The sequence below is a fragment of the Nicotiana sylvestris genome, chromosome 9 (assembly GCF_000393655.2).
Source record: "Nicotiana sylvestris chromosome 9, ASM39365v2, whole genome shotgun sequence".
In the NCBI taxonomy this organism is placed as follows: Eukaryota; Viridiplantae; Streptophyta; class Magnoliopsida; order Solanales; family Solanaceae; genus Nicotiana; species Nicotiana sylvestris.
The window spans coordinates 149,743,406-149,815,494 of NC_091065.1; the positions used below are offsets into that span (position 1 = coordinate 149,743,406).

Sequence of the window (72,089 nt, forward strand, 5' to 3'; positions counted from 1 at the left end):
CGTGCATGTCATGTTACTAGAGTTAACAGGAAAAGAACTATGAAAAGAAAAGAGAACTAAACAAAAATGACTAGGAATTACAGAAAGCAGAAAATTGCATTAGACAGATGGTGAAAGGGTTTGGACAACAAAACAAACAAACTAAACTGGGGTTACAAACCTAGACAACACTAGTCGGGCTACTATGACTAAACAAATAAGGCAAAATAAAAAGATAGAAGGGTTTGAGTCACAAGACAATATTCAGATTACAACCATGAAATAACCCGGACAACAGAAATGACAACAAAATAAACCACCAAAAACCCCTCCTTGGCTAACCAAGAAAAGAGCGTCTTTCCAATTGCCAAGCTCGGCATCTTAGGCACTGAATTTCGCATCAACATTACTAGGACCTTCACAAACTTCCATCACATTGTTCTTAACAAATTACTTTTGGGTTCCCTTGCCGGCTCATTCTTAAGATCAACCTCTGATAGAATTGAAAACTTTGCATCGCGCGGACCTTCGAGGATCTCAGAAGAATTCTCATATTCCTTTTCAAAACAAATCATATTCACCATATGCGTCTCACTACGACCAGGCGATGGAATTTGGCGAGTGTCTGCTGCATCTGGATTTTGCACAATAATGTCACATGCATCAATAAGCTTCTGAATTGCTTTCTTCAGATTCCAACACTTCTCTATGTCATGCCCCTGGGTGTCTGAGCAATATGCGCACCTTTGAGAAAAATCAAACTTATTTGACAGAGGGTTTGGCATTTTTATATGAATCAGCTTCAACATGTCCAATTGCTTCAACTTTTGGAACAAAATGGCATATGATTCTCCAATAGGTGTGAAAGCCTTTTCTTTTTTCAGCAACCTCTCATTCTTAAATGCTTGATTGGGCCGGAAACCTGATCTAGGAGAGAAGTGGCATTGGGGATGATTATCTGGCGTACAAGGATATCCATGGGGACGATGTCGAGGCTGGAAGTGTTGATCGGGAAAGCCCATCAGATCATCTTTTCTGTTTCTCTTTCTTCCACCCAAGCTTACTGGAGTGTTCTGAATGTCTTTCGAAAAACTCATGATTTTGCCTGATTTGATTCCCTCTTCCACTAGCTCCCCTATTTTTATCACATCTTTGAAAGGCTTTCCCAAGGCCGGGATCAAATGACTGAAGTAGGTGGGCCCCTGGGCTTGTAGGAAAAGCTCAACCATTTCTTCTTCACCAATCGGGGTATTGACTCGAGCATCTTGCTCCCTCCATCTGAGCCCAAACTCCCTAAAGCTTTCCTCCGGCTTCTTTTTCATTTTAGAAAGGGAGGAGCGGTCTGGGATAACACCCGATCTGTATTGAAAGTATCGAACAAAATCTTGAGCCATGTCACCTAATGTAGGCCAATTACCAACATCTTGACGATTATACCATTCCAAAGCTGCCCCAGTCAGGCTCTCACTGAAGTACGCCATCAACAAATCATCTTTCTCGCCCACACTTCTCATTTTACTGCAATAATCCCTCAAATGGGCTACCGGATCCCCACACCCATCATACAAGTTAAACTTTTGCACTTTAAACCCCACAGGCAGACGAACGTCGGGGGGCATAGATAGTTCTTTGTAAGACATGCTACCCTGGTCTCCCATTCCTTGCTTTTTCTTTAAGGACTGTTCTATACCTTTCAGCCTCCTGGGTATCTCGCCCTTTTCTTCTTATGAACTTTTCATTTTCAACATGAGGCTCATTCCGCGGACCCGGCTTGTATGAGTTGGGAACCTTGTGGGCAACCTCTGAGGGGTAATATTGGGCATCGTGAGCTTTGAGTGGGTATTCATTGTTGGGGATGGTGGATAAGACAGGAGGGCAATTTTTGGGAAAGGTAATTGGAAGATGAGTGATGGAGCTACTAGGGTGGTTGGGAAATCCATGATAAGCAGGTGGATATGGAGAGTCTGGGGAATCATCTGGCATTGTGACCGATGTTTGGGTAAGGGTAGCATTTAAGAAGCTAGGTGGTGGCGGGGGTGGTGCCTTCCCAGTCATCCAAGCCAGATACATGTCCACCATGTGTTGTTTTAACATCTTTACCTCTTCAACCAACCCATTGTCAAACAACTGCTTCCGGGCACCAGTATCAACCAAGTCAGTTCTATTGTTGTCTGCCATTGCCTTTTGACCTTATGTTGTAGAGAAGAGTTACCACTTTAAAAAAAATCACAAACCAACCACCCTTATGCTATGAATATAACAAAATAAAGCCATCACGTTAGCGTTAGGGCATTTAACATAAGATAATCTCACTTTATGTGCAATGCACCTAGCCACAGTTATCGGTTCTAAAATGTCTTTGAGGGTACAACGGTCAGTTGGCATCATCCCAATTTGTTCATTTCAATCCTTTCTTTTCTTTGCTTTTCTAGCACCTTTTGGCTTGCCCATTTTCCTTCATTTCTTTTTTTTTTATCATCACTCTTTTCTTTTTATCATATCTCACATCCCACAATTTCACCTCTTTTTTTTTGTTTCCTTCTTTTTTCCTTTTTTTTTCTTTCTTGTAATAATAAAGAAAAATGATTCGATCGAACCCTATGTAGGTTGCCTACGTATCATGACCCCGCATGAATCATATCTTTGCGTAGTTCTGGAAGATCGAGAGTAAAGGAAATAAACCGATGTTCTCTGTTTCTTTTTCTTTTTCTTTTCTTTTTACCTTAATGACTACTCTGCTGAGAAAAGAGAAATAAATGAAACAAATCTTTTTTTTGAATTTTCTAAACTTAATTTTCTATAACCTATTTTAAACTCAAGCTTAACGAATTTTTCTTTTCTTTGAAACAAATACTCTATTAAGGAAAAACTCTAGAAGAGAAAGATATTTTTTGATTCCTTTTTTTAGGAAGAAAACCTAAAAAGTGAACCACAAAATAATATTTAAAATTTTCATTTGATATTCTGATGCAAGGTTTCGAAACAAGCAATGAAAAAGATAAAACAAAATATTTTTGAATTTCAATTTTGATTGCCTAAAGAAGAATTTCTAATGATAAACAAAGGATAAAGTATGTTTTTTTTCTATGTACAATATCCTAAAGTCCTAATAAAAATAAAAAGAATTTTATTTTTATTTTTCACTAATTTCCCCAAGAAACACCATAAAAGAAAATCTTTTTGGATTTTGGAATTAATACCTTAAAGAAGGATTTTAAAGAAGTACTAAAAGAAAATCCTCTCTTTTTTTTTTTGAATTTTGGTCCTTATATAATAGAGGAAATATAAAAATAATTCATTTTTTTAAGTCATAGATATTAATTGCCTAAAGGAAAAACAATCTCAAAGGAAAATTGTTTTTATTTCTTATAACAAAAACGCAAAATTTCTTCTTTTTTGTTTCTTGATTTTCGACTTGTAACACATTTCCACATACAAAATAAGAAATACAATAAAAAAAGACTCGACAAACTTATCATGACTATTACAAACTCTAACATCACCTAAAAGACTAAGTACTACTAAACAGGACTAGAAAATAAAACAAAAACAATTGACTCAAAAACATAAAATGGCTCCTCGAGCAGCTCCTGAATGCAGTGATCCTGGGGTATATGTCATGCTCAAACTCCAGTAAGTAGATCCGCACCTATATGAGAAAACTTAAACTAGCACTATGTGAGACAATAACATTCCCTAAGACACATGCCAGACATGATTGACGCTATTTTTGCAAAATGGCTTATTTGGCCAAAAGGTGGCTGAAAGTGCAAAATTTGGCTAAGACCCCGCAAAGCCAAGAACCTAAGATTTACTAGGAAGACCGGACCCTATGTGGGCTGCCTACGTATCCCACTTCCAGTGGGAATCAAACTGGCGTAGTTCGGACAAATAAAACGAACTATTTTCGAAAACAAAACTCCTTTCTCATTTTTAATTCGTTTTCTCTTCTTTTTTTTCAAAAATTCGGCAGAGTTTCAGCGCTATTTGGACACTGGTTTTTCTTTAAACAGGTGATTCACTCCCTTAACCCTCTACACTGCTATTGCTTTCCCAAATTCTCTCCTTTCATTCCAAAGCCGGCCAACATGCAAATCCGAAGCAAATAAATGCGCAAGTAGCAAGTAAGATGCATCAGAATGGTTTTTTTATTTCGGGTGCACCTGTCCTAGACAGAACCAACCCCTGTGTTGAGTCTCCAAAGTCAAAATGCACATGATGCAAACAAACGTTTCTACTAGGGATCCGGCATTAGGTATTGTTATACTAGGTTTAAAACCTGGGTTTATTTGTTCTAGACCTGGCTTACCCGAGCGGACAACTCGAGCCGAGGGGGGGCTGCGTACCGGTAACCAAAAGATCATCCGGCTTTGCAAATTGTCCGAACCTCTTTCTATTTGGGATATGACACTAACAGAAAGAAGTCACGACCAGCGCGCACTCCTCAGGAGGGAGAAGAGAGGGGTTTCGTAGAAGTTTATATATACGGTTCAGATAATATCAAAGCGGTAAAAAGCAACATTTAGCACATTAGGCCCAAACATGTAATAAAACTAGATAATAAACAAAGACAAATATAACAATTATTTTAAGCTCGAACTCTTGAACCCTGAACCAGAGATTCTGGGTTCGGTCCCCAGCAGAGTCACCAGAGTTGGCACACCTCCTTTTTACCTACACCCCCGGAAGGAAGGCGTATATAAGGGAGTTTTTTCAATTAAAGGACAATCGTAATGGGATATATTGTTAAGAGATTCAGAGTCGCCACTTGGGTGATTTATGGTGTCCCAAGTCACCGATTGAATCCCGAATCGAGGAAAAGATTGATTTTGTATTACAGTTCGCGAACCAGAATTCCGGGTAAGGAATTTTGTTAACCCGGGAGAAGGTGTTAGGCATTCCCAAATACCGTGGTTCTAGCACGGTCGCTCAACTGTTATATTTGGCCTATTATCTGATTTTAATACATGTTTTAGCCTATGGTGCCATTTTAGTATTAGCCGCTTTAATTATTTCTAAGGAAAATTGCAACGTCGTTTAAAATACGTCTCGAACCACGTCACATAAATGCACCCGCGGCTCTCGACATATTTTATCTAACGTTGTTGAGATTTGGATTTGAATCACATAAATGCGCACCCGAGTTTAAAGAAATTAATTATTAAAATAACGCGCCTAAAGCAACTATGCGTTTGCAACTTTGCGAGGGCCACGGAAAATTTTCTAAATGGAGCACCTCGATTTTCAAGGGTTTAAAATTAATTAAGCGAGGTCCATGGGTTATCTAATTTTATTTGTAGCACACCTCAAATTTATTTAAGGAAAAACATTCAACTAAGTGAACTACGACTATTCACATTAAAGCTAATTTGAAAGCAAATATCACAACCACGCCATGGGAACCATACCCGTAAGTGTGATGAATTAATTATGTGCCTAAAGCAAACCATGAAATTTATGAATTATTAAATTCTATATCCATTAATTTACAAGGGATCAAAAATTTACCAATTACATAGGGCTCTATATCATCTCCTTAACTATAATATATGATCTTGCTAATTAACTTTAATGGCAGAAACAGACTTTTCAATCCCACAACCACAAAGAAGAATTCAATTTTTTTGTTCTACATGCTGAAACAAAAATTCCCCAAATACCCTTTATGCGTAAGTAGATGTCAGCCTTGTTCATATCAGAGATGCGCGAGTACTACAAGTATTCTAATATTTCATGCATAATCTACAAAACATTGATAGCAGCTGAATAGGAGTCAATCAAAAGAATATGTAAATCTACTAATTCAACTCATACAAACAGGCGAGTCGCGACAGTATGAATCCACATAAACCACATCTAAAAGGAAACAAGATAATATGACAAATAATGGAAACAAACAGATACTTAAAACTTCAGATGTGATTCTGCAGTTAAACAAACAAACATCACGAATGAAAGGGGCAAAATATTAGTGTCACGTGAGTTGTAAAACTGGAGCAAAGGAGATCGAACAAAACAATTCATATACCCGCGGCACAAGATCGGGAAATTGGAAGATGAGTAAAGTTAGAGTATGACCTTTTAATAACAACTTTCTTTGCTTTAAGCATGAAGAAACTACATTGATGGAAAACTAGCAAGAAAAATTAATCTAAATGTACGAGGATCTCGAACTAAAAATCGGAGCTCGAATGATGGCGATAAACTCAACTCGATCGGAACAGATTATCCCCGCAACTGACCTCGACCATGGCAATCTTCACGACTAACCTTAATGGCTTTTGGGAGTGTTTTCTCAGTAGAATAGAGGTGAGGAGATGAAGCAGCAACGACTGGAATGGCTGTTGGGTTCAGCTGCTAGGTGTCGTTCAGGTCTGGTTGGGATGTGGAGAAGAAAGAACGACGTGAGGGTCAGGGTTGTTATTGTGTTACGACGGAATTGGGGTGGAGCTCGGTGACTGACTTATAGGGCTGAGGTGCGTCGCTGGGAGGTTTCGAGGAGGTCCAGCGACGATGGTGAGCTGAAGGGTGGTCGTCGACGGGGGGTGTGTGATGGTGATGCTGAGATGCTGTGTTCTTAGCTGTTGCGCGTAAATGAGAAGAAGACCTTGGGGGTCTGGTCGTTTGGTGTTCAGGATGCTATGGAGATGGAGTTCTTGCTTAGGGTTTTTGTGTTAAGCCGTCATGAAGAAGAAGGATCGAGGGTCGTTTTGGGTGGGGGTCTGCGGAGAAGATGAGGTCTAGGGGGTGGGTCTTGTATTGTTCTGCTCAGTTTTTTTTTGCTTTTCTCGTTGTTCTCCTTCTTTCAGATTTTTGTTCTCTTCTTCTTATATTGTAGAGTCTAGGTCTAGATAGTTGTAGGGTTTTTGGGTTAAGGGGTATGGGCCTAGGAATTCTGGGATTGGAAATTATGGGCTAGGTCCAAAATTAGGCCTAAGAATGGGTTGCTAGAGCCCAAGCTTTATTCTTTCCTTGCGAACGAGATTAAAAATACAGTCCTATTTATTAATTAATCCTACAATTCAAATAATTACTAAAATAAAACTAACCATTAAAGCAAACCTATTTTTGGTATTTTCAAATGTCATATTAAAATAAAAATACGATACTATTTTTGTATTATATTTTTTTTAGATTTTTTAAGATTAAAAATGACAACAAAACGTTAACGAACCTATTTTTGTGATTTTTGTTTTATTGTAATAAAATAAAGTAAATGAGTCAAAATTACTTAAAATATCAATATTATGCCTAAATTAAATATTTACGCGCTAAAATATGAAAAATCTTGGGGAGGGTAAAAAATCACATGTCTACAGGTGTGTTTCGCGCCACACTTATAATTGAGATGCTATAGGATATTTAGGAAATATTACCCTTCTTTATTTCTAGCTCATGCCATATAGCTGAGTCGTCAAAAGTCAGTATAAAACTTTTGCAAGATTTTTTATGCACCAGAGGTGCAGGTATCATTGAATAGTTTTAAGGCGTAATTTCCACCTATGTGAAAGGGAGGTTATGAAAGCGATAAAAGATACGATGCGAGATTGAAAGGTAAGTAAGGTAAAGGTAAAAAAGATAAGAGATACTAGAGTGCATAAAGTTTTGAATAGTCCATACTACATATAGAGGTTGGGTTGTAGTTTAGTGTACAGAGGAGACCCTAGCAAAAATTTTGTAAATCTTTAAGAGTTAACATTCGAGGATGAATGTTTCTAAAGGGGGGAAGGATGTTACATCAGGTACTTTTGCACGTTGGACTTTTCGTAAATTAATTATCCTATTTTCAAGTATAAGACCATTTTAGAAGTTATAAGTATTTATGCTATTTATAACAAGTGATAAGTATGTTTCAAGAAGGTCATAGGGTAAACGAGTTGAAGAAAATGAGTTTCGTCGAAGATTGACATTTTTGGGGTAAGATACGGTCCAAGCTATAATATCTCATATTTATGGATTAGTACTATATAATATACCTAATGACCATGATTCTAAAGTATATTCTAGTATGTTAAAAGTTATTAGTATTTAAGTGAAATACGATTTAGAAATTAATTATGAGTTTAATTAATTATATGGAGAATTAGTTAAAGTGTTTGGATAATGTTAAGGAGACAACATGTCCTTGTAGGTCCCACAAGGGAGATGACCTTTATTATTATTAGTAAAGGATAAAGGCTGCTAGTAATAGAACTAGATAAAGATTAGGTAGAATAAAGGGGTGGGTACATGTGCAAATTAGTGAGGTCATGGAATGTATGTCTAATTTTAGTAGGTGACTAGTGCAAGTATATACCCATGTGCCTTTATCCAAATTATCTACACATGGCAGCACCATACATAGATAATATAGATAGCAACCTTACATAAAAGACATCAACTTACTTATATAATACAAAGAAATAATATACTCCCATTTTGGGAGCAATTATTTGGGGGGAACCAAGCATTGGCAACAAGTATATTTTCATAAATGTATAGAAACTTTACTTTCCAAATTAATCTTAAGAGAACCAAAGAGATTTCTAGTGCTAGTTTGATTCCTAAAAGCTCGGGGTAGAGCAGGGCCGGTTCCAGATTATATAAGGTCAAGACGCTAATCAAGCAGCGGAATAGAGTTGCTACAAAGTTTAGCGAAGTACGTTGAGGCTATCCCTTCTTTCCTTTTGGCATGATCCATATAATACAAACAGAACGAGAAAATGCACAACTTTCATAAATGACTCTATTCATAGAAGTATTAGGGGTCTCAACAAATACATAATTTGATACAGTTTATTCGAAAGCATATTGATCATAATACTTTTAGAGAGATCTTATAGACTTACTTTCTTATGCATTGAATTTATTTATACATGTTCATTGACCCATGACCAGATGGCGTTATATATGTGTATATTATATGTATATGGGATATGAGAGATGGTTATGGCGTTATATACGCACCACCACCTGATCAGTTGGTATACATTTCCTTTTGTTGTGGACGCTGCATGCATGCCTGTAGGTATAGATAATCAGTTTGATGAGCCCTTATATTAGAAGAGGTTAGCATTCAGCTAAGGATCGGCAAGACTCCACTTCATTCGTAGTACAACTGATTTTGTAAGTCATCATGTCAGAGTTTTGCTACAAACTTATGAGTAGTCCAGATCCCTGTCCCGACCAAGTGGTGATATCAAATTCTCATAGAGGATTTGTAGACACAGGTTCATTATGTACAGTATGTCAGAGGCCATGACAACCCATAAGTATTGTTGGTTTAAGTACGATAGTTTGCTGATACAGTGTTTACCCACTTATAGTTATGCATTATGAGTTGTGGTCATGTTGGACCATGATAGTTACAAAAGGAATGTGTTCAGCCAACTCAGCCTACGTATGTTCTAGTTTTGGTCGAACGATCATGAGTTATAGAGTGGTTCACTCGGTCCATCACGACACCAGGTACCAGCCACACCTCCCCATATTTGGGATATGACAAAGTGGTATCAGTGCAGGTCGTGTCCTAGGGAGTCTACAATGTCGTACCTAGTATAGTCTCACTTATGGGTGTGTTGCGCGCCACACTTATAATTGAGAGGCTATAGAGAATTTAGGATATATTACCCTTCTTTTATTTCTAGCTCATGCCATATAGCTGAGTCGTCAAAAGTCAGTATAAAGCTTTCACAAGATTTTTTATGATGCAAAGGTGAAGGTATCATAGAATAGTTTTAAGGCATAATTTCCACCTATGTGGAAGAAATGTTATGAAACCGATAGAAGATACGATGCGAGATTGAAATGTAAGTAAGGTAAAGGTAAAAAAGATAAGAGATACTAAAGTGCATAAAGTTTTGAATAGTCCAGACTACATATAGAGGTTGGGTTTTAGTTTAGTTTACAGAGGAGACCCTAGCAAAAATTTGGTAAATTTTTAAGAGTTAATATTCGAGGATGAATGTTTCTAAATGGGGGAAGAATGTTACATCAGGTACTTTTGTACGTTGGACTTTTCGTAAATTAATTGACCTATTTTCAAGTATAAGAATATTTTAGAAGTTATAAGTATTTATGCTATTTATAACAAGTGATAAGTATGTTTCACGAAGGTCATAGGGTAAACGAGTTGAAGAAAATGAGTTTCGTCGAAGTTTGACATTTTTGGGTTAAGATACGGTCCAAGCTATATATCTCATATTTATGGATTAGTGCTATATAATATACCTAATGACCATGATAGTAAAGTATATTCTAATATGTTAAAAGTGATTAGTATTTAAGTGAAATAAGATTTAGAAATTAATTATGAGTTTAATTAATTATATAGAGAATTAGTTAAAGTGTTTGGATAATGTTAAGGAGACAACATGTCCTTGTAGGTCCTACAAGGGGGATGACCTTTATTATTATTAGTAAAGGATAAAGGCTGCTAGTAATAGAACTAGATAAAGATTAGGTAGAATAAAGGGGTGGGTACATGTGCAAATTAGTGAGGTCATGGAATGGATGTCTAATTTTAGTAGGTGACTAGTGCATGTATATACCCATGTGCCTTTATCCAAATTATCTACACATGGCAGCACCATACATAGATAATATAGATAGCAACCTTACATAAAAGACATCAACTTACTTATATAATACAAAGAAATAATATACTCCCATTCTGGGAGCAATTATTTGGCGGGAACAACGCATTGGCAACAAGTATATTTTCATAAATGTATAGAAACTTTACTTTCCAAATTAATCTTAAGAGTACCAAAGAGATTTCTAGTGCCAGTTTGATTCCTAAAAGCTCGGGGTAGAGCAGGGCCGGATCCAGATTATATAAGGTCAACACGCTAATCAAGCAGCGGAATAGAGTTGCTACAAAGTTTAGCGAGGTATGTTGAGGCTATACCTTCTTTCCTTTTGGCATGATCCATATAATACAAACAGAACGAGCAAATGCACAACTTTCATAAATGACTCTATTCATAGAAGTATTATGGGTCTCAGCAAATACATAATTTGATACAGTTTATTCGAAAGCACATTGATCATAATACTTTTAGAGAGATCTTATAGACTTACTTTCTTATGCATTGAATTTATTTATACATGTTCATTGACCCATGACCAGGTGGCGTTATATATGTGTATATTATATGTATATGGGATATGGGAGAAGGTTATGGCGTTATATACGCACCACTACTTGATCAGTTGGTATACATTTCCTTTTGTTGTGGATGTTGCATGCATGCCTGTAGGTATAGATAATCAGTTTGATGTGCCCTTATATTAGACGAGGTTAGCATTCAGCAAAGGATCGGTAAGACTCCTCTTCATTCATAGTACAACTGAGTGTGTAATTCATCATGTTAGAGTTTTGCTAAAGACTTATGGGTAGGCCAGGTCCCTGTCCCGACCAAGTTGTGATATCAAATTCTCATAGAGGCTTTGTAGACATAGGTTCATTATATACAATATGTCAGAGGCCATGACAACCCATAAATATTCTTGGTTTAAGTACGATAGTTTGCTGATATAGTGTTACCTACTTACAATTATGCATTATGAGTTGTGGCTATGTTGGACCATGATAGTTACAAAAGGAATGAGTTCAGCCAACTCGACCTACGTTTGTTCTAGTTTTGGTCGAACGATCATGAGTTATAGAGTGGTTCACTCGGTCCATCACGGCACCGGGTGCCAGCCACATTTCCCAAGGTTTGGGATGTGACAAAGTGGTATCAGAGCAGGTCGTGTCCTAGGGAGTCTACAATGTCATGCCTAGTAGAGTCTCACTTATGGGTGTGTTGCGCGCCACACTTATAATTGAGAGTCTACAGGGAATTTTGGAAATGTTACCCTTCTTTTATTTCTAGCTCATGCCATATAGTTGAGTCGTCAAAAGTCAGTATAAAGCTTTCATAAGATTTTTTATGCACCAGAGGTACAGGTATCTTAGAATAGTTTTAAGGCGTAATTTCCACCTATGTGGAAGGGAGGTTATTAAAGCGATAGAAGATACGATGCGAGATTGACATTCGAGGATGAATGTTTCTAAAGGGGGAAGGATGTTACATCAGGTACTTTTGTACATTGGACTTTTCATAAATTAATTGACCTATTTTCAAGTATAAGACTATTTTAGAAGTTATGAGTATTTATGTTATTTATAACAAGTGATAAGTATGTTTCACGAACATCATAGGGTAAAAGGGTTGAAGAAAATGAGTTTCGTCGAAGTTTGACATTTTTGGGTTAAGATATGGTCCAAGCTATAATATCTCCTATTTATGATTTAGTGTTATATAATATACCTAATGACCATGATAGTAAAATATATTCTAGTATGTTAAAAGTGATTCGTATTTAAGTGAAATAAGATTTAGAAACTAATTATGAGTTTAATTAATTATATGGAGAATTAGTTAAAGTGTTTGGATAATGTTAAGGAGACAACATGTACTTGTAGGTCCCACAAGGGGGATGACCTTTATTATTATTAGTAAAGGATAAAGGCTGCTAGTAATAGAACTAGATAAAGATTAGGTTGAATAATGGGGTGGGTACATATGCAAATTAGTGAGGTCATGGAATGGATGTCTAATTTTAGTAGGTGACTAGTGCAAGTATATACCCATGTATCTTTAGCCAAATTATCTACACATGGAAGCACCATACATAGATAATTTAGATAGCAACCTTACATAAAAGACATCAACTTACTTATATAATACAAAGAAATAATATACTCCCATTTTGGGAGCAATTATTTGGGGGGAACCAAGCATTGGAAGCAAGTATATTTTCATAAATGTATAGAAACTTTACTTCCAAATTAATCTTAAGAGTACCAAAGAGATTACTAGTGCCAGTTTGATTCCTAAAAGCTCGGGGTAGAGCAGGGCCGGTTCCAGATTATATAAGGTCAAGACTCTAATCAAGCAGCGGAATAGAGTTGCTACAAAGTTTAACGAGGTATGTTGAGGCTATCCCTTCTTTCTTTTTGGCATGATCCATATAATACAAACGGAAAGAGCAAATGCACAACTTTCATAAATGACTCTATTCATAGAAGTATTATGGGTCTCAGCAAATACATAATTTGATACAGTTTATTCGAAAGCACATTGATCATAATACTTTTAGAGAGATCTTATAGACTTACTTGCCTATGCATTGAATTTATTTATATATGTTCATTGACCCATGACCAGATGGCGTTATATATGTGTATATTATATGTATATGGGATATGGGAGAAGGTTATGGCGTTATATACGCACCACCACTTGATCAGTTGGTATACATTTCCTTTTGTTGTGGATGTTGCATGCATGCCTGTAGGTATAGATAATCAGTTTGATGTGCCCTTATATTAGACGAGGTTAGCATTCAGCAAAGGATCGGTAAGACTCCTCTTCATTCATAGTACAACTGAGTGTGTAATTCATCATGTTAGAGTTTTGCTAAAGACTTATGGGTAGGCCAGGTCCCTGTCCCGACCAAGTTGTGATATCAAATTCTCGTAGAGGCTTTGTAGACATAGGTTCATTATATACAATATGTCAGAGGCCATGACAACCCATAAATATTCTTGGTTTAAGTACGATACTTTGCTGATATAGTGTTACCTACTTACAATTATGCATTATGAGTTATGGCTATGTTGGACCATGATAGTTACGAAAGGAATGAGTTCAGCCAATTCGACCTACGTATGTTCTAGTTTTGGTCGAACGATCATGAGTTATAGAGTGGTTCACTCGGTCCATCACGGCACCGGGTGCCAGCCACATTTCCCAAGGTTTGGGATGTGACAAAGTAGTATCAGAGCAGGTCGTGTCCTAGGGAGTCTACAATGTCATACCTAGTAGAGTCTCACTTATGGGTGTGTTGCGCGCCACACTTATAATTGAGAGTCTACAGGGAATTTTTGAAATGTTACCCTTCTTTTATTTCTAGCTCATGCCATATAGTTGAGTCGTCAAAAGTCAGTATAAAGCTTTCATAAGATTTTGTATGCACCAGAGGTACAGGTATCATAGAATAGTTTTAAGGCGTAATTTCCACCTATGTGGAAGGGAGGTTATGAAAGCGATAGAACATACGATGTGAGATTGACATTCGAGGATGAATGTTTCTAAAGGGGGAAGGATGTTACATCAGGTACTTTTGTACATTGGACTTTTCATAAATTAATTGACATATTTTCAAGTATAAGACTATTTTAGAAGTTATAAGTATTTATGTTATTTATAACAAGTGATAAGTATGTTTCACGAACATCATAGGGTAAAAGGGTTGAAGAAAATGAGTTTCGTCGAAGTTTGACATTTTTGGGTTAAGATATGGTCCAAGCTATAATATCTCCTATTTATGATTTAGTTCTATATAATATACCTAATGACCATGATAGTAAAGTATATTCTAGTATGTTAAAAGTGATTCGTATTTAAGTGAAATAAGATTTAGAAACTAATTATGAGTTTAATTAATTATATGGAGAATTAGTTAAAGTGTTTGGATAATGTTAAGGAGACAACATGTCCTTGTAGGTCCCACAAGGGGGATGACCTTTATTATTATTAGTAAAGGATAAAGGCTGCTAGTAATAGAACTAGATAAAGATTAGGTTGAATAAAGAGGTGGGTACATATGCAAATTAGTGAGGTCATGGAATGGATGTCTAATTTTAGTAGGTGACTAGTGCAAGTATATACCCATGTATCTTTAGCCAAATTATCTGCACATGGAAGCACCATACATAGATAATATAGATAGCAACCTTACATAAAAGACATCAACTTACTTATATAATACAAAGAAATAATATACTCTCATTTTGGGAGCAATTATTTGGGGGGAACCAAGAATTGGCAGCAAGTATATTTTCATAAATGTATAGAAACTTTACTTCCAAATTAATCTTAAGAGTACCAAAGAGATTACTAGTGCCAGTTTGATTCCTAAAAGCTCGGGGTAGAGCAGGGCCGGTTCCAGATTATATAAGGTCAAGACTCTAATCAAGCAGCGGAATAGAGTTGCTACAAAGTTTAACGAGGTATGTTGAGGCTATCCCTTCTTTCCTTTTGGCATGATCCATATAATACAAACGGAACGAGCAAATGCACTACTTTCATAAATGACTGTATTCATTGAAGTATTAGGGGTCTCAGCAAATACATAATTTGATACAGTTTATTCGAAAGCTTATTGATCATAATACTTTTAGAGAGATCTTATAGACTTACTTACTTATGCATTGAATTTATTTATACATGTTCCTTGACCCATGATCGGATGGCGTTATATACGTGTATATTATATGTATATGGGATATGGGAGAAGGTTATGGCATTTTATACGCACCACCACCTGATTAGTTGGTATACATTTCCTTTTGTTGTGGACGCTGCATGCATGCCTGTAGGTATAGATAATCAGTTTGATGAGCCCTTATATTAGAGGAGGTTAGCATTCGGCAAAGGATCGGTAAGACTCCACTTCATTCGTAGTGCAACTGAGTCTGTAAGTCATCATGTCAGAGTTTTGCTACAAACTTATGGGTAGGCCAGGTCCCTGTCCCGACCAAGTGGTGATATCAAATTCTCGTAGAGGATTTGTAGACATAGGTTTGTTATGTACAGTATGTCAGAGGCCATGACAACCTATAAGTATTGTTTGATTAAGTACGATAGTTTGCTGATATAGTGTTTACCCACTTACAGTTATGCATTATGAGTTGTGGCCATGTTGGCCAATGATAATTACAAAAGGAATGAGTTCAGCCAACTCGACCTACGTATGTTCTAGTTTTGGTCGAATGATCATGAGTTATAGAGTGGTTCACTCGGTCCATCACGGCACCGGGTGCCAGCCACACCTCCCCAGGTTTGGGATGTTACAAACTGGTATCAGAGCAGGTCGTGTCCTAGGGAGTCTACAATGTCATACCTAGTAGAGTCTCACTTATGGGTGTGTTGCATGCCACACTTATAATTAAGAGGCTATAGGGCATTTAGGAAATATTACCCTTTTTTTATTTCTAGCTCATGCCATATAGCTGAGTCGTCAAAAGTCAGAATAAAGCTTTCGCAAGTTTTTTTATGGACCAGAGGTGCAGGTATCATAGAATAGTTTAAAGGCGTAATTTCTACCTATGTGGAAGGGAGGTTATGAAAGCGATAGAAGATACGATGCGAGATTGAAAGGTAAGTAAGGTAAATGTGAAAAAGATAAGAGATACTAAAGTGAATAAAGTTTTGAATAGTCCAGACTACATATAGAGGTTGGGTTTTAGTTTAGTTTACATAGGAGACCCTAGCAAAAATTTTGTATATCTTTAAGAGTTAACATTCGAGGATGAATGTTTCTAAAGGGGGGAAGGATGTTACATCAGGTACTTTTGTACATTGGACTTTTCGTAAATTAATTGACCAATTTTCAAGTATAAGACTATTTTAGAAGTTATAAGTATTTATGCTATTTATAACAAGTGATAAATATGTTTCACGAAGGTCATAGGGTAAACGAGTTGAAGAAAACGAGTTTCGTCGAAGTTTGATATTTTTGGGTTAAGATACGGTCCAAGCTATAATAGCTCGTATTTATGGTTTAGTGCTATATAATATACCTAATGACCATGATTGTAAAGTATATTCTAGTATGTTAAAAGTGATTAGTATTTAAGTGAAATAAGATTTAGAAATTAATTATGAGTTTAATTAAATATATGGAGAATTAGTTAAAGTGTTTGGACAATGGTAACAACTATAAGGGTTTCAAATTACCGAGTCATACCATGAAAGTCTGGTAGATAGTGGTAGAAATGAGAGTGCGAAGGACAGTGTCTATTTCAGACAACCAGTTCGGGTTCATGCCGGGGCGATCTACCATATAAGCTATCCACCTTATTAGAAGGATGGTGGAACAATACAGGGATAAGAAGAAGGACCTCCACATGGTGTTTATTGATCTAGAGAAAGCGAACGACAGGGTTCCAATGGAGGTCTTATGGAGCTGCTTAGAGGTTAAAGGGGTATCGGATGCCTATATTAGGGTAATTAAAGACATGTATGATGGAGCTAAGACACGGATTAGGATAGTAGGAGGCGACTCCAAGCATTTTCCGGTTGTTACGGGGTTGCACCAAGGGTCTACGCTCAGCCCTTTCCTATGTGCCCTGGTGTTGGATACACTAACTCATCATATTCAATGGGAGGTGCCATGGTGCATGCTATTTGCTGATTACATAGTTCTAATTGACGAGACACGAGGCGGCGTCAATGAGAGGCTAGAGGGTTGGAGACAGGCCCTTGAGTCTAAAGGATTCATGTTGAGCAGGACGAAGACGAAATACCTCGAGTGCAAATTTGGGGCCGATCCGACGGAAGCGGGAGTGGAAATGAGGCTTGACTCTTAAGTCATTCCTACGAGGAGTAGTTTCAAGTACCTTGGGTCTGTTATTCAGGGGATCAGGGAGATCGATGAGGATGTCACACACCGTACAGGGGTGGGGTGGATGAAGTGGAGGTTAGCATCGGGAGTCCTGTGTGACAAGAAAGTGCCACTGTTACTAAGAGGTAGGTTTTACAGAGCAGTGGTTAGGCGTGACATGTTGTATGGGACCACGTGTTGTCCCGTTAAGAACTCACACATCCAGAAGATGAAAGTAGCAGAGATGAGGATGTTGAAGTGGATGTGCGGGCATACAAGGATGTATAAGATTAGGAATGAAGATATTCAAGAGAAGGTGGGTGTGGCCCCCATGGAGGACAAGATGTGAGAAGCAAGACTTAGATGGTTCGGGCACATTCAGAGGAGGAGAACTGACGCACCGGGGAGGAGGTGTGAGCGACTGGCTGTGGTGGGAACGAGGAGAGATAGAGGGAGACCTAAGATTGGGGAGAGGTGATTCGGCAGGACATGGTGCGACTTAGGATTACTGAGGACATGGCCCTTGATAATTTGTTTGATTAGCCCTCATTTTAGATGAGGTTAGCTTTTAGCGAAGAATCAGTAAGACTCCAATTCATTCGGAGTGCATCTGAGTCTGTAAGTCATCGTGTCAGTGTTTTGCTATAGACTTATGGGTATGTCCCTGCCCCGACCATGTTGCGATGTCAAATTCTCTTATAGGCATTGTAGACACAGGTTTATTATGTACAGTATGTCAGAAGCCTTGACAACCCATATGTATTCATGTTTTAAGTATGATGGTTTCCCGATACAGTGTTTTCCCACTTACAGTTATGCATTATGAGTTATAGCCATACTGGCCCATGATAGTTACAAAAGAAATGAGTTCAGTCATCTAGACCGATATATGTTCTAGTTTTGGTTGAAAGATCATGAGTTACACTGTGGTTTGCTCGGGCCAGCATGACACTAAATGATAGCCACACCTCCCCAGGTTTGATGCGTCACAAAGTGTTATCAGAGAAGGTCGTATCCTAGGGAGTCTACAAAGCGGTGTCTAGTAGAGTCTCACTTATGGGTGTTTTGCGCTCCATGCTTATAATTGAGAGGCTATCGGGCATTTAAGAAAAATTACCCTTCTTTTATTTCCAGATCGTGCCATATAGCTGAGTCGTCAGAAGTCAGTATAAAGCTTTCTCAAGATTTTATATGCACCAGAGGTGCATGTATTATAGTATAGCTTTAAGGCATAATTTCCAACTTTATAGAAGGGAAGTTATGAAAACGATAGAAGATACAATGCGAGATTGAAATGTATGTATGGTAAAGGTGAAGAAGATAAGAGACACTAAAGTGCATAAGGTTGTGAATAGTCCAAACTTCATATACATGTTAGGTTTTAGTTTAGTTTATAGAGGAGACTCTAGAAAAAAATTTGTAAATTTTTAAGAGTTAACATTCGAGGACAAATGTTTCTAAAGGGGGGGAAGGATGTTACCTCCTGTACATTGGTACATCAGAATTTTTGTAAGTTAATTGACATATGTTAAAGTTTAATACTATTTTTTATATTATAAGTATATATGCTAGTGATAAGTATATGTCACGAAGGTCATAGGTTAAACGAGTTGAAGAAAATGATTTTCGTCGAAGTTTTACATTTTGGAATAAGATACGGTCCAAGATATAATATCCCGTATTTATGGATTAGTGCTATATAATATACCTCATGACCATGATAGTAAAGTATGTTAAGGAGACAACATGTCCTTGTAGGTCCCACTAGGGTGATGACCGTTATTATTATTAGTAAAGGATAAATATTGCTAGTAGTAGAACTGGATAAAGATTAGTTAGAATAAAGGGTGTGCACGTGTGCAAATTAGGTGAGGTTATGGAATGGGTGTCTAATTTTAGCAGTGCTAGTGCAAGTATATACTCATGGGTCTCTATCTAAATTATCTATACATCGTAGCACAATACATAGAAAATATAGGCATCAACCTTACATAAATAACATCAACTTACTTAAATACAAGGAAATAATATACTCCCATTTTGGGAACAATTATTTGGGGGGAACCAAGCACTGACAACAAGTATATTTCCACAAATGTGTAGCAACTTTACTTCCCAAATTAATCTTAAGAACACCAAAGATATTTCTAGTGTTAGTTTGATTCCTACAAGCTCGAGGTAGAGCAGGGACGGTTCCAGATTATATAAGGTCAAGATGCTAATCAAGTAGTGGAATAGGGTTGCTAACAAACTTTAACGAGGTATGTCATGGCTAGCCCTTCTTTCCTTTTGGCATGATCCATATAATACAAACGGAATGAGCAAACACACATGTACATGTACATTGACCCATGACATGTACATGATCCATATACATGTACATTGACCCATGACCAGATGGCGTTATATATATATATATATATATATATATATATATATGGGATATGGTAAAAGGTTATGGCATTATATACGCACCACCACCTGATCAGTTGGTATACATTGATGATTTTTGTCGCAGAGGGTGATATGATATGATGGCATGCCCTTAGAGGCTTGATGATGTTATGTATGCATAGGCCTATGCATATATGACATTTATACGCATATATATGATATTATTAATATTTCATGATTTATAGAGCTATCCAGGCGTACATGTTGAGTCCTTTACTCCATGTTTCTTTAATGTCCTTTATATATTGATTTACATGTCTTACATACTCGATACATTTTTGTACTGACGTCCTTTTGTTCTGGACACTGTATTTATGCCTGCAAGTATAAATAATCAGTTTGATGAGTCCTCATAATAGACGAGGTTAGCATTCAACAAAGGACCGGTAATACTCCACTTCATTCGGAGTACAGCCGAGTTTGTAAGTCATCGCATCAGATTTTTTCTACAGACTTATGGGTACGCCGGGTCCCTGTCCCGACCATGTTGTGATGTCAAATTCTCTTAGTGGATTTGTAGACAAAGGTTCATTATGTACTGTATGTCAGAGGCCTTGATGGCCCATATGTATTCATGTTTTAAGTACGATGGTTTGTTGATACAGTGTTTGCCCACTTACAGTTATGCATTATGAGTTGTAGCCATGTTGGCCATTGATAGTTTCAAAGGGAATGAGTTCAGCCAACTCCACCTATGTATGTTCTAGTTTTAATCGAACGATCATGAGTTATAGAGTGCTTCGCTCGAGCAAGCACGACCCAGGTGCCAGCCACGCGTCCCCAGGTTTGGGGCGGGACACCCAAGGATGCAGTAGAGGGTTCTGGCTGGGGGATAGGTTCTCTCTTGATAGAAGAATTGATCGCGGTTAGAATAACAGGTCATTGCAAGATAATAAGGAACCGGATTATCGGGATACCATCTATCAAGGTTGCCCGAGTAAAATTTTAATGTTAGAGTAGTGGAGCTGGTATCGGCGATGAGGAATATTAGGGAACCACGGTTCTCGAGGCCGATGAGTTCTGATCCCAGCTAGAGGGATTATATTTTATGGTGTGAGTATCATTGGACTAACAGCCACCTGACTAGTGACTGTCGACATTTGCATGAGGAAGTTCCAACGGTGTTTAAAAATGGCCACCTCATAGAGTACTTAAGCAACCACATTGAAAACAATTACGGCCATGGACGGGACGACACAAAGACCTCGAAAATAGGTGAATACCCCCCCCCCCCATTATTTCTGGGGGAAATAAGATCAACAGTTTAAACTTCTTGATAGCAAAAAGATAAAATTATCGGTGACTCATAGCAAGAGACTCTGGGAAGTCGCCGAGGACGATATTAGCTTCACAAAAGAAGACAACAATGGACTTCTACTGCCGCACAACGATGCCCTGGTACTTTAACTTGATGTTCTAGATTTTAAAATTAAATGTGTTTCGGTGGACCCAGGAAGTTCAGCCAACATCATTCAATGGAGAGAGCTGGAGCAAGCCAAGCTAACCGGAAGCATCATTCTAGCAACAGAACTCCTCGTTGGGTTCAACTTAGAAAGTGTGACAACCCGAGAGGATATCTTGCTACCCACGAACACCGAAAGGGTCATGAAGACTACCTTATTTGAAGTAGTAGATGGTGACATCGGCTACAACATAATTCTTGGCAGACCATGGCTACACGAGATGAAGGATATACCATCAACATATCACCAACTTCTGAGATTATCAACTTTAAAGGGAATCAAACAAATAAGAGGATATCAACCAACGGCAAGGGAGAAGAACCCGGTCTCGATTTTTAGCAATAAAGGGAAGCAACACGCGGTATAGCAATTACAGGAACCAACGCCTGCTCCCAAACATGACAAAGGGAGGAGCCGTCAGATTCCCACTAGGTACCAAGATATTTTGAAGTGCCGGAAGAAACAGATGCAACCAAATTTACGATGGAAGAACTCTAACAAGTGGCATTGTTTGAAAGTTTCTAGAGAGGAAATTCCACTTGGGGACAGGGCTAAACCTCGAGCTCAAGTTAGGATTTATTGAATTCCATAAAACTAACATTGATTTTTTTGCATGGTTGCAAGAGGATATGACAAGTATACCGCTAGAGGTGTGCGTGCACAAGCTAAGGATGGACCCAAGCATCTTGCCGGTAAGACAAAAGAAACGCCCAATTGTCGATGTCAGAAATAGGTTTGTTAAAAAAGAGATAACTCGATTGCTATATGTGCGTAGATTATATGTGCTAGCTAATGTAGTAGTGGTTTTGAAAAATAATAATAAATTCTATATGTGCGTAGATTATAAAGATTTGAATAAAACGTGCCCAAATGACTCATTTCCACTACCAGAGATTGGTCAAATGATAGATGTTACGGTTGGACACAGGTTGATGAGTTTCATCGATGCTTCTTTCGGGTACAACCAAATTTTGATGAATCCGGAGGACCAGGAAAAAACTTCGTTCATAACGAACTTTGGCACATATTGCTACAATGTGATACACTTCAGGCATAAAAATGTTGTAGCCACTTATCAGAGGCTCGTGAAAAAAATGTTCAAAAAGAAAATAGGGAAAACCATGGAAGTACACATAGATTATATGCTGGTTAAGTCTTTGTATTCAGGTGATTATTTGAAACACTTCCAGGAAATCTTGAATATCCTCAGAAAAAATAACATGAAGCTCAACCCCGAAAAGTGTACGTTCGGAGTTAGCTACGATAAATTTTTAGGTTTCTTGGTGTCACAAAGATGGATCGAAGTCAATCCCAACATTCTAGACCAGCTGACAAACGTGAAAGAAGTCCAAAGACTAACATGAAGCTTAAGCCTTATTTTCAGTGCCACATGTGGTGACAACTTTTCTTATGCCAACTGTCCTTCACAAACCTGAGTTTTCAGGCAGGCTGGCCAAATGGGCAGTCAAAATCAGTGAATTTTATATTGAATATAAAGCGAGGACTCCAATCAAAGCACACGTTTTGGCATATTTCATGGCCAATTACAGTCTCGGGTTGCTGCATTTGGCAACAAAGGAAGCGGTGATGGTGTCGGAAATGACATTAGGAGTTTGAACCTTGTTCACGGATGAAGCTTCCAACATGAAATAATCTAGGATCGGGGTAGTCTTAATCACTCCATCGGGAGAAAGGTCATAAAAATGTTCTCTTTACTAACAATGAAGTCGAGTATGAGGCTTTTATTGCAAGACTTGAATTGGCCCGAGGAATAGATTTCGAGGTCATTGAAATCAATGTGATTCCCAACTAGTGGTAAATCATGTAAATGGGATCTTCGACACCAAGGAGGAACGCATGCAATAATATGTAGTTAAACTCAGAGCTTCTCGCACGGTTCAGGGAATGGTCAATCACCCACAAAAGAAGATGCGTAGGCTAATTTGGGCTAATCCACGGAAATTAAAGGATCAGATTTCAGTAGAGTCGTACAGCTCATGCAGTCGGTACTGTATCTAGATGGTTATTATGAAGTGAGTACAACCAACCTATTCTAGGACTAGAGGAATGAGATCATTGATTACCTCGAGCACGACAAGCTGCCCGAAGGCATCCCGGACATTCCGTACCAAAGCAACTCGTTATAGCTTTTGGGAGGACAGTTATACAGAAGGTCGTTCTAAGGCCCGTTAGCCTAATGTTTAGGAGCCTCTGATGCTAATTGCATCATGAGAGAGGTTCACGAAGGAATTTTCGGGAATCATTCAGGAGAAAACTCGTTGATGTTAAAATTAGTTGGGGTAGGATACTATTGGCCCAAATGTTGTTGTCACACCTCCTTTTTCCCGGAAGGGATAGGGATATGGAGTTTTTCCAATTGAAGTGACATGAATTGAAATGAGATTATTTATTTATTTCAGAGTTGCCACTTGGAATAATTTATTTGGTGTCCCAAGTCACCGGTTTTTTTTAAAACCCAAATCTAGGAAAATTTGACTTTATTTACAAGCCAACGAAACCAGAAAAACTAGGTAAGAAATTCTGTTAACCCGGGAGAAGGTGTTAGGCATTCCCGGGTTCCGTGATTTTAGCACGGTCGCTTAACTATTAATAATTGGCATAATTATCTGACTTATCATATATTTGAAAACCTATTGTGCATTTTAACTTTATAACCGCTTTTATTTATTTATAAAATTATTTTTGGAACAAGTTACGATTGTTGTACACTTGTTTGTTTTTGTACACATTGCGAATAGTGTCACGGGAATCGTACCCACAATTTACAGCATGTGTATTTTATTATTATTTGAAGTTGTGGTCGGGTCACATGAAATGTGCCCCCGAATTTGGGAATCATGTATCATAACTATGTCACAGGAACTGTACCCATAGTCACGATGATTTATTATTAATCGCGCCTAAAACAACTAGCGTATTTGAATTATTTTCCTAATCTTTGAGATTTTTGTAAGGCCATGAACTTATGGAGTAAGGATGGAGGGAAGAGCATGATGTCCCTACTTAAAAATTATTTACAGCTGTTATGGGAAGATAATTAGTATCAGTGATGTTTTAGAAATGAAACAGGAGGGATTCGATCTTGTTGATGAGGCTTTTTAAGATTGCATCTCATTCACTCCAATCCAGCAAAATTAACACATGAGACAAAAAAAAAGACCTCACTTATATGATTGTTGCAATCAATTTGTCTAGTTTGAAGGAATACTTATTTGCCAAAACTTGACTAAGAGAAATTTACATATGGCCTAAAGATTATATGGATCATAGATGACACTATAACAGTCTTTTATTCAAGTAAAATAAAAATAACATTTAGGAAAAATCTTAACAGAATTAATCTTCAAAAGTAATGAATAAATAAAGGCAAATAAGGAAGGTTTCTAAAAAAACATATCTACAAAAGGGTTCCACCATTTAGGAACAAGATATACTAAAAGAAACCTGAAGAAATCATTCAAGCAAACTTTCCATGGAAACAGGTGGCCATTAACTCCATATGTGTTCAAGCTCTTTGTTTAATCGAGTAATCAGGTATCAAATAATACAAAAACACACTGCATCATGCTTTTAAACAAAGAAACCAGCGAAATAGGCTAATATCCATCCCATTTATACCAAAAGAAATTGAAACAAGGTGTTCATTAACACCATACGTCACTGTGCACTTCAGCTTACTAAATCAGATTATCTTAAACTAAAAATTGATGTAAGAACACCACAAAATTTATCTTCAAACACATACATAGCCTATTTGTCATTCCTTAATAGATTTAGGCCCAAAAATGAACCATGATTTATTTTAATAAAAAAAGGAAAATGAGTTTAATCACAGAATAATTCAAAGTTAGTGACAAGAAAGTTACACATAGTACATTCATGACATATTGTTCAAACAAGCATTGGCATAACTAAAGAATATCATGAATATTAAACACAAGCACACAAAAAGGAAATAATTAACACATGATAAAATAACGAAAATCTCATATTCATATTTACTAATTTAGCTAGGTAATTACAAAGTGAAGAACATAACTAAGTGTGAGAAAAATCAGCTAGATAAACCCAATAAAGTTCTGAAATCCAAAGGTGAAAATTCAGCAGCAAAACCAGCAATCAAAAACCCAAGAATCTGTTCAAACTTCTGAAACCCGGGAAACATTTGAGGACCAAAGAAAGCTCAAAACATCTGAAGAAAACCCTTAAAAAAACTTTTGAATTTCTGTCGTATCTAGCTTTTCCCTTCTTTTTTTTCTCTAACCCTAATTGAATGGAAGAGGGATCTTTTATAGAGGAGAATTAGGGTAACAAAACCTATTTTTCCTCTTTCAAATATACCCTTTAAACTTTCATTTTAATTAACTTCAACCCCTGCCCACAGAATTTTCCCCTCTTTTTCCAAAAATAATCCTTGTCAGCCCTTATCCAGAAGCTTCCAATTTGTTAGGATAAGATGAACTCAATCCCTATCCAAATTGAACCCTATAGTACTCTTGTAATTACCTTTTTTACAATTCTTCATTTAACCCTTAAGTGATACTGGACCTCTGGGCCACTTAACCACAAGTCCAATATCCTATTTGGGCTTTCGCATTAATAGACCTAGTTCTGAACCCAACCAATAACTAGAAACAAAATCAATGAAGATTTTAAACAAACTTTGATTTAAACAGAATTTAAAATGCAATAAAAAATAACATTAACAAATGCGATTAATCTGATTATTGAGCCATTACTGCTGATGAATCAATTATGACCAGAAAAACCTCTAGACATAGATTTGATATCACATAAGGGGTTCTGAAAATAAGAGGAGAGGCATACCGGCTAAATCGCCAAAAGCTTCGATATCCTGGAGAAAAGCAGCAACGAGTCGATTCGAACTCCGGTGAACAAGAATCTCAACCAATGATGGGAATTGTAACATGAACACTAGCCGAACTTTCTTCCACGACTAGTGTTTCATGTCACAATCCTCAACACACGCCAAGAAAGAGACGAGGCAGAGGCTCAAAGCATTTTGGACACTCAAAGGTTAAATGCCCGAAATTCGACTAACTATGAAATAAGGTATCTCTACAGATGATCGACTCCTCATGTTGAAAGTAGTTGGCTCAAGTAGGTTTCATCATGAAATAAGGGCCAGATTAGGAAAAAATCAAGCAAAAGCAAAAAGTTTGGATTTTTATTCCTAGATCTCTAATTCGGAGAAATGAGTCGTTTTTGGAAAAATTAATGGTGGAATTGGAATGAGAGGGTGATGGAGGTTGTGTGGTTGAAATTTGAGGGATTTTGGAGGTGGTCCACCGCCGTGAGACTATTTCCGGGTGGTGGAGGACGGCGGAAGGGGGTGGCGGTCTTGAGAGAGATTGGAATTGGGGTGACACTCGGTTTAATTGATTATTGGGGTAGATTATGAGGCACAGGTCAAGTCTGGATGTTTAAGGGGATGGAAGGGTTGAAACGACGTAGTTTTGGGGCATAACTACGTTGTTTAGGTGGGGAAAGATTGGACCAAGAATGGGGAGACTGGGGCTTGGACAAAATTGAACAAAAATAGAATTGAGCCACTGAATTTGTTTTGGGTGGCCCAAAAATCAGAATCTCAAACAAAAAAATGAAATTCTATTTTTGTTTTTCTTCTTTTCTTTTCTTCTACTTATTATTAATTATATTCATTATTTTTTTTGTAATTCTTAATAAAATACTAGATAAACTAAATGAAATCCTAATTTAGATTCTTAATTTATTTATTTTTATAAAATTATCATTTCCTATTTTCACTAATTTTAACACTAATTAATTAAAACTAAAATGTAGACAAGACCATGATAATTTGTGATAACCCGGCCGATCATTTTAAGAATTTACGCTCTGATACCCTATTAATTGCTTTCTCCGAGTTTATTTATGCTATTTTGATTTGCCAGGATGTTCGGTTTTGGGTTTCAGAGAGTTTTGGGATACTTAGTCCCTAAATGAGAGCTTAAGTGTTGGAAAGTTGACCGTAGTCGGAATAGTGTGAAGACGGCCTTAGAATGGAAATTCGATAGTTTCATTCGCTCTGTTGGGTGATTTTGGGCTTAGGGGCATGTTCAAATTGTGTTTTGGAGTAGCTCCGTAGTGTTTAATATGACGTGTGTGCAAAATTTTAGGTTATTCGAACGATGTTTGATAAACTTTTTGATTGAAAGCATATTTTTAGAGTTTTCGAAATTCTCAGGCTTGAATCCGAAGAAAAATAGGTGTTTTGATGTTGTTTTGAGCTTTCCCAAGGTTTGAATGAAGTTATGGAATATGTTGGTAGGTTTGGTTGAGGTTCCAGGGGCCCCGAGATAAATTCGGCTGGTTGACGGAAAGATTTTTGGAGTTGGAGTTGCAGCTTCAGCTATTTTTCTGTCATAACTACACCTGCAAGTGTGGGACAGCAGGTGCGGAGCTGCAGAAGTGGCGGACAAACCGTAGAAGCGAAATTGGGGAGGATCAGCAGGTTCTGCAGATGCGGGAGACATACCGCAGAAGCGGTACCGCATTTGCGAATGGGTAATCGCAAGTACATAATCTAGCCTTTAAGTGAGGAGTCGTAAATGCAACCATGGCTCCACAGAAGCGGGACTGCAGAAGCAGTCCCAGGAACGCAGATGCGGTAACAGTTGGGCAGAAATATGAAATTTCGAGGGTTTAGTTTCAAAAGTTGGAAATTCGATTTGGAGCTTGGGAGAGGGCGATTTTGAGAGGAAATTGAATAGGAGATAAGTGGGTAACAATCCTTTAACCCTTTCTAGTTATATTCCATCAATATATAGTTAGTTTCATCATTTAATTTCGGACTGGAGATGAAAATTGGGGAAAAGTTGGAAGAAAGTTCTTAGACATAAAAGTCGACTTTTGATTGAGAATTAGACCTTTGATTTATAAAATTTTTGTATGTATAAACTCGTGAGAGTATGAGGATTCTGAAAATATAAATTTCGCCCGATTCCGAGACGTGGGCCCGAGGGACATTTTGGTCATTTTACCTAATTTCGCGTATTAGCTGAGCATTTCTTTGTAGAATCAGTTACTTGAAGTGTTATTTACATTATACAAATGAATTGAATAGATTTGGGCCATTTGGAGTCGAGTACTCGTGGCAAGAGCGTGGTTTCAAATTGATTATTGAGCCGGTTCGAGGTAAGTGACTTGCCTAACCTTGTGTTGGGGACCTTCCCCTTAGGATTTCGTATATTTGGTAATTGAAATGCCTTAAACGTGAGGTGATGAGTGCATACTTGTGCTAATTATTAGAAATTCGGTTTTCATTAAGTAATTACTAGTATGTTTCCTTTCTTGTTTTTATTACTTGCATTATTAAGCCTGTTGTTAGCTTAGGAAAGCATGTCTAAGTGACTTAATTGGTTTACTTGCTCAAATTGCCTTACCTGAATTCTGTGCAGCATGCTAGGCTAGAATTACTTGTTTGCCTTAATATGAAATTTGCCATTTCTGAATATTTTTCCTGTTGCTGCGTGTAGTTACATTGGGACTACATATGTGGGATTCCGGTAGCTCCCCCGTGTCTGTTTATTTTGGGACTACGGATGTGGGATTCCGGTAGATCCCCCTGCATAATTTTATGGAACTACGGGAATGCACCCGGTAGATTCCCCCGGTACTGGGTGTTTACATTTGGGACTACGAAACAGGATTCCGGTAGATCCCCGCGCACTATGAGTTGGACTACGGAATGGGATCCCTGGAGATCCATTGGATATGTATATTTGGGACTACGGGATGGTATCCTGGGAGATCCCCCATTGTTATTTTGGTGCTGAACCATATTTCTTTCTGTGTTTACCTTGTCTTTGTAATAGTTGTTGTGCCATTTATATATTGTGTTACTTTTATTGCTGTACTTATTTATACTGTTCTATTCTACACTGTTGCACTTTATATTTTATTTAACCTTAGAGGGCACTGACCTACCTTGTCACTACCCGACCGAGGTTAGGCTTGGCACTTACTGAGTACCGATGTGGTGTACTTATGCCCTTTTTGAGCATGTTTTTCATGTGCAGATCTAGGTACCTTGACTCAGACTTACCATCCTTGAGGCGATGCGACCGTTCGGAGACTTCGAGATATACCTGCCGCATCCGCAGATCGAGGAGTCTCTCTCCACTATCTCTTATAGTTACTGGCCTTCTGTATTTATTTTGCTTTATACTATTCTGGAGTTAGAGCACTATATAGTGATCATTAGCTTGTGATTCATGGGTTTCCGGGTCTTGGAGATATGTATTGGTTTCTGAGAGTTAAATATTATGTATGCCGAGCAACACTTATAAACACTGTCTTAAAAGTGTTTAAATTGTTTTACTTTCGCAAATTGGTTTATTTTCCGAAATGTAGGCTTACCTAGTCTTAAGGACTAGGTGCCATCACTATGGTTCACAGAGGGCGAACCGGGGTCGTGACAAGTTGGTATCAGAGCTCTAGGTTTATAGGAGTCATGGATCACAAGCCGGTTTATTAGAGTCTCGCTGATCGGTACGGAGACGTCTGTACTTACTTACGAGAGGCTATGTAACTGTTAGAAAAATTCCACTTTATTTGATTTCCTTGTCGTGCGATATTTTGACATCACAATTCTAAATTTCTGTCTTTTATTCTCTCATGGATGGTGAGGACACGCGCTACCCGAGAGGCCGGGGCTGGGGTAGAGGCCGAAGATGCGCACGCGGTGTAGCCAGACCACCTGCTCGAGCCGCCACTGAGGTACCACCAGCAGATCCAGCCAAAGCCCAAGCACGTGATACGCCTACTACTACTACTACTCCAACACTTCAGGAGACTCTAGCACAGTTCATGAGCATGTACACCACTTTGGCTCAGACAGGGTTGATTCCCCTTACTACAGCTACGTCTCAGGCCAGGGGAGGAGCACAAACTCCCGCCGCCCACACTCTTGAGCAGCGAGTTCATGTTGAGCAGGTCCCTGAGATTATTCCTGTATAGCCTGTAGTTCGAGATCAGCCCGAGGACAGTGTAGCGGCTTCCGAGAAGGAGGAGCTGATGCTTGAGAGTTTCAAGAGGTACAAGCCTCCTATTTTCAGCGGTCTAGCATTGGAGGATGCTTTGGGATTTCTAGATGAGAGTTATGGCATTCTCCGTACCATGGGTATATCAGGATCGAGCGGGGTTTCCTTCACTACTTTTTAGCTTCGAGGAGCCGCCGATAAGTGGTGGCGCACCTATGAGTTAGACAGTCCGGATGAGGCTGCTTCGCTAACTTGGACTCAGTTTTTAGATCTGTTCCTAAAAGAGTATGTACCTCAGAGCCTCAGGGATGCATGGCGCGCAGAGTTTAAGCATTTGCGCCAGCGTACTATGACTGTCTTAGAGTATGTTGTCCGTTACACCAGTTTGGCTAGGCATGCACCAGCCTTGATTTCTACTGTTCGCGAGAGGGTTCGCCGATTTATTGAGGGACTTATTCCCAACATCAGTTCTAGCATGGCTTGTGAGTTGCATATTGATATTTCTTATTAGATGGTGGTGAGCATTGCTAGGAGGATTGATGGTATGCATGTTAGGGAGTGAGAGGAGAGAGAGGCCAAGAGGTCTCAAGTGTCGGGGCATTTCTCTGGTACCCGTGCCCCAACAGCAGGTCATCATGGTAGGGTTATATGAGTCACCCCGCAAAGTTCTCAGGCTATGGTTATAGCTCCAGTTGCTACCACACCTGGTCAGCTAGCTAGAGGTGGAGGTCAGGGAGGTAGAGGTCGCCCTAGAGGGGGAGGCCAGGCCAGATACTATGCCCTTCCTGCTCGTACCGAGGATGTTGCCTCCGATTCTATCATCATAGGTATTATACTAGTTTGTCATAGAGATGCATTGGTACTATTCGATCCAAGATCCACTTATTCTTATGTGTCTTCTTATTTTGCTCTGCATTTTGGGTGTATCTCGGGATTCTTTGAGTTCCCCTATTTAAGTTTCTACTCCAGTGGGAGATTCTCTTGTTCTGGACCGCATCTATCGGTCGTGTTTGGTTGCTCTTAGTGGTTTTGAGACTAGAGCCGATTTATTCTTGCTCAGCATGATGGATTTTGACATTATCTTGGGCGTGGACTGGTTGTCGCCCCATTACGCTATTCTTGATTATCACGCCAAAATCGTGATGCTTGTTATGCCAGGTATACCGCGTGTTGAGTGGAGGGGTACTTAAGATCAAACTTTCAGTAGCTTTATTTCTTTCCTTAAAGCTCAACGTTTGGTTAAGAAGGGTTGTGACACGTATCTAGCTTATGTGAGAGATGTCAGTATTGATACCCCTTCAATTGATTCAGTCCTAGTAGTACGGGATTTTCCCGATGTGTTTCCAGCTAACCTTCCAGGCGTGCCGCCTGATAGAGATATTGATTTTGGTATTGATTTGTTGCCGGGCACTCAGCCCATTTCTATTCCTCCATATCGTATGGCTCCTCTTGAGTTGAAGGAGTTGAAAGACCAATTACAAGAATTGCTTGATAAGGGTTTTATTTGGCCCAGTGTATCACCTTGGGGAGCTCATGTCTTGTTTGTGAGGAAAAAGGATGGTTCTATGCGTATGTGTATTGATTATTGCCAGTTGAACAAGGTTACAGTGAAGAACCATTATCATTTGCCTCGTATTGATGATTTGTTTGACTAGCTTCAGGGTGCATGAGTGTTTTCTAAGATCGATTTGTGCTCAGGTAACCATCAACTGAAGATTTGGGAGCCAGATATCCCGAAGACTACTTTTAGGACTTAGTATGGTCATTACGAGTTCCTTGTCATGTCATTTGGGCTAACCAATGCCCCAACAGCCTTTATGCATTTGATGCACAGTCTGTTCCGGCCGTATCTTCACTTGTTCATCATTGTCTTTATTGATGATATTCTACTGTATTCCCGGAGTTCGGAAGATCATGACCAGCACCTGAGGACTGTGCTTCAGACTCTGAGAGTGAAGAAGTTATATGCTAAGTTCTCGAAATGTGAGTTTTAGTTGGATTCAGTGGCATTCCTAGGCCACGCGGTATCGAGTGATGGTATTCAAGTGGATCTGAAGAAGATAGAGGTCGTACAAAGTTGGCCCAGACTATCCTCAGCTACATAGATCCACAATTTCCTTGGCTTGGCCGGTTACTACCGCCGTTTTCTGGATGGGTTTTCATCGATTGCAGCCCCTATGAAAGGTGCTCCGTTCCAGTGGATGGAGGAGTGTGAGGCGAGCTTTAAGAAGCTCAAGATAGCTTTGACCACAACCCCAATTTTGATATTGCCTACAGGTTTGGGGTCTTATGTGGTCTATTATGATGCCTCGAGGATTGGCCTCGGAGCGGTGTTTATGTAAAATGGTAGGGCGATTGCCTACGCATCCAGATAGTTGAATATACATGAGAAGAATTACCATCTTCATGACCTTGAGTTAGCTGCCATTATTCACGCCCTGAAGATCTGGCGCCATTATTTATACGGTATGCCTTGTGTGATTTATACTGACCATCGAAGCTTGCAACACTTGTTCAAGCAAAAGGATCTAAATTTGCACCAGAGGAGGTGGTTAAAGTTGCTGAAGGATTATGACATCACTATTTTGTATCACCCAGGCAAGGCCAATATGGTGGCTGATGCTTTGAGCCATCGAGCAGAGTATTTGGGAAGTTTGTCTTATTTACCAACATCGGATAGGCCTATGGTGATGGATGTTCAGGCCTTAGCCAGCCAGTTTGTGAGATTGGATCTTTCGCAGCCTAGTCAGGTTCTAGCTTGTGTGGTTTCTCGGTCTTCCTTATTTGATCGTATCAGGGAGCGACAACATGATGACCCTCATTTGCTTGTCCTCAAGGACAAGGTTCAGCACGGTGATGCGAGAGATGTGACTATTGGTGATGATGAGGTATTGAGGATGTATGGTCGGATTTGTGTACCCAATGTTGATGGGCTTCGGGAGTTGATTCTGGAGGAGGCACATAACTCGCAGTATACCATTCATACGGGTGTCGCGAAGATGTATCAGGATTTGAGGCAGCACTATTGGTGGAGGCAGATGAAGAAAGATATAGTTGGATTCGTAGCTTGGTGCCACAACTATCAGCAGGTGAAGTATTTGCACCAGAGACCAGGTGGGTTGCTTCAGCAAATAGAGATTCCGCAGTGGAAGTGGCAGCGGATCACCATGGACCTTGTAGTTGGGCTCCCACGTACTTTGAGGAAGTTCGATACTATTTGGCTGATTGTGGATCGGCTGACCAAGTCCGCTCACGTTATTCATGTGTGTACTACTTATTTCTCGGAGCGATTGGCGGAAATCTATATCCCGGAGATTGTTCGTCTGCATGGTATTCTGGTTTCCATCAGTTCAGATAGAGGTACTTAGTTCACATTACGGTTTTGAAGAGCCGTTCAGCATGAGTTGGGTACTTGGGTGGAGTTGAGTACAGTAATTCATCCGCAGACGGACGGACAGTTCGAGCGCACTATTCAGATTCTTGAGGATATGCTTTGTGCATGCGTGATTGAGTTTGAAGGGTCTTGGGATCAGTTCTTTCCATTTGCGGAGTTTGCTTACAACAACAACTATCAGTCCAGCATTCAGATGGCACCGTATGAGGCTTTATATGGTACACAGTGTAGATCCCCGGTGTGTTGGTTTGAGCCCGGTGAGGCCAGATTATTGGGCACAGACTTAGTTTAGGATGCTTTGGAGAAGGTTAAGGTGATTCAGGATAGACTCTGCACAACCTTGTCGAGATAGAAGAGTTACGCAGATCGGAAGGTTCATGATGTTTCCTATATGGTTGGAGAGCAGGTTCTGCTTCGGGTTTCGCCTATGAAGAGCGTTATGAGATTTGGGAAGAAGAGAAAGTTGAGTCCGAGGTTTATTGGCCCTTTCGAGATATTGGGCGACTTGGGAGACCGAGCAGGATATGCACAGCTGTTACCCTCATCTTTTCACTACTTCAGGTATGTCTCTATGCTCGTTCGAGGATGAACGAATTTTTAAGTGTAGGAGGATGTGACGACCCGGCCGGATGTTTTAAGAATTTACGCCCCGATCCCCTATTAACTGCTTTCCCTGAGTTTATTTCTGCTATTTTGATTGGTCGGGATGTTGGGTTTTGAGTTTCGTAGAGTTTTGGGACACTTAGTCCCTAAATGAGAGCTTAAGTGTTGGAAAGTTGACCGTAGTCGGAACACGTGAAGACGACCTCAAAATGGAAATCTGATAGTTCCGTTAGCTCCTTTGGATTGTGTTTTGGAGGTCCGTAGCTAATATAAGCTTGAAATGCCGAAAGTTGAATTTTTGAAGTTTCTAGTTCGATAGTGAGATTTTGATCCGAGGGTCGGAATGGAATTTCGGAAGTTGGAGTAGCTCCGTAGTTTTTAATATGACGTGTGCATAAAATTTCATGTCATTCGGATGAGGTTTGATAGACCTTTTGATCGAAAACGTATTTTTTGAGTTTTTGGAATTCTCAGGCTTGAATCTGATGAAAAATAGGTGTTTTGATGTTCTTTCGAGCGTTCCGAAGGTTGGAAAAAGTTTGAATGAAGTTATGCAATATGTTGGTAGGTTTGATTGAGGTCCCGGGGGCCTCGGGATAATTTTGGATGGTTGACGGAAAGATTTTTGGAGTTGGAGTTGAAGCTTCAGTTGTTCTTCCATCATAACCTCACCTATGAGTGTGGGACCGCAGGTGCGAAGCCGCAGAAGCGGCGGACCAACCGCAGAAGCGAAATTGGGGAAGATCAGCAGGTTCCGTAGATGCGGGAGCCTTACTGTAGAAGCGGCACTGCATCTACGAATGGGTAATCGCAGGTGCAGAATCTATCCTTTAAGTGAGAAGTCGTAGATGCGATCTTGGCTCCGCAGAAGCGGGACCGAAAAAGCGGTCCTGGGACCGCAGATGCGGTAACAACTAGGCAGAAATATGAAATTTTAAGTGTATAGTTTCAAAAGTTGGAAATTCGATTTGGAGCTTGGGAGAGGGCGATTTTGAGAGTAAATCAGTGGGTAACAATTCTTTAACCCTTTTTAGTTATATTCCATCAATCTATAGTTAGTTTCATCATTTAATTTTGGATTGGAGATGAAAATTAGGGAAAAGTTGGAAGAAAGTTCTTAGACCTAAAATTTAAATTTTTTATTGGTAATTTGACCTTAGATTTAGATAATTTTGGTATGTATGAACTCGTGAGAGTATAAGGATTTTGAAAATATAAATTTTACCCGATTCGGAGACGTGGGACCGAGGGGCATTTTGGTCATTTTACCTAATTTTGTGTACTAGCTTAGAATTTCTTTGTAGAATTAGTTACATGAAGTGTTATTTACATTATGAAAATGAATTGAATAGATTTGGGCCATTTGGAGTCGAGTACTCATGGCAAGAGCGTGGTTTCGGGTTGATTATTGAGCCGGTTCGAGGTAAGTGGCTTGCCTAACCTTGTGTGGGGGACCTTCCCCTTAGGATTTCGTATATTTGGTAATTGAAATGCCTTGTACGTGAGGTGATGAGTGCATACTTGCGCTAATTGTTGGAAATCCGTCTTTCATTAAGTAATTACTAGTATGTTTCCTTTCCTGTTTTTATTACTTGCACTATTAAGCCTATTGTTAGCTTAGGAAAGCATGTCTAAGTGACTTAATTGGTTTACTTGCTCAAACTGCCTTACCTGAATTCTGTGCAGCATGCTAGGCTAGAATTACTTGTTTGCCTTAATATGAAATTTGCCATTTCTGAATATTTTTCCTGTTGTTGCTGGGTATTTACAATGGGACTACGGATGCGGGATTCCCGTAGCTCTCCCTTGGCTGTTTATTTTGGGACTACGGATGTGGGATTCCGGTAGACCCCCCTGCACATTTATGTGGAACTACGAGAATGCACCCGGTAGATTCCCCCAGTACTGGGTATTTACATTTGGGACTATGGAATGAGATTCCGGAAGATCCCCGTGCACTATGAGTTGGACTACGGGACGAGATCCCAGGAGATCCATTGGATATGTATATTTAGGACTACAGGACGGCATCCTGGGAGATCCCCGATTGTTACTTTGGTGCTGAACCATATTTCTTTCTGTGTTTACCTTGTCTCTGTAATAGTTGTTGTTGCCCTTTATATCTTGTGTTACTTTTATTTTTGTACTTATTTATATTGTTCTATTCTACATTGTTGAACTTTATATTTTATTTAACCTCAGTAGGGCCCTGACCTTCCTCGTCACTACCCGACCGAGGTTAGGCTTGGCACTTACTGAGTACTGTTGTGGTGTACTCATGCCCTTTCTGCGCATATTTTTCATGTGCAAATCCCGGTACCTTGACTCAAACTTACCATCCTTGAGGCTAGGCGACCGTTTGGAGACTTCGAGGTATATTTGCTGCATCCACAGACAGAGGAGTCTCTCTCCACTCTCTCTTATAGTTACCACCCTTCTGTATTTATTTTGTTTTAGACTATTCTGGAGTTAGAGCACTATGTAGTTATCATTAGTTTGTGATTCATGGGTTTTCGGGTCTTGGATATATGTATTTGTTTCTGAGAGTTAAATATTGTATATGCCAAGCGACACTTTTAAACACTATCTTATTACTCTAATTCTGTTTTAAATTGTTTTACTTCCGCAAATTGGTTTATTTTCCGAAATTTAGGCTTACCTAGTCGTAGGGACTAGGTGCCGACACGATGGTTCATGGTGGGCGAACCGGGGTCGTGACTAGTTGGTATCAGAGCTCTAGGTTCATCGGAGTCATGGATCACAAGCCGGTGTATTAGAGTCTTACTGATCGATACGGGGACGTCTGTACTTATCTACGAGAGGCTATGTAACTATTAGGAAAATTCCACTTCATTTGATTTCCTTGTCGTGCGATATTTTGACATCACAATTCTAAACTTCTGTCTTCTATTCTCTCATAGATGGTGAGGACACGCGCTACCCGAGATGATCAGGCACCCACTCCCCCTACTGCAGCCGTTAGAGGCCGGGGGCCGGGATAGAGGCTGAGGACGTGCACGCGGTGCAGCTAGAGCACCTGCGCAAGCTGCCACCGAGGTACCACCAGCAGATCCAACCGGAGCCCAGGCACCTGATACGCCTACTACTACTACTACTCCAGCACTTCAGGAGACTTTAGCATAGTTCATGAGCATGTACACCACTTTGGCTCAAGAAGGGTTGCTTTACCTTGCTACAGCTACATCTCAGGCCGGGGGAGGAGCGCAGACTCCCTCCGCCCGCACTCCTGAGAAGCGAGTGCATGTTGAGCAAGTCCCTGAGATTATTCCTGTATAGCCTGCAGTCCGAGATCAGCCCAATGACAACCTAAAAATACCATGTAATGATGATTTGATATTTTTGGTATTTTTCTATGATTTTAAAAAATATTAAATTTGCACAAAAATGCAAACAATTAACTAAGAAAATCTTATAAAGCTAAAATAATTTAGAAAACCTATTTTTAAATTTTTGTAAGAGTATTTCTAGTCGGGCAAAAATCACGTGCTCACAACTGCCCCTCTTTGCTCGAAAACATGAAGAGTTTTCGGGCAAAGATAAAATGAGCAATTACGAGCGATTTTTGCCCGTTTGGATACTCCCTATGAAGCATTTGAAAAATTTTGACCGAACCTTGCTTCGCAGATTGCCTACATATCCTTGGCTATAAAGGAATCAGGTCAGTGTAGTTCTAGAAGTTTTGGTAGCTGAGACTACCGAGAATCTGTGATTTCGCTGCTCTTGCTACTATTTCTGCTTGCTGAACTCCATATTACACCAAAATCAAAATGAGAAACTAAACTAACCAAACCTATCAGCTATGAGTTACAAGATTTCTATCTATAAATCATCTGAAACTTAATCTTGAGTCATGGCTGGTTCTTTATGCTGACTCTGATCTGAATCTTGATGCTAGCTGGCTGCAAGTGCTGGTTCATTCTTCTTCAGCATTTCGGATCAAGGCGGAACATGCAAAGTTTGTGACGTCAATCATGTCTTGAGCAGTCCACATCATTTCTTCGCTTCTGCGCTTTGAATCACTTCTTTTTGTTTCTTCTCTTTTTTTTTATTCTGGATTGGGAATTCTATATTTGGTCGTCTCAAACCCTATGTCTCGATGTATAACCTACTTAGACACCAAAACAAACGAAACGAACGAAATTTTTCTGCCCCAGATTTCACTAAGAAAATTTCGTGAGTTATATGTAACAAAACTCTATACTACTTCATCATTGAAAGCAATAAAAGTTAGGATTGTGTAGCCTTGGGAAAAAGTGATTAGGGAGTACTGACCCTTAGTTTAGAATAAAATCAACTAGGGATTGGAGACCCTATTGTTGAAAAATCATTAACTAGGGACTGGTGACCCTATGTTGGCATCAGGTCATGCTAGCATCAACTATGGAGTGGAGACCATATGTTGGCATCAACTAGGGAGTGATACCCTATATTGGAAAAATCATCAGGTTATGCTGGCATCAACTAGGGAGTGGGACCCTATGATGGAATAGTCATTAGGTTATGTTGGCATCATTTAGGGAGTGAGACCCTATGTTGGAATAGTCATCAGGTTATGCTGGCATCAACTAGGGAGTGGGAAACCTATGTTGGAATAGTCATCAGGTTATGTTGGCATCAACTAGGCAGTGGGACCCTATGTTGGAATAGTCGTCAGGTTATGCTGGCATTAACTAGGGAGTGGGACCCTATATTGGAATAGTCATCAGGTTATGCTGACATCAACTAGAGAATGGGACCCTATGTTGGAATAGTCATCCGGTTTGATGGCATCAACTAGGGAGTGGGGCCCTATGTTGGATTAGTCATCAGGTTATGCTGGCATCAAACTAGGGAGTGGGACCCTATGTTGGAAAAGTCATCAAGTTATGCTAACATCAACTAGGGAGTGGGACCCTATGTTGGAACAGATGCAGTCAGGGGTTGGTGACCCTATACTACCATGGCTTCAAACTTTTCTTCTTTTCTTTCTTTGGATTTCACTTTTTTTTATGAGAATGAATAAAGAATTTGGAGGGGGCTTCCCTTTTGGTGTGACTTTTGCTACATAACCATTTCGGTCTCTGCGTATTTTGCTTTTATCACACCTACTTCTTGCAAGGTTGCTTTGAATTGCACCTGTTTTTCAAACAAAGAATAATTTTTCAGCTTGAAACGGTGGTTGGTTTTGTGGCCTTGAGCATTTCAATTACTTGATCTCGGTCCGGCTCTTTCAACAATGATCTCCATTGCTTGCTTGCTTTCTGGGAATTGGTTTCATACCTAAACCTCGGGGATCTTGACTTTTCCCAAACATTCACATGATCGTTAACTTGTGTGGGACTTCGCCTTTTTCCACCTTATTTTGCCTTTATGGGCATTTGACTTTGATTTTCTTTCTTTTCACGAGTTTTTGACTCCAAAGAATTGGCCATCATGGATAGTCAAGATCGACTTGATGCACTTGCTGAGGCTAGGTGCCTTTCTGAATATTGGCTTTTTGTCAAACAAAACCCTGTAAACCAATCTTGCCATCTTTTCTTTGTTTTAATTTGGAACAGAATTAGGCCGAAAGGTATTCAAAGAAAAAAAACAATAGATAGAATAATGGATTTAAAACGAGAGGTGTCCCTTTTGGGGAAAGGAAAAAAGGATTTATCTGGAGTACATGCGGGTTTTAATGAATATGACATGCCTCTTGGACTGGATACCCGATCTGTGTAAACCGTCCAACTCTCATAAACCCATCATAACTCATACCTCAAAACCTGAGAAACCTTGCCAGGACTCTATCAATACCAATGGTTGTGCTGATCCCCTTTTCGATCAGTGGCGCCCTTTGCGGGTTTTCACAAGCTATCCTCTCTGATTTCTCTTCTCACTGTCGCCTTATAGTGATCTTTGCGAGTTTTCACTAACAATACTCTCATTTTCAATTTCTCTGCTTACCATCGCCCTATAGTGCACATGTGGGTTTTTACCAATAAGACTCAATCATTTTATTTCTCTCATTTGATTGTATCATATCCAAATAACCATATGCTCCAATTTTGTACTTCTTTACCGATTGATCGGAAGAACTTGAATAGGATTTGGGGTAAAAATAATTTGGATTGAATTACAACTTTGGAACCTTTCAAGCAAAAACTATTGCCGGATCATTGTTACTTCTGCCCCTGTTTTAACTTTGGGGAAATGTGGATTTTTATTTTAGTGTGATTGAACCCCAGAGAGATGCTGCCTACGTATGCTTTCGGAATCAAGTCGAACATAGTTCAAGAAACTTTGTTTTTGATTTTTCTTTTTTTTTTTGCTTTTTCTTTCTTCATTTTTTTGTTTTTTTAACAGCATTTTCGAGTTCCAAAAAGGGTAATCAAAGAAAAGTAACCGGCTTAAAGGGGATGCAAAGGGTTGACAATGTTTGGCTAGCGAGAATGAAAGTCTTCGTCATCACAATCAGAGAATATTAGTACCGCAAAAGGGTTAAACATAATACCGTTTGACCGCATCCGCATTGACAACAGTTTCGGGGTTATTTCCTTCAATGTCTCCCAAGTACATTTCCCCATTTGGAAACAGTTTTCTTATAATGTATGGACCTTTCCAATTTGGAGAGAACTTTTCTTTTGCTTCCTCATGATGCGGGAGAATACGCCTTAGAACAAGCTTCCCCACTTCAAAGTTTCTAGGCCGCACTTTCTTGTTGTAGGCACGGGACATTCTTTATCGATACACCTGCCCATGGCAAATTGCAGCCATCCGTTTTTGCCAATCATGGTTAACTATTCTAGACGGGTCTTGACCCATTCAATGTCCTCAATCATAGCTTCAACGATTATTCGAAGAGATTGAATTTAAACTTCTACAGGAATTACGGCTTCAGTGCCATAAACCAATAGATATGGTGTTTCCCCAACTGATGTGAGAACGGTTGTGCGGTATGCCAATAATGCAAAAGGCAACTTCTCTTCTCATGCCATTGTCTAAAATTTTGCATCATTTTCCTGAGGATCTTCTTGATATTTTTTTTGCTGTTTAAAAATACTATTAGCTTTGGGCCTATAAGGGGTAGAATTCTGATGCGTGATCTTAAATTGTTCGCATACCTGCCCTATCGCATGACTGTTCAAATTTGCAGCATTGTCCGTAATGATAGTCTTAGGAATACCAATGCGACAGATAATGTTGGAATGAACAAAGTTCACCACCGGTTTCTTGGTAACGGCTTTGAAAGTGAATGCTTCAACCCACTTTGTGAAATAGTTAATGGCAACTAAGATGAATTTGTGCCCATTTGAAGCTTTCGGCTCGATTGGCCCAATGACATCCATACCCCAAGTAATGAACGACCACAGTGCTAACATAGGATGCAATTCTGAAGGCAGTGCATGAATGAGGTCGCCGTGTACCTGACATTGATGACATTTTCGGACAAAGCTGAAGCAATTCTTTTCCATGGTCATCTAGTGTTAACCTACCCAAAGGATTTTCTTTGCAAGGAAGTATCCGTTCATATGCGGCCCACATACTCTCGAATGCACTTTGTTCATGATTTTTCCAGCCTCTTGGGCATCTACGCACCTTAAAAGATTTAAATCTGGAGTTCTCTTGTACAAGACCTCTCCACTCAAGAAGAAACTACCGGCGAGCCTTCTAATGGTTCTCTTTTGGTCTCCACTGGCTTGCTCGGGATATTCTTTTGTTTTCAAAAATCTTTTGATATCATGATACCATGGCTGACTATTCGGTTCTACTTCAACTATATTGCAATAACCATGTCTTTCTCGAATTTGGATTTCCAGTGGGTCAATGTGGACATTGACCGGATACGGTAATATTGAGGCCAAAGTGGCTAGTACATCAACTAACTCATTGTGGAACTGAGGAATATACTTGAACTCGACAGACTTGAACCGTTAGATGAGATATTCTACATGTTGCCTATGTGGGATAAGCTTGATATCTCGAGTTTCCCATTCACCTTGAGCTTGTCGAATAATCAAGTCAAAATCTCCCATGATTAACAACTCTTCCACATCCAGGTCAACTGCCATGTTCTTGCCCATAATGCTAGCTTCATACTTGGCAGTGTTGTTCGTACAAAAGAACTGAACCTAGGCTGTAGCCGGATAGTGTTGACCAGTGGGCGACATCAAAATTGCCCCTATCCCAACAACTTTTGCATTTACAGCTCCGTCATAGAACATTTTCCAAGCATTGGTGTCTTCTGGAATTACCTCAACTGAATTTACTTCCTCATCCGGAAAGTAAGTAATCAAGGGTCGATATTCACCATCAACAGGATTCTCAGCTAGGTGATTCGCCAAGGCTTGAGCTTTCATCGTCGTGCGGGTGACATAGACTATGTCAAACTTGGTGAGCAGGATTTGCCATTTTGCTAACCTTCCTGTAGGCATCGACTTTTGGAATATGTATTTCAAAGGATCCATTCTGGTTATGAGATATGTGGTGTAGGCCAACAAATAATGCGTAAGCTTCTACGCGACCCAAGTTAGGGCGCAACAAATTCTTTCCAACAAAGTATACTTGGCTTCCTAACTAGTGAACTTCTTGCTCAAACAGTATATGGCTTGCCCACTCTTCCCAGTCACATCATGTTGCCCCAAGACACAGGCAAAAGAATTTTTCAGGACTGTAAGGTACAAGAACAAAGGTCTCCCAGGATCGGGTGGGACCAACACTAGTGGATTCGACAATTATTCTTAGATTTTGTCGAAAGCTTCTTGACACTCATCCATCCACCTGATTGCCGCATCTTTCTTTAATAGCTTGAATATGGGCTCACATGTGGTAGTCAGTTGAGCAATGAACCTATTTATGTAATTCAATCTTCCCAACAGACTCATAACCTTTTTCTTACTTCTCGAAGGGGCAAATCCCGAATAGACTTTACCTTTGTTGGATCTAGCTCTATGCCCTCCAACTAACTATAAACCCCAAAATTTTCCTAGATGGAACTGCGAATGCACATTTAGTTGGATTTAACTTCAAGTCATACTTACGCAGACGCTCAAAGAACTTTCTTAGATCCCGCACATGATCGTCCTGCATTTTGGATTTAATGATCACATCATCCACATACACCTCAATTTCCTGGTGCATCATGTCGTGAAAAATGGTAGTCATAGCTTTCATGTAAGTTGCCCCTGTGTTCTTTAAACCAAATGGCATGATCCTATAATAGTAAGTGTCCCAAGTTGTGGTGAAAGCCATCTTTTATGTATCTTCTTCATCTATCAAAACCTGGTGATACCCAACATAACAATCCACGAAAGACTGTATCTCATGTTTGGCACAATTGTCAACAAAACTGTGGATGTTTGGTAATGGAAAGTTGTCCATGGGTCTTGCTTTGTTCAAATTCTGATAATCAACACACACTCAAGTTTTCGCATCTTTCTTCGGCACTAGGACAACATTAGCCAACTGTGTGGTGTATTGGACCACTCGGATCACACCGGTTTTCAACTATTTTGTAACTTCTTCTTTGATCTTGTTACTAATGTCTATTTTAAACTTTCTCTGCATTTGTTGGACATGTGGATAACCGGGATAAGTTCGCAATTTGTGCACTACTAAATCAACACTTAATCTTGGCATATCATCATAGGACCAAGCAAACACGTCTTTGAATTCGAACAAAAGTTGGATCAATGCATCTCTAGTTCTTTCATCAGCGTGAATGTTTATCATGGTTTCCTGGACCTCTTCCGGACTGCCCAAATTAACTGGCTCAGTTTCATTTAACTTTGGCTTAGGCTTATTCTCAAATTGTTCTAGTTCTCGATTTATTTCCCTAAAAGCCTCATCTTCATCATATTCTGGTTCTTGATTCATTATTTCACAGTTAGACAGCGTGTTAGGATATGGGCATGAAGTCCGCATTATTAGAACTAAAAAGAGAGAGATAAGAAAAAATAACAAAAATCAGAAAGAATAATGGAAAAAGATTCACAGACGATGGAATATTGATTTCATTTCATTGAATTTGAAGATATGAGGGTCTACATTGGAATTTTGAATGACAATAAACTAAAAACATTCCAGTTACACCCTGAAACATCTCGGAATACAAAAAAAATGGCAAGATTGAACTACCAGGATTCCCTCCTGACTAGGAATGGAGTAGCCTTTCAATTTTGAAGCTTAGCATTTGGCCCCATATATTGCACCTCAACAGTGCTTGAGCCTTCAGCCGGTTGGACCATGTGAACCTCGTATAGCATTTGCCTTATTGCCCCACAGATGTCCTTAATTTCGTCGGTCGTGAAGGCCTCTTCTTCTTCTTCTTCTTATTCTATATACCTTGGCTTAACAAACATCATGGCGAGATGCGGGATTGGCTGAGGCAGAACCCATCCATTTTTCTTACGTTCATTAGCCCATTTTACGTCGGCCTCTATAGCCTTAAAGCCTATGCCAAAGAACTTCTCGCAGGCAGTCAAAGTGATTGGCTTTATAATGCCTTGCAAAGATAGTTGAGCCCTTTCCTAGGCTTGTACCCATGTTTGATCATTTCACTGGCGACCATGATTGATGTGTTTGATAAGCAGGGTTGAGTACATGGGGTTCCTTCCTCGCACTGGTCTGCGATCACGATCTCAAAAGCTTGGTAGACAATGTGTTCACTACCCTCTCTAGCTTCTAAGCATGGGACTGATGGGTCCTTGTAGAATTATTGTTCATCTTCTCCGTGGACCACTATTTCTTGGTTTTCATGTTCGACTTGACCATTTTGTGGAGAGTAGAAGGTACGACTCCCGCGGCATGGATCCACGGCCTTCCCAAAAAAAAGTTATAGGAAGTGTCCATGTCCAGAACTTGAAATGTTACTTCAAAATCTACATAGCCAATAGTTAGGACCAAATCAATCTCCCCTATTGTATCTCGCTTGACACTGTTGAAAGCACGTACGCAAACATTGTTGGGTCTAATCCTTTCAGTCCCAATTTCCATCCTTTGCAATGTTGATAGAGGGCAAATGGCAACTCCAAATCCACCGTCTAACATAACCCTTTTCACATAATATCCTTCACACCCGACAGTGAAATGAAGGGCTTTGTTGTGGGAGGCTCCTTCTGGAGGCAAGTCATTTTAGCTAAAGGAGATTCGGTTGACTTCAAAAAATCGCTCTACCATTCTTTCAAACTATTCGACTGTGGTCTCAACCGGAACATACGCCTCATTCAGTATCTTTATCAACACTTTTTGATGTTCATTTGAGCTTATCAGCAAGGACAAAAGTGAGACTTGGGAGGGAGTCTTTCTATGTTGATCAATCACAGCATAGTCTGAGGTTTTCATCTTTCGAAAAAATTCCTCTACTTCTTCATCACTGATCGGCTTCTTTAGTGGAAACCGCTTCTACTTTGTTTTGTTCAATTCTTCTAGGTTGAGATACTTCCAAGATTGGTTCATTTCATTTACTTCTCCCATAATTTCCTTTCCTTTGTATGTGACTACTGCCTCATTGTACTTCCAACGGATAGCCATGGGGTCTTTCATTGGACTCTGTAGTGCGGGGCTGATAACCACAGGCTCAGTCAACCTTGGTGAAATTATCGGCCCCCGCGCCACATAAGTTCCCTTTGGCACATCTTTCTTTGGCACATTCAACATGACTTTGTTTTGCTCAAGTCTTTTAGGAGGGATAAACATGAATTGTTCCTTTCTGGGGGGCCTAGGGACATAGAGAATAGCATCTTTAGGAAGTGCTGCCCCTGTCTTTGTTTCCACAGCCTTTTCTACGTTTTGGGGAGTGGAATTGATCTTCTTCTCATCTCTAGCTTGTTTTGCTACCGCTTCGGATTTATTTTCTGAGTCGGCGATAGCAATGATAGCTTTCAAAGCTGGGTCAAATTCTTTGTCCTCACAGATCATCCCAATGACCGGCCCGTTGTTGTGAGCCGGCAATGTGTTGTTAGTTACATTGGGGACTTCCTCGTCCCTCAAAACTACTCGCTTCTGTTCAATCAGATTCTCTACTACTCTCTTAAGGTTCGAACAATCTTCAGTGTCATGCCCTTCCGCCCTTGAGTGATAAGCGCATCTAGTACATGACCGGTTAGACGGTAATTCTGGGTTCTGCCTATTTAGAGGTACAGGCTGTAACAGGCCCATTTGGACTAATTTTGGAAAAAAATAGAATATGACTCACCAATAGGTGTGAAGTTAACTTTTCTAGGTGGTTCACGGGGACGGGTGTTATATTGGTGAATATTCTGTGGTGGACGTGGATTATACGGGGCTTGGTGAGGAAGGTTGTTTCTTTGTGGTAGAGCTCGATTCTGATTGTAATTTTGTTGTGGCCAAGTGTATGGTGGGGCGTTCATTACTGCATAAGGATGATGGGCCATAACATATGCTGCATCTTGGTGGGGGTAGTAATATTGTGGGGTCCCAGGAGGGGAACCAAAGTAACCTCGGGTTGGCTAGAATTCCTCGAGCTTGAAGCCATCATGGCTCCCTCTTATTTCTTTTTTCGATATGCTAAACCTCCCAAACCGCTCTGTATGGCTTGGGAAGTGGCTCTTATAGCTGATTGACTCATGATGCGACCTGTTTTCAAGCCATTCTCTACCATTTCTCCAATCTTTATGGCCTCTGTGAACGGTTTGCCCATGGCAGACATCATGTTTTAGAAATAATCGGCCTCTTGGGCCTGTAAGAAGACATTGACCATCTCGGTCTCATCCATTGGGGGTTTTACCCTAGCCGTTGTCACACCTCTTTTTTCACCTATACCCCGTAAGGGCATAAATATAAGGGAGTTTTTCCACTTAAAGGACAATCAGAACGGGATTTAATTATTAATTATTTAGAGTCGCCACTTGGGATGTTAATGGTGTCCCAAGTCACCGGTTGAATCCCGAACCGAGGAAATTTATGACTCTGTTAATAGTCTGCGAATCAGAAATCCGAGTAAGGAATTCTGTTAACCCGGGAGAAGGTGTTAGGCATTCCCGGGCTCCGTGGTTCTAGCACGGTCGCTTAACTATTGTATTAGATTTTATCCGATTTTAATACATGCTAACTTATGTGCCTTTTATTTATAAACCGCTTTTATCATTATTTTTTATTTTTAAAAAAAAAAACTTGCAACGTCGTGAAAATGCGTCTCGAACCACGCCGCACTCGATGCACCCGTGGTTGTTAATACATTTTGACTCCGTTGAGATTTGGATTTGGGTCGCATCAATGCACACCCGAGTTTAAGAGGGTGATTTATTAAGAACGCTCCTAAAGTATCTAACGCGTTATTGTCTTTAGGGAAGGCCGTGAAATTCTCTAAACGGCCCATCCTGAATTCTAAGAAATTAAGACAGTATTTATTGAGGGCCCCGCAATTTGTAGTTTAATTTGGCGAGGCTCGTTTTATTTATTTTAAAAGGGCAAACCTAAAAGCAACTATATTTTTCTATATTTGTTTGGTCTCTAAAAGATAAAAAAATGCTAATTAATTAATATTATAAAAATCGGGCTTCAAGCTCAAGTCCAGGTTCAAACAAAAGGGATCACCTTTTAGCTTGAACCCGCTGCTTAACTCAAAGCCCATAGCTAGCCATTTAATTACTAACGAAACCATCATCAATTCACTCTTGGGCCAAAAGGCCCAAACCATAATATTCACATCAACCACGAATCTTCAACAACATGGGTCAGGTTCGACATTAGCCCAAACCGGATAACCAACCTGGGGATTGAAGGATCGAATCCCCTGGCGTGGATAGGCCGTAGTTCACATTTAAATTAATTAAGCAATTTGACAGCTAAACCTTAAATAGTTTCTAACTAATGAAATTTATGAAGCAAATTGAAATGAGTGGAGTATTTTGAAGCAGTTATATCTAAATGGTTTTGATTTCTAACTAAGAGGACATTAGGATCAAATACAAATGACTGACTTCACGTTTGTTTCAATTATGAATTCAAACTTTATTATCTCAACAACATGAATCTAATCAAACTATAAAATGACTACTAACAGAAGAGTTCACACGTTTGTAAGCTAATCAGTTAACAGTCCTCAAATATTACAGAATCAGAGCAGTCTCAGTTCGAGTCCAACATCCCAATGTTTATCCAGTTCGCACATTGTAAAAAACCAAATCAAATAGGCCCAATTTCGTTTAACACATAAACTAGAGACGAGTTTCACGATCCAATCAGCACAATCATAAACAGAAATTAAGCACGTAACAAAACTATTTAAACTACTATTCCGCAGCAGAAACTTGGCTCATTTTATTTCGTGTTTCCCAGCAGGATGTGCTACATTGAGTCAAGCTTGAAATGTGTACCTGGATTCGAAAGTACAGTGAAGAATGAGAAATCAGTAGATGAAACAACTCGCAGCAACAACAGAAATTCAACAGGATTACAACCAGCAGCAAATGGAGTGAGTTTTGACCCAAAATAGTTCCACAAAGACCAAAGATGATTTATAGGACTTAGCACACAATCAGATGACCAAAGCAGTGCAGTGAACCCACAATTTAACCTAACGCTAGTTCAAATGAGCTCAAATGACTTCCAAATGGACTCAGATTCAAATCAGACCAACACAGCACCCAAATCGATCATAAATGCCTCCAAATGAAACCAAAATTTCAGATTTCTTCTTCAGATCTGGAAAAATGGAAAGAGTTTTTGGGGAGCTCAAAATGGCTGAGAAGAAGCCCCCTCTCTAAGGCATGAGAATGCCAATTTATAGGCAACCCAAGAGTGAATAATCAGATTTTTTGGTTTTTTCTTTTTAGTCCTTCTTTATTTTCAGTTTATTCCTCTTATTTCTAACTTGTTACTCAAGTAAGTACCTCTATTGTGCTGAAATGTACACTAAAATCCTATTCTAGAAGGCCCTAGGATGCTCTTCTACCAATGCAATACCTATACTATCCTTTCTTTAACTTTGAAATTACTATTCTTATCAGAATTACCCTTTTCCATGCCTAAACTACCCCTGAAAGCTTCTCAAAATTACTGATTCTACCTAAATTTTCAACAGCTGTAACCAATCCCCTAAATTAATTCAAAACTAACTTAGACTGATTAATTAGAACTCAGAAATTAACTAATTGAACTAACCAATCCCAATTATTCAATCACACAAACTCAAGCAATTTAGAAAATCAGGAGACCAGGATCAATCAAAGCAAAGCTTAAGCTAATAATCGAAATTAAATAAAATTATACTAACTTTTAACCAATAAGCTAACAATTGACCATTTGAACATCAAACTCAGAACTAAAAAGAAGTTGAAATTAACCTAAACATCTAGCTAACAATTAATGGACAAAATTGTATCGACTCCAAACTAATCAATTATGATGATTCTGAAATTAAAACTATGATTAACTAACAAATGACACATGCATCAAACTAAAACAAAACTAACAATGAGAAGATGCTTCACTGATTAAAATAGATGGAACAAGGAATCCAAAGAAAATTTAAACTATACTAATAAACAAAATAAAATATAAAATTAACAGAACACTTACTGTAGAACTTGCTCGACCCTAAATTATTCCCAAAATAGCCAAACTGCCTGAACCCTAGATCCGACAATTCCTGAGCTCTAATGAGATTCGAGAGACTCTGGCATGGAAATCGCCATGAGGGTGGTTAAGGGCTTGTGGGGTATGCATTTGGAGCCATTTGGGCAAAGTGTCGTTTTGGGCCTGAACTTCAAACGTTCATTCGAGCAGATAGGCCCCGATTCGAGGGAAATTGAGATGAGATATAGAGAGAGGACGACGGGAGGAACCTAGGGTGTTGTTTTGGAGGTCATTGGCGTCAACGCTGCCGTGGGTGGCAGAGATGTCAGTCACAAGATCGATTATTCAAGGAGTTTGGGCGGGATCCGAGTTCTGAAAATAGGGGGCTTGGAAAGAGGGTCTCACGAGGAATCTAGGGTGTAAATTTGGGAGTGTTTGGAGCTTTACCGCTGCCTTGGGCGATTTCCGGCGGCGGTGTAACTGGTCTCATTAGGGTGTATTGAAGAAGGAGATACGGGGTGGGGGGGGGGACATTCAGACATATAAGTATTAAAGGATGGGGACTTCCTGGCCGTTAGATCATGAGACCTCAACGGCTCAAATCTAACTATGGCCAAACGGTGTCGTTTCAGGGAGAAAGAGGACAGGCCGGGTGGGGCGGATTAGGGTGTGGGCCTGGGGAGGGTGAATTGGATTGGGCTGGGAAATTTATTTAAACGACCCAATTCGTCCATTTATATGGACAGCCCCCATCCCTTTGTAGCTTGATTTTCTTTTCAATTTATTTTCCTTTTTCATTTTGCATTTATATATATATATTTTTTTGTTTTGTTAAAATGACAAATAGAAAATCATAGACCAAATTAACACTAAAATTATTATTTAATTTTCCAAAATCAACTAATTTCTATATTTAAACATATTCCACAAATTAAAATAAAGGTGCACAATGTCATTTTTTGTCATTTTCTTTATATGAAAACAATTCTAAACTACCAATTAACACTAAAAATATGAAATTAAATCCTACACAAACGCCACATGTATTTCTGTATTTTTCGTATGAATTAAAAAGCACAAACAAAATGCAACAATTACCAGAAATATGACACAAAATTCACAAAATCCTGAAATGATAAGAAAATTGTTTTATTTGAATTTTGGGAATAATTTGCTTAGGGCAAAAATCACGTGCTCACCGCTGCCCCTCTTTGCCCGGAAACACGAAGAGTTTTCGTGCAAAGACAAGTGAGCGAAAACGAGCGATTTTTGCCCGTTCGCATATTCCGTGTGAAGCATCTTTGAAAAGTTTGACCGCACCCTGCTTTAGAGGTTGCCTACATATCCTGGGCTAAACAGGAATCAGGTCAGTGTAGTTCGGGAGTGTCTGGTAGCTGGGACTACCAGGAGCTGTGATTTTACTGCGCTTGTTACTGCTACTGCTTGCTGACCTCCCTTATTACACCGTGTCAAAAATAAAAAACTAGCCTAAGCTATGAACTATGAATTATAAAATCCTATCTAAATTCTTCGAAGTTGTTCTTGTAGTCTTTGTTGTCTTGTTATCTTGCGTTTTCCTGTTGCCTTGTGTTCTCCTGGTAAAATCCATTGTTGTTACTTCCAATTGCTAACTGAGATGTTGTTCCTTCTCTCTAAATTGCTGAACTTGAATAAACTTAAACATGAATGTATTCCTCTATTATCCAGGCGGGCTCCTGACTTCCGAAACTTGAAATTGAATGTATTCCTCTGTTATCCAGGCGGGCTCCTGACTTCATAAAAATAGACAAAACAAAGAAAACGTTTTGCCCCAGTTTTGAAACTGGGTACATGTTACTAGATATTAATAAGAATTTGACTAAAACTTGACTTGAAATACCTCTGTTATACAGGCGGGCTCCTGATTTCCGAAACATGAATTGTATACCTCTGTTCTTCAAGCGGGCACCTGACTTCGACTACTTAAAAATTTAATACCTCCATTCTCCAGGCGGGCTCCTGACTTCGACTACAACTTGAATTGCATGTCTCTATTCTCCAGGCGGACTCCTGACTTCTGAAATTTGAAATGTATTTCTCTATTATCCAGGCGGGCTCCTGATTTCACAAAAATAGACGAACCAAGAAAACTTTCTGCCCCAGTTTGGGAAAACTAGGGCTTGTTACCGCATACTAATAAGGGTTGAAAACCTAAACGTGCATGCTTTAGAATCTACTAACTGAAATGTATTACTCTGTTATAGGGGCGGGCTCCCCACTTCAAAACTCAAAATTTAAAACTGAAATGTATTCCCTTGTTATAGGGGCGGGCTCCCCACTTCAAAAAAAAAACTAAAATGTATTCCCTTGTTATAGAGGCGGGCTCCCCACTTCAAAACTAAAAATTTAAAACTGAAATGTATTCCCTTGTTATAGGGGCGGGCTCCCCACTTCAAAATTTAAAATTTACAAACTGAAATGTATTCCCTTGTTATAGGGGCGAGCTCCCCACTTCAAAACTAAAGTTTTGTCCTAAACCTGCAAACTCTGAGACTACCCTACATTTTCCTATGTTACCCCTCATTGTCTTGCGTTTAATCATACCACACTTGCGGTCAAACCTGATTAATGCTTGCTTTTCCCTCATGGAGATTTCCTCCTGAACCTATAGCTCTTCTGCCCCTGTTTCAATCACAACAAATTCCGTTAGTTTAAAATGGTGGTTAGCTGATGGCATTCTTGCTGATCAATCTTTCCACTGCCTTGCTTTGTGTCTACTGACTTCCTCTGAACCGCTTGACTTTCTGACCGACTTTCAAATTCCCCAATCTCTGACAACCTGAATACTTTTGTACTTGTGCTGTTGTTTCACTTTTCCGATCCTTTTCTCCTGAACCCTTACATTTCCCCCAACGTTTCCAATTATTCCACCAATGAAACTTCCAGCGACTTCCCATATTCAACCTTATATCACATTGTTGTCGACATGCTCTGACCACTTTATGCTTTACCATTTTCGGAAGCTGGTAGTGGGCTTTGAAGTCCTTTCTAATTACGTTGAACAAAACTGACATTGGAACATCTTAGACAGATAAAACCCCCCCAAAAGAGAATGAAATGCAATGATTTAATAAGTTAAGGATAAGAAAAACCCAAAACCAGATGAATGTAAAAAGGAAAAAGAAAAGAAACTTATCTGATCGGAACAACTGGCACCAATGATCATGACATGCATTTTGGACTAATCGGCCTGACCTATCCAACTAACTAGCTTCCAGTTGCCATACTTTATTGCCCCAGAATTCCCATCACTTGGTTACTTTGCCCAAACCTTAACCTTGTTCATCCAGCGGTGCCTCGAAATAGTTTTCCCCGACAAACCTTCTGAATTAACCATTTCTCAACTCACTTCCGCCTCAAGGTGCCCGCGAGGGTTTCCATCAATAAGACTCTCTCATTTATTTTTCTCTCAGCTCCCGTCGCCTTATGGCGCCTGTGAAGGTTTTCACCAATAAGACTCTCTCATATATTTATTTTACTTTGTTTTTCCTTGCTTGAACTAGAGTGTTGCCCCTATCATGAATTACATTTACCTGCTCAACTTGACATTCCTCAAAAACTGATCAGAAGGTCTTTCTTTGGACTGTAATGTAGGCTTTTGGATAGGTTATAAAGAAAGGTATAAAAGGCTCAAAAACAATTTTAAAATGGGTTAAAATTACAACTTTCGGAATCCGATCTTTCACAACGACCACAATTTTTTCCCCAGTTTCTTGCTTGGGGACTTTTGGATTTTTATTTTAGGTATGACTGAACCTCAGAGAGGCTGCCTATGTACCCTTTCGGGATCAAGTCAAACGTAGTTCATGTCATAGAGACTTCGTTGTTGTTTTCTTTTCTTTTCTTCATTTTCTTTTCTTTTCCCTTTCGTTTCTTTCTTCTTTTCACCTTCAATTTTCCTCTTCTTTTCCTTTCCTTCTTTTCTTCCTTCTTCCCTTTTCTTTTTTTTTATTTTTATTATTATTTTTTTTGGTTTTACTTTTCTTTTCATCTTCTTTTCTTCTGCACTCGCGTTTCTTAATGGTGCCATTGATTCCAAAAGAGGGATATAAAAGAGAATAAATAAGGCTCAAAGGAGTGACAAGGGGTAAAAGTGTTTAGATAGCAGAACAAAACGCCTTCATCATTTCAATCTGTAAAATATGCCAAATATAAACAAGTACAATCAAAATAAAGAAATCATACATAGTATCTCTTGACCGCATCAGAATTGATGGACATTTCTACACATTTTCCTTCCACATCTGTCAGATGCGATGCACCATTAGACAATACTCTGGTTACGACAAATGGCCCCTGCTAGTTCGGGGCGAACTTTCCCTTTGCTTCGGCCCAATGAGGCAAAATACGTCTCAACACTAACTGTCCCACCTCAAACTTCCTTGGACGCACTTTCTTGTTGTATGCTCTTGCCATTCTTTGCTGGTACAGCTTACCATGACACACAGATGCCAATCTCTGTTTGTCAATCAAACTCAACTGCTCCAGGCAGCTTTTCACCCATTCATCATCATCGATCTCAGCCTCTACAATGATTCAGAGAGACGGGATTTCCACTTCTGCGGGTATTACTACTTCCGTGCCATATACCAAAGAGTAAGGAGTTGCCCCCACCGAGGTCTGAACGGTGGTGCGGTATCCCAACAATGCAAAAGACAGCTTTTCATGCCACTGTCTAGATCCTTCTACCATTTTCCGGAGTATTTTCTTTATATTCTTATTGGCTGCCTCAACCGCACCATTTGACTTATGGCGGTATGGAGTAGAATGACGATGAGTAATCTTGAACTGCTCACATGTCTCCTTCATCGGATGACTATTAAGATTAGCCCCATTGTCTGTGATAATCACTTTCGGTATCCCAAACCGACAAATAATGTTCGAATGCACAAAATCTACCACAGTTTTCTTTGTCACAGACTTGAATGTCTTAGCTTCCACCCATTTGGTAAAATAATCTATAGCAACCAGAATAAACTTGTGCCCATTTGACGCTGCTGGATCAATTAGCCCAATAACATCCATGCCCCAGGCAACGAAAGGCCATGGTGCAGACATCGTATGTAGTTCTGATGGCGGAGAATGAATCAAGTCTCCATGCATTTGGCACTGATGACACTTACGTACAAAACGGATACAATCTCGCTCCATAGTAAGCCAATAATAACCTTCCTATAGGATCTTCTTTGCCAAAACATATCCGTACAATCGGTCCACAGAATCCCAAATGTACCTCAGTCATGATAGATGTGGCCTGCCTCGCCTCCATGCACCTCAACAACCTGAGGTCTGGAGTTCTTTTGTACAACACTCCTCCACTGAGGAAAAACCCGCTTGCCAACCGTCAAATTGTTCGTTTCTGATCACCTGTGGCCTGTATCGGATACGCACCTATCCTGACATATTCCTTGATGTCATGAAACCATGGCTCACTGTCGAGCTCCTCTTCAACCACATTACAATAAGTGTGCTGATCGTGGACCTGAATCTGCAAAGGGTCCACGTAAGCCTTATTCGGATGGTTTAACATTGATGCTAGAGTAGCCAACGCATCAGCCACTTCATTATGAATCCTTGGAATATGCTTGAATTCTATTGCCTAAAACCGCTGACAAAGCTCGTGCAAACATTGCCGGTACGGTATGAGCTTTAAGTCCTGTGTTTCCCATTTTCCTTGAATTTGGTGTACCAGTAGGTCCGAGTCACCCATGACCAAGACTTCCTAGACACCCATGTCTACAGCTAATCTCAACCCCAAGATACATGCCTCATATTCTGCCATGTTGTTCGTACAATAGAAACAAAGCTGAGCCGTAACAGGGTAGTGCTGACCTGTTTCAGAAATAAGTACTGCTCCTATTCCCACACCTTTCATGTTTGCGTCCCCATCAAAGAAAAGTCTCCATCCTGGCTTCTCAACTTGTTCCAACTCATCAATATGCATCACCTCCTCATCAGAGAAGTAAGTTTTCAACGGATCATAATCATTGTCAACGGGATTCTCTACCAAGTGATCTGCCAGCGCCTATGCTTTCATTGCAGTCCGTGTCACATAGATAATGTCAAACTCCGTAAGCAAGATCTGCAACTTTGCAAGCCTCCCTGTGGGCATAGGCTTCTGAAAAATATACTTTAACGGGTCCAAGCAAGATATGAGGTAAGTAGTGTAGGATGACAAATAATGTTTCAACTTCTGTGCCACCCAAGTTAGGGCACAACATGTCCTCTCAAGATGAGTATACTTAACCTCGTAAGATGTGAACTTCTTGCTGAGGTAATAGATAGCCTGCTCTTTCCTGCCTGTAACATCATGCTACCCAGTACACAACCAAATGAATTATCCAAAACCGTCAGATATAAAATCAAAGGCCTCCTCGGTTCTGGCGGGACCAACACAGGTGGGTTCGACAAATACCCCTTTATCTTATCAAAAGCCTCCTGACATTTATCAGTCTATTTAACTGCATCATCTTTCTTTAGCATCTTGAAAATCGGCTCACAAATTGTCGTGAGCTAAGAAATGAATCTACTAATATAATTCAATCTTCCCAACAAACTCACCACCTCAGTTTTGTTTCTTGGAGGCATCAATTCCTGAATAGCTTTGATCTTCGACGGGTCTAGTTCAATACCCCGACGGCTGACTATAAATCCCAACAACTTCCCTGATGGTACTCCAAAAGCACATTTTGCAGGATTGAGCTTAAGATTGTACCCGCGAAGCCTTTGAAAAAACATCGTCAAATCCCTGACATGGTCAGACTGCTGTCTAGACTTCACGATTACGTCATCCACATACACCTCGATTTCCTTGTGTATCGTATCATGAAATATTGTTGTCATTGCCCTCATATAAGTTGCCCCAGAATTTTTCAAACCAAAGGGCATGACCCGATAACAGTACGTTCCCCACGGGGTGATGAATGACGTCTTTTCCGTGTCTTCCTCGTCCATTAGAATATGATGATAACCCGCGTAACAATCCACAAAGGAACCAATCTCATGTTTGGCACAGTTATCAATTAGTATGTGGATGTTTGGCAGTGGGAAATTGTCTTTTGGACTTGCCTTGTTAAGATATCGATAATCGACACACACCTTGGTCTTGCCGTCTTTCTTTGGTACCGGCACAACATTAGCTAACCAGGCAGGATACCGTGTAACCCGAATGACCCTTGCATCAAATTGCTTGGTAATCTCTTCTTTGATCTTTACACTTATGTTTGTTTTGAACTTTCTCAGCTTCTGCTTGACAGGTGGGAGTGCCGGATCAGCGAGCAGTTTGTGAACCACTAAATCGGTACTTAGACCCGGCATATCATCATACGACCATGCAAAAACATCCTTGTATTCGAGCAATACCTTAATTATCTCCTCCTTGAGTTGTGGCTCCAGATGAACACTTATTTTTTTTTTCGCGAATATTGTCTTGGTCTCCTAGATTAACTGCTTCTGTGTCATTTAGGTTAGGTTTGGGTTTTTCTTCAAAATGACTTAATTCTTTACTAATTTCCTCATAGGCCTCGTCATCATCACACTCCACCTCATCATCACATTCGATTTCTTGTATCATTATTTCTGAGTTAGACTGGCTTTTAAAACTGGGCCAAAGATTCCTCAGGCATGTCATGTCATTGATATCAGCATAACAAGAACTGTACAAAAAGTAAAGAAAAATGAAAACAAAATTAGGACTGAAGAAAGGAGAAAAATTTGCATTTCATTGAATGTAAAGATAACAGGGTTTTAACTCATCCTAACGGACGGAACATAGCAACTGAATTACAAACCCTAGAATAATCCAGGTGAACAAAAAGGAAAGAACGCCCACTACCACGATTCCCTCCGAATTGGAAGAGGAATAGCTTGCCAATTGTTGGCTTTAGCACGTGGTCCGGTGTACTGTATATCTACTTTGCTGGACCCTTCACCGGCCTCAACCATGTTCACTTCAGCAAATACCCTCTCGAACACCTTATCCAAGTTCCCCTCTTCCTCAATCAGTGAACCTGACCCTTTTTCCATTAACTGTTTTCTGACACTCGGCCTGACGAAGGACCTGGACAGGCGTGGAATCGGTTTGGGAAAAACCCAAGCTTTCTTTTTCAATTTACGAGACCTTCTAACATCTGCCGCTGTTGGCTTGAATCCTAATCCGAAGGTATCCAAATTCTTGGGCAAAGAAACAGGTTGAACGATACCTTGAAGCTCAACCCCCAGACCTTTCCCTTGTACGAACCCATTACTTAGCATTTTTGACACTACCATGGCAGTCGCAGCTGCTACCTTGGGACGTGGAATGCTTTTACCCTCCGGCACCTTATCCACTGGGATTGTGTCGAAGACCTGATAAACCACGGTCCCTTATCATCATCAGTTTCTATAAAGGGCACGATGGCATCACTTACAACGCATGTGTGGTCTTCCCCGTGTAGCACGACCACTTGTCTGTCCCACTCGAACTTGACCATTTGATGTAACATGGAAGGCACTTCTTTGGCTGCATGGATCCATGGTCGACCCAACAAAAGTTTATAAGATACTGCAATGTCCAGCACCTGAAATTCCATAGTGAACTCAACCGGGCTAATAGTCAATTCAAGTATAATATCCCCCACTGTGTCTGTTCCGCCTCCGTCGAACCCTTGAACGCAAACACTATTTTTGTGGATTCTATCATCATCAATCCTCAACTTGTTCAGTGTAGATAATGGACAAATATTGGCACTAGACCCGTTATCGATCAACACCCGAGTAATCACTGAATCTTCACACTTGACCTTCAATTAGAGAGCTTTATTATGTTCTGTGCCTTCCACGGGCAATTCATCATCAGAAAATGTCACCCTGTTTACCTCAAAGATTTTGTTGGTAACCGTCTCCAGGTGGTTTACTGAAAAAAACATTTCGGGCACATGGGCTTCATTCAATATCTTCATCAGAGCTCGGCGATGTTCATCTGAATGGATCAGTAATGACAACAACGAGATCTGGGCCGACGTTTTTCTTAGTTGTTCAACAATGGAATAATCTTGTACTTTCATCTTTTTCAAAAACTCTTCTGATTCTTCCTCCGTCACAGCCTTCTTGACTAGTAATGGATTGTCTTTAGTAACCCTGGCCTTTCTCAACTCATCAGGAGAAAAACAACGTCCTGACCGAGTTAATCCTTGCGCCTCACAACTCTCTTCCTCAATTTCCTTTCCTTTGTATGTCACCACTACCTTTTCATATTTCCACGGCACGACTTTGCTATCAACCACGGGTAATTGGACTACCGGCTTTATGACAACTGGTTCTATGTAGGCCCCTTTCACAACAACCACGGGTGCAGATGATGCCCCTGGTACCACTAACTTGGCTGGCTCTGCTTCTTTGCGACGATGGACGACCCTTTCCCTATTACCACCACTGGCTTGTCATTCACCTCTTTTGGCTGAGCTATTGGCCTTACCCTAACTGCATTTTCCTCCTCATTGGCTTCAATAGAATAGATCATCATGACCGTCTGTGAGGGCTTCTTAGGCTCTGCTCCCTAATATAGCAGTTCAATCATGTTGGCCTCATGATGCGCCGGCAACGGGTTTTGATTAATGTTTGGTGCCTCCGGAGCCTGTACTTCAATACGGCGATTATCAATAAGTTCCTGCACCGTGTTCTTCAATCTCCAGCACTTCTCAATATCGTGCCCTGACATCCCTGAACAATACTCACAGCTGACCGAATGTTCCAGGTTTCTTGGAGGGAGATTTGGCATTTTGGGCTCGACTGGTGTCAATATTCCAAGTTGTTTCAATCTATAGAAGAGAGTTGTATAAGACTCTCCCAATGGAGTAAAGGTTCTTTTGTTCTGAACTTTCTCATTTCTAAAAGTTTGGTTCGGGCGAAAGCCGGCTCCTGGGCTATAAGCCCTCGGGTGTGGATATGTGTTTTGTGGAGCTGGGTATGTGTTTTGGGTAGCCGGCGCACGCCATTGCGCGTGAGCCGGAGGCTAGGTATAAGTTTGGGCATGATGGATGGAAAAGTGTCGCTCTGGTGGTGGATAATAGTGTTGAGGAGGTCCATATGGGATATACGGGTAGTTTGGGTGGTGGGATCTGGGTTGGTTGTAATATTGTGAAGGGCTTCCAGACCTGGACCATAATCCGGATTCGACATTTGCAACCTCTTCTTTCTTCTTCTTCCCAAGCACACCCCCAGTGTCGTTTTGAATGGCTTGGGTGGTTGCTTTGATTGCTGAATAACTCATGATCTTATTGGATTTGAGTACTTCCTCAACCATGCCTCCTATTTTCACAACTTCATTAAAGGACTTGCCCAATGCTGACACCAAATGACCAAAATAGGTGGGCACCAAAGCCTGCAAGGAATAATCAACCATTCCACTCTCTTTAATTGGGGGGTCAGCCCTCGCCGCTTGCTCTCTCCAACGGAACCCATATTCTCGAAAGCTCTCACCGGTCTTCTTCTTGATCTTTGTCAATGACAGTCGATCTGGGATGATTTCGAGATTGTATTGAAACTGACAGGCGAAGGCTTGGGCCAAGTCGTCCCAGGTGTACCACCTGCTATGGTCTTGTCTAGTGTACCATTCCAACACCGATCCGCTCAAACTTTGGCTGAAATATGCCATCAGCAATTCATCTCTCCCTCCTGCTCCTCTCATCTTGCTACAGAATCCCCTTAAATGTGCTACTGGGTTGCCATGCCCATCGTACAAATCAAACTTAGGCATCTTGAACCTGACCGGTAACTGAACATCTGGGAACAGACATAAATCTTTATAGGCGACACTTACCTGGCCCCCTAACCCCCTCATGTCTCGGAATGATTGCTCCAGACTTTTGACCTTTTTGATCATCTCCTCCTTCTCAGGGTTTTTGGGCGGCTTCTCGGCGCCTGCCGTGAGATCAAGATGAGGGGTATAAGAGTAGGGTTCTGGTATTTTGAAAGTAGGCTCAGAGGGATAGTACTGGTTGTCGTGCGTCTGGAACAGAGGTTCACTAGGAGATCGGTGTAGGGTAGGAGGCGGAGGTTCCACAAAAACGGGAGTAATTGGTGGAGGGGGGTATGAAACTTGTTTTGATGGAGGAGCCTGTGATGTATGAGAAGTGGTGCCTTGGCATTGTTGGTAAAGGGGAAATGCTGGAGATGAGTTCACAGTGGGTGGCTCCTGAGGCTGAGCCAATGGTGGGATATAAGCGAAGTTAGTGGGATAACCTGGCGGTGGATGCCCTTTCGCCCATGCCTGGTACTTTTCAGCCATCTGTTGTTTCAACTTATACATTTCCTCCCTCATTGCATGAACGTCCATTTCTTCTACTTCTTTCGATGGGTCAACAATACTCGTATCAGATTCCGGGCCAGTCATGTTCACTTTATCTTTAGACCGGGTGTTGTATGGATGAGTTGCCAGAATGCCAAACAACTAACCACCTACCTAAACTTACACATGTAGACAACAATTCCGTTAGCGATTAGGACTTAACAGATTGGATAACCGCACATTGGGCATGAATGCACCTATATAGTTAACCATTTCTATTATGCATTTGTTTAGCCGCATGCGTCATCCCGGCATTTCCTTAGTTCCAACTGTAAGCTTTCTCTTTTCTTTTTGTTTTCTTTTCTCTTTTCTTGTCTCTCTTTCATCTTTTCTTTCCGCATTCTATTCCTTTCTTGTTTTTCCGCTCTTTTCTTTTCTTATTCTTTTTCCACCCCTCTTGTTTTTCTTCTTTCTTTCCCTCTTCATTTGGTTACGGTCGAATCCTATGGAGATTGTCTACGTATCGTGACCCCGCACGAATCAGACCAGGCGTAGTTCGTGAAAATAAGCGCAAAAATAAAGGAACAAATTTTTTGGGAATTTTCAGATTTTCATTACCACAACATTCTATTACAAACTAAACATTTTGAAATGGAAAATAACGGACTCCAACTAAACTCAAATAAAAACTCTGAACGTACTAGCATACTTGGACGCAAAAAGAAAACAGACTGACAAACAACAAACTCTATAATGGAAAATACAAACTCGATCTATGAATACATTACTGCTTCAAAAGTGGGTGCCCGCGGGGCATCGTTCGGCCTCACCGCGGGCTTAGGTGCCAAATCCCTTTCAAGTTGCTCCAGCTCATACATTGTTCGCTTGACATAAATTATTACTGCCGAAAAGAAGGTAGTGCGGGTCATGTCTTCACATGCACGACATCTCCTGAGGATGGTGTGGGCAATGGTCTCAATCCTGTTTCTTGTTCGACCCTTTTCTATAAGCAATCACCTTACTTGATTATTGCGAGACTCCAACACACGAGAATCTTGAAGATGCTGATCCTGCAGCTGTTGTATTTCTACTTCCATTCGGGCCAGTAAGTCATAGCAGTGTCCACTTTCAGTCTCAAAAGCTTTGGCTTGCTTAACTGTTTTATCCTCAAGGGTGACCACTTTCCTTTTCAGACTACCGATGGACTTTTCATAATCCTTCTTTATTTGTTGCATGTAATGGGTGCGTTCTTCCGTTCTTTTTACCCACTGTGCCCGGAGTTCCTCTATGGTGCCTTCAGATTTTTTCAGCTCATTCCGGCACTCACCAATTTCCCTTTTCAGCCCTTTATCAACCGCTCGTCCGACCGGCTCCTTTGTTGGTTATTGGCAGCTATCCTCATTTGTTGGACTTGGGCCCTAAGCGCCTCGTTTTCTTGGGCCAACCTGTTCTTTTCTCCCTGATCAGCAGCAACTTGCACACTGTTCTCAAATTTCAGAGCTTCGATCTGTTGTTTCAGCTTGCTGATTTCGGCCTGATAGCCTTCTTCTTTTGCTAGCCAACCTTATTGTTCTTGTGATGATTCAGTGAAATCCTGGATGTGGGGTCTTTTAGCTGGCCTCTGATGCTCAAGTTCTCTTCTGTACGATGCGAGGTATTCTGGCGACATTTCTCCTTTGGCCCGATCCTGCACACAAGTATCTGCTTGTAGATATTGACATTCATTCCAAATCTCGCGGACTTTTGCTTCGGGAAACTGTCCGTCAGGGCTAATCTCAATTACTTGAACACTAAGATCTTCCTCTCATGGCACGGTTTGGCATCTCCCGAGTTGTCTCAGAACCCGTCATGGAGCATAAGGCTGGATGCTCTTAAGGCCCATCACAAGAAAATGCGACCTAGCTGCTGGCATGTATATGATTTCTTTAACAGGCAACCATCCCAACGTCCACTGTATCTGACTGTCCGTGAGAGTACGAAAGTATGATATCCATGCTGTTACTCCTTCAGGAAGACTAACCCCGTCAATCCTTGTGTAAAACTCTCCTATACATGTCTTGTCAGACGAACCATAACTCAAGAGCGGGGAACGGTAGCATAGATGCTCGGTCATCCACATTTGTAGCAACAAGTTACACCCCTCAAAAAAGCTGCCTCCGGCTTTGTAGGCAGTGAGAGCTCGGAAAATGTCAGACATGATCATAGGCGCAAGAGTGCTTTCAGTTTGAGCAAACAAGGTACTGATGACCCCAGCTATTTTTATATCAATATTCTCGTCTTTCCTTGGGAACACCAGGAGGACCAAAAAGGTTATCATGAAAGCCACCCGTCTGTGCTCATCCCACTTTCGACGGTTATTTTTACTGCATAGCTTGATGTCCGGCTTGTTAAACCCTCCCATGTGGCCGTACCTGTCGTATATAAAGCGCAGAGTGCAGAAACCTTTTGCCAAATCTGGATTATGGACCGTCTTGGGTATCTTCAATGAATCTAAAAGCCGATGCATCGTGATGGCTCTTGGAGCAACTAGATATTTTCCTCTTAACGGAACCTCAGCATTTCCGATGTACCCGGTTATTTCCTCCAGAGTTGGGGTGAGCTCAAAATCTGGGAAGTGGAAGACATTGTGCGCTGGGTCCCAGCAAGTGACCAACGCTCTTATAATATCACCCCGAGGTTTGATTTCCAGCAGACCCGTAAGACCTTTCAGATATTTTTTGACTTCATCTTGTCCTTGTTTGCCTAAATCGTTCCACCATAGTCGCAACTCGAAAGGGATTTTAGTCATTATTGAGAAAGGTTCGTTTTGCATCGTGCTCATCCTGCACATTTATTAAGGTGATTTAGGCAAAAACTTTTATTTGACTCAAAACAAAATTAACTATTTCCTTTTCCAAATTTAAAATGAAAGACTCGGTTTTCAAACACGGCCTTTCGGCACTCCCATGAACGAAGATTTTAAGGCTGTGAAAGTCAACCGGTCAAAAAATAAAAAATTGACCAAAGGTGGAAGTTATGCAAAGTCAGCCTTCCGGCGTCCATCTCGAGAACGTTCAGCTGTTTTTGGCAAAACGGCATCACCCGATTTATCCATGCAAAAATTTAAATTGAAATATTTTTGGCTATTTTTGCCAATGGGAGGTTGGACCCGATGAAGGTTGCCTACGTATCTCACGCCCTGTGAGAATCAAACCCGCGTAGTTCGGGCAAAGAAACTAACTATAATTTTGAAGACAAGGCTCTTTCTTTTCATTTTCCATGGCAAGACAAACTTTTTCCAAACTAAAACAAAGACTCTTTTTCTTTTCTTTTTCAACAAACAACTTTCCAAAAGTAAAAGACACTTTTTGCATTTTAGTAAAACAAACTAATAAAAAATAAAACATTTTCCTTTTTTCCATTTTCTCAAAATTTCGGCAGAGTTTCGGCAGTATTGGGTCATTAGTTTTTCTAAAATAATCGATTAACTCCCTAGCTGCTCTTTTTCTCTTTTCCTTTTTTTCTCAATTTTCCAACATTCCCGAGATTCAAAAGCCAGTCAACATGCCGTTTTGGAACAAATGTATGTACAGAACAAGTAGGATGCATCAGGATGGTCTTTTTATTTCAGGTTGCTAGCCCTAGACGGACCCAACCCCTGTGTTGAGTCCCCTAAGTCAAATGCAGCATGATGCAATTAAGCGCTCCTACTAGGGATCCGGCATGAAGTCAAGTTATTCTAGGTTCAAAACCTGGGTATGTGTTCTAAACAGTGCACTCGAGCGGACAACTCGAGTCGAGGAGGGGGCAGCGTACCGGGGACCCGCAAGATAGTCCGGCTTTGCAACTTATCCGAGCTTTTTTTTATTTCAGGGTATGACACTAACAGAATAGGGAGTCTCAACCAGTAAGCACATCCCCGGAGGTAAAGAGAGAAGGGTGTCGGGACAGTTTATATACAGTTCAAATGATATCAAAGCGGTAACATTTAGCATATTCAGCACAAAACATGTAGGAAAAGTAGATATAACCAAATACAACAATTTATCTAAGCTCGACTTCTAAACCCTGAGCCAGAGATTATGGGTTCGTTCCCCAGCAGAGTCGCCAGAGCTGTCACACCTCCTTTTTCACCTATACCCCGTAAGAGCATAAAAATAAGGGAGTTTTTCCACTTAAAGGACAATCGGAACGGGATTTAATTATTAATTATTCAGAGTCGCCACTTGGGATATTAATGGTGTCCCAAGTCACTGGTTGAATCCCGAACCGAGGAAATTTATGACTCTGTTAATAGTCCACGAACAAGAAATTCGAGTAAGGAATTCTGTGAATCCGGGAGAAGGTGTTAGGCATTCCCGGGCTCCGTGGTTCTAGCACGGTCGCTTAACTGTTGTATTAGATTTTATCCGATTTTAATACATGCTAACTTATGTTCCTTTTATTTATAAACCGCTTTTATCATTATTTTTTATTATTTTTTTTTTTAAAAAAAAACTTGCAACGTCGTGAAAATGCGTCTCGAAGCACGTCGCACTCAATGCACTCATGGTTGTTGATACATTTTGACTCCGTTGAGATTTGGATTTGGGCCGAATCAATGCGCACCCGAGTTTAAGAGGGTAATTTATTAAGAACGCTCCTAAAGTGTATAACGCGTTATTGTCTTTAGGGAAGACCGTGAAATTCGCTAAACGGCCCATCCCGAATTCTAAGAAATTAAGACAGTATTTATTGAGGGCCCCACAATTTGTAGTTTTATTTGGCGAGGCTCGTCTTATTTATTTTAAAAGGGCAAACCTAAAAGCAACTATATCTTTCTATATTTGTTTGGTCTCTAAAAGATAAAAAAATCCTAATTAATTAATATTATTAAAATCGGGCAGCTCAAGTCCAGGTTCAAACAAAAGGGATGACCTTTAGCTTGAACCCGCTGCTTAACTCAAAGCCCATAGCTAGCCATTTAATTACTAATGAAACCATCATTAATTCATTCTTGAGTCCAAAGGCCCAAACCATAATATGCACATCAACCACGAATTTTCAACAACATGGGTCAGGTTCGACATTAGCCCAAACCGGATAACAAACCTGGGGATTGAAGGATCGAATCCCCTGGCGTGGATAGGCCGTAGTTCAAATATAAATTAATTAAGCAATTTGACTGCTAAACCTTAAATAGTTTCTAACTAATGAAATTTATGAAGCAAATTGAAATGAGTGGAGCATTTTGAAGCAGTTGTATCTAAATGGTTTTGATTTCTAACTAAAAGGACATTAGGATCAAATACAAATGACTGACTTCACGTGTGTTTCAATTATGAATTCAAACTTTATTATCTCAACAACATGAATCTAATCAAACTAGAAAATGACTACTAACAGAAAAGTTCACACGTTTGTAGGCTAATCAGTTAACAGTCCTCAAATATTACAGAATCGGAGCAGTCTCAGTTCGAGTCCAAGAGCCTAATGTTTATCCAGTCCAAGAGCCCCCATCCCTTTGTAGCTTGATTTTTTTTTCAATTTATTTTCCTTTTTCATTTTGCATTTATATATATATATTTTGTTTTGTTAAAATGACAAATAGAAAATCATAGACCAAATTAACACTAAAATTATTATTTAATTTTCCAAAATCAACTAATTTCTATATTTAAACAAATTCCACAAATTAAAATAAAGGTGCACAAAGTCATTTTTTGTCATTTTCTTTATATGAAAACAATTCTAAACTACCAATTAACACTAAAAATATGAAATTAAATCCTACACAAACGCCACATGTATTTTTGTATTTTTCGTATGAATTTAAAAGCACACAAAAATGCAACAATTACCAGAAATATGACACAAAATTCACAAAATTCTGAAATGATAAGAAAATTGTTTTATTTGAATTTTGGGAGTAATTTGCTTAGGGCAAAAATCACGTGCTCATAGCCGCTTGTTCACGCCATTTGATAGCGTATTCTCAGAAGCTTTCTGAAGATGTCTTTTTGAGACTGGACAAAGAATTTATGTCTGGAGCTATGTCCACATTGTACCGAAACTGTCTCACAAATTACCAGGCCAGGTCATCCCATATCTGCCAATGGGTGATGTCATGGTTCATATACCTCTCTGATGCAATTCCGGTTAAACTCTCCCCAAAATAGGCCATCAAAAGTTCTTCCTTTCATCCCGCCCCTCTTAATTGATTGCAATATCTTTTTGAATGGGCGATCGGGTCCCCATGCCGGTCATATCTTTCTAATATTGGCGTTTTAAAGCCAATGGGCAGATGAACGTGAGGAAAGATGCATAGATCGGTGTACGAGAAACTCTTTTGGCAACTCAAGCCTTGCATGTTCTTAAGACTTTGTTCGATGCTTTTCATCTTCCAAGTTATATCTTTTGCTCGGGGTTCTTCACGGTTCTTTCCTGTTCTATGGGAGACTCATATCGGGGGTGCTAAGGGTAGGAGTTTGGGGTGACATGAGCCGTGTCAACTTGAAATTGTGGTACTTGGAAAGTGAAGGCTGACGGTTCAACACATGGCCTAGGCACTTGTGGATATGCCATAGTAGAGACTGGTGGTGCAGTGAATATCGTATAAGATACTCCTCAAAACGGTGCCTGGGGGCGAACCTCAAAAGGCGTACCGGTGAAATTAGCTGGCATAGTGGGGTACTCGAACAGGATGAACGGGATGGTTACGGGAATAAGGACATTGGAGGTTCCACTTGTGCAGGGAATCAGTTCAGGAAATCCAGGGATTGCACTGGGCGGTTCTCTGCCATTGGACCAAGCGTCCCACATCTCCAACATGCGGAGACGCAGTATTCTATTTTCTTCAACAGTTGCTGACTCTGAAGCCGGAATAACCAATACCGGGCTATCCTCTAAGGGGTTAATTATGGGTAGATGACTCTCTAATGTCACTGCGATACTCCCTTTAGATCTTGTGAAGTAAGAGTGCGAAGCCAGGTTACCACAAAACCAACCACCTAAAAACAAAACCTGTTCTTAAACAGCATACACAACAAACTGGTTAGTTTGAGACATTTAGCACATAGGGAATCACATGTTGGGAGTGCAATGCACCTAAACAGTTGAACGTTTTTCTACATGTTTGTGCAACGGTTGCGTGTTTCATCCCGTCTTTCCTTTTTGTCACCTTCCTATCACACCCCAACCTCAGGAGGCGCGACCGGCGCTCAATCGAGTAAACCCCAAATGAGCAAGCCTTATTCATACATTTCTACCCAACTCAATACGGTTAAGGGAACCATGCTTCCGTTTATTTAGGCAATAGCAAAATCGAACATTCATATTATTAGTACATTTTTCATGTCCCAAACCTAAAACCATGGTTAAGTTCAAGATTTCATACAATTATAGTTTAGAAGAACTAGAGTATAGAGTTATAATATAGTTCGTTGACCCATCCAACACTCGTACATAACTCACACCAACGTCTACGGAGCCTCTAAAGACAATAATGACAATGTCGGCCCGGCTATACCTCAAAAGTGGATATCTATAACAAAAGATGTACAACATAATCCCCTTGAAGGAGAAAGGGGCTCTCCAAGACCTTGAGAGGATGATGCTACGCTACGCGCGATCGTCACTATCCGCTATGGAGCCACCTACATTCATTGAAAAATGTAGTGCCCCCGGCAAAAGAGACGTTAGTACCATGGAATAGTACTAGTATGTGTAACTAAACACCTTCCAGTTAGAAAGAACAACCATACAAGAGTAAAAAAGAAATCATAAGGACAACAAGACGTTACCCTTATTTCATTCTCACTTTCCACTTTCAATTACCAATACATTACCACCATGTGTGTATAACATGGCGTCCGATCACGGCCCGATCGGCTAAGCCGTCGTACCAATACGTTACCCTTTTCCATTAATCAGTCTCACTTCAATCTTTGGTTGCATATATATTAGATCATCGGCACTTAGGGCCACGATTAACACATTTCATAATTCACGTTTCACATTATTCCCATTTTCAACATTAACCTTGCCATTTAATATCATAGGCACACATAAAAGCAATTTAAGTTATAAGTATAAAGAGGAATTTATGTAGTTCGGCATATTAATCACAATGTAACCTTGACTTGACATTTAGGCATTTAACACATCATTCATATTCACCACACATCCTCAATTACAAATAATGACACATTAAACACATAGAGAAGCATATTTCACATACATTTTCATAACATCAATTCATTTGACATAACAAGTACTACATCAATCAAATTTCGGACTTACAACATTTGCACTGGCACCACGGAGGCTCAATTTCTAAGAGGATGGGGTTTTAGCCATACATACCTCAATAGATCTTTCCTTAAATCCTTATAATAAATTCCGGAATTTCCTAGCAACTTCGATCTATTTTATGAAAATTACAAGTTGAACCAAGAATTAAAGGCATAAATAAGATTCTAGCCCATTTAAGAAAATTATCAAGCACTAAGTGTGCATAGTGATTTTAGGACTCTTTTGTGAGAGATTTTCATCATCCTATACCACAATTGTTATCTTTTTGGATCAAAACCTCCCCATACCCCATTATCTTTTATGCATGTAAGATTATCAGCCTTTATACTCATGAACTCACTTGCTAATCACTTATTTTAATAGAAATTTCGAAATTATAGATGAGGGTACAAGTTCTTACCTCTTAGGGTGAAGACCTAGCAATTTCACTTGACAATCTTCAAGGATTTGGGGCAAGGATTGAGTGGGGACTTGATGAAGATCACTCTCTCTCTCTCTAGACTTCCTCTCTCACTGTATATGCCATGAAATAACAGAAAAATGGTCTAATGGGGTGTGTTTAATTGGATGGGGTCGGGTTTTAAAAGTTATAAAATAGGAGCCCCGACACGATCTGCGGTTGCATATGCAATCACATAATGGACATGCGGTACGTAGAATGGACCGCAAAAATGGTCCCAAAACCTGAACAAACTGTCTGGGTATGCGACAGAAATGCGGCCCGCATACCTGTTCTGTGGTCGCATAATGCACCGCAGAACTGCCTCTCACAAAATTCTAATGGGGGGTTGTACGACGACTATGCGGCCCGCATATTGATTATGCAATCACACAATTGGCTGCATAATTGACCTCAAATTAACCAACACACTGACTGACTCTACGGCGACTATGCGGTCCGCATATCGATTATGCGACCACATAATGGCCCGCAGAATCGCACTTTTCTGGGAAAATATAAACTGGCACTATGAACTTTCGGGTTTTTGGGAAGAAGTTTCATGGGGCCTTACATCCTCCCCCACTTAAGATCATTCGTCCTCTAATGAGGATCAAGGTTCACTAATTCGCAATCCTTATGTAACTTCAGCTTTTTCACATCATGAAACATATTAACAGTCCCAAATTTGGCTAACTCCCTAAATTTCCAAAAATTTTGCCAGAGTTCCCTTTGTATCTAGGCCTATCCACCTGTCAGAGAGCCCCAGAAACGTATCCTAACAGCATATACACATTCCATAGACATAACATAAATTGTACAACACTAACCATGGCTTCATAGGCAACATATAACAAAAATAGGATAGTTTTACATAGATCAGTCAAAAGATAAGAGTTCATAGGAACCAAATGTATAAAAGCTATTGCATGGCTAAACAAACAAATGTGGCTACTTCTTTCTCATTTCTTCCTCCGCTTCCCAAGTGGATTCCTCAACCTGCTGGCTCCGACATAACACATTTACGGAGGTAATTTCCTTATTTCTCAATTTCCGGACTTGGCTATCAAGAATGGAAACTGGAACATCATCACAAGACAGTTCTTCATTAACCTCAATATTTTCAACTGGCACAATAGTAGATGGATCTCCCACTACCTTGTTCAACATAGATACATGGAAAACCGGATGTACGAATGACATCTCGGGTGGCAGCTCGAGCTTATACGCCACCTGACCAATCCTCTGAATGATTCTGTACGATCCGACATACCTCAGACTCAATTTTTCTTTCTTTCCAAACTACATGATACCCTTCATGGCGGAAACCTTCAAAAATACCCAATCATCTTTTTTTAACTCCAAATCTCTGCGACGAACGTCCGAATAAGACTTTTGGTGACTTTGAGCAGTTTTTAACCTTTCTTTAATAATCTTAACTTTCTCCATAGCCTGATGCATGATGTCCGGCCCTACCAATTCAACTTCTCCAACCTCGAACCACCTAATGGGAGACCTACATCTTCTACCATAAAATGCCTCGAATAGTGCCATCTGGATACTAGCATGGAAGCTGTTGTTCTAAGAAAATTCTATGAGTGTCAAATGGTCGTTCCAGCTACCCTTGAAATCAAGAGTACAAGCATGCAACATATCTTCAAGCGTCTGAATAGTCCACTCCGCTTGTCCTTCGGTCTGAGGGTGAAAAACAGTACTGAGATTTACCTGCCTACCCAAACCTTGCTAAAATTTCTTCCAAAAGTTGGTTGTGAACTGAGCCCCTTGATCTGAAATGATTGAGGCTAGAGTGCCATGCAACCTGACTATCTCCTTGATATACAACTGATCATATTGTTCCGCTGTATCGGTAGATTTAACTGGCAAGAAGTGCACTGATTTTGTGAGTTGATCCAGAATCACCCAAATTGTCGAACTTGCGCGGAGTGCGCGGTAACCCTACCACAAAATCCATGTTGATCATCTCCCATTTCCACATTGGAATCTCTATGCTTTTGGCCAATCCACCGGGCCTTTGATGTCCGGCCTTTAGTTCCTGACAATTCGACCATTCTGCCACAAAGTCTACCACATTCTTTTTCATGTTGTTCCACCAATAAATTTCCTTGAGATCGTGATACATTTTCGTAGAACGTGGGTGCACAGAATACCTGGAAGTGTGAGATTCTGCCATGATCCTCTC

At 40.0% G+C, this 72,089-nt stretch overlaps 1 protein-coding gene across 1 annotated transcript; it reads left to right on the top strand.

Moving 5' to 3' along the window:
- The first annotated feature begins 16,882 nt into the window (after positions 1-16,882).
- Positions 16,883-17,383, top strand: LOC138878401 (secreted RxLR effector protein 78-like). Its single transcript, XM_070158078.1, has one exon. It carries the CDS (start codon positions 16,883-16,885, stop codon positions 17,381-17,383), a length of 501 nt encoding a protein of 166 aa, XP_070014179.1.
- The last annotated feature ends 54,706 nt before the right edge of the window (positions 17,384-72,089 follow it).

What these genes read in the sequence shown, in the direction of transcription:
- LOC138878401 (XM_070158078.1), top strand. Translation starts at nt 16,883, where the DNA reads ATGGTGGAACAATACAGGGATAAGAAGAAGGACCTCCACATGGTGTTT.